Genomic DNA, 72089 nt, shown 5'->3' with positions numbered 1-72089 from the left:
GTTAGGTTAACATGCTGCCAACGATTTGTTGAAAATAGGTGTAGGCTACTTGAGCCCTGCTACCTAGTGCTTCCACGCAAGGCATACTGCCAAGGTGTTTCAGTCTTTAGATAGATTATCCCCACTGTAGCTAGAATCTGATTTACCACGAGATGATAGAAGCAAGGTTGTGTGTAGCACGTGAGGTACAGCAATATTGGACACAGCACGGAAAATGAGAATTAAAGTACATTCCTAGGACCAGGCTTGGAAACGAACCTGAAGCCACGGACCACTGAACACAAGGAAACAATTTTCTTTTAAATATTCGGGAAGTTGATCCCTCTGGCCAAGGTCTCCCTCACCCTCTGCCGAGGGATGCGTTCCGAGAATTCTGGCCACTTAAAACAATGCTGCTATCAGCTCTTTATTCAGTGATCAAGAGCCGGCAATTCTTAGAAAGCTGAAGAGCGTGCACAGGGCTTTGGCTACAACCAAGCGTCCTACGGTGCGTGGAGGACTCAAAATAAAAATACACGTTCGAGGACTTGACTACTCGGTGATGATTCTTTTAGGCGTCATAGACGAGAGGCATAGTCACAGTCTTCCCACCATGCTGACTCGCTATTCTAATCCCGGTCAACGTCTGTGTCATTTTAAAAGTAAACTATCGCATCCATATACTGAATACTCATCTGATCACGATAAGGACAGCCACTTAAAAATGAGGTCATGTGACTCTGATCACGATGTTGATAGTCACGTTTTCTTACAAGTTGCATTACGTCGCACAGACACAGATAGGTCTTATAGTGACGATGGGACCGGAAAGGGCTAGGAGTGGGAAGGAAAGCGACCGTGGCCTTGATTAAGTTACAGCCTCAGCATTTGTCTGGTGTAAAAATGGGAAAACACGGAAAACCATCTTCAGGCCTCCCGACAGTAGGGTTCGAACGCACTATCTCCCGAATACTGGATACTGGCCGCACTTAAGCGAGTGCATCTATCAAGGTCGGTGAAGTCACGTAAAGCTTTAGGTCATGTACATGGGCGCCCGCAAGGGGGGGTGCAAGGGGAGCGCTTGCCCCCCCCCCCCCTGGAATTCTAAAATGGTTGATGTTTAATTGTTTAGTATCATACCAGATTATTTCATAAAATGAACTTACTGACAGTCATCTAGGAACTGTTATAAGCAGAAATTTCTGTAAACAATTTAATGTTGCTGACGTTATATTGGTTTTTATATTCAAGACATTGTTAATGTGCCCCCCCCCCCACCCCCTTGGAAAAGACCCTGCGGGCGCTCATGGTCATGTAACTATGATAACGATAACGACAGTCACGTAAAGCTTGAGGACATAAGGCTATGTCAACGATATTGACAGTCATGTAACGCTTGATGTCATTAGGCTATGATAACGATAACGACAGTCACGTAAAACTTGAGGTCATAAGCTCTGATCACGATATTGGCAGTCACGTAAAGGTTGAGAGTAAGGAAAATAAGCCGGAGCTGGCGCAGGGGCTAATGCGCAAGACGGCCGCCGCGTGCAATCCACCTCTAGGGCTACTGCGCAAGATGGCCGCCACGCGCAATCCACCTGTAGCCACGTGCTACGTCCTCGGACACCTTCAGACAATAGGATGTCGTCATCCTATAGAATACTGTTGTAAGAGGCTACTAAGAGGAGTACCTGACTTGAGAGAGCATGGGTTAGCGAACTCGGGGTTTTAGCTGAGTCTAGGCATTATGTGTGCTAAGCTGTTGTCTATTTAACCTACTTTGGCCAACTCTTGTAGGACACTTTATTCCGAGGTATTGGGGTGTCGAGCAGAGTAAAGCTCCTCTAGGGGGCACCATTGCCTTAGGCAGGAGTCGAGCAACCTGTGCTGTTGTTGTGTGTGTATTGGCGAAATCGCTGGGTTTTTAGCTGAGTCTAGGCATGTTGTGTGCTAAGCTGTCGTCTATCTAACGTCCTTGGCAAACTCTAGTAGGAGGGCACTTCAGCCCTAGGGGAGTAGAGTATATGTTACTTCAAAGGACTCGAACGTGGACTTGACATAAACTCAAAACTAAAGAGCTTATGTGCAAATCAAATATCCTTATTTTGATTGAAATGATGGAGTACTGACTACAGTAAATATGGAGACATGCACATCTCAGCAGAAAGAAAGAAAAAATGACTTTGCGAGCTAAGCTGTATTTTCCCCTACCGTATCTGGTGTAGTAGTAAGAAATGTTGACAATGTGTTATGATGTGAGACACTTGACTCGAGAGAGAACGCGGAGTCTTCAGCTACAGGTCAAAGCTTGTTAGCGATGACGTCACTACAGCTCTTGCTACTATGATGACGTTACTCCACTCAGATCCTCATGCGCAAGACAGCAAGCCTAACCTCAGAGCCGCTATCTTGGAGGGCCTAACCTCAATTTTACGTCCGGATGCCCTTCCCGACGCTATCTTGATTAGTAAAGCAATGGGTATTCTCGAGACGTTATTTTGATTAGTAGGGCAATTGAGATTAGCATAATAGAGCACACCTAATCGCATGGAGGAGCCTAACCTCAGTTTTTACGGCCGGTTGCCCTTCGTGACGCCAGCTGCACAAGATGGCGGCTATACACAGCTCCTTATGAGGCGGCTTGAGGGCGCTTGCGCAAGATGGCGGCTATCTAATTGCACAAGATGGCGACTATACATAGCTTCTTATGAGTCGGCCTAGGGGTGCTTGCGCAAGATGGCTGCTATAAATAGGCTCTTATGAGACGCCCTAGGGACGCTTGGGCAAGATGGCGGCTATCTAATTGCACAAGATGGCTGCTATACATAGGCTCTTATCAGACGGCAATGGGCGCTTGCGCAAGATGGCGGCTATACATAGGCTCTTATGAGACGGCCAAGGGCGCTTGCGCAAGATGCCGGCTATGGGTGATTTCATAAGATTGTGGTTATACATGGCTCTTATGGAGAAAGATGACGGCTATGAGCGATTGCGCAACGTGGCGGCTATCTAATTGCACAGGATGGCTGCTGTACATAGGCTTATATGGAGAAAGCTAGCTTAGAGGCTACTGCACAAGATGGCGGCTATACATGGGCTCTTATGCAGAAAGATAATGGCCATGGACGCTTGCGCAAGATGGTGACTATACACAGGCTTAAATGGTGAAAGCTAGCCTAAAGGCTACTGTGCAAGATGGCGGCTATACACAGGCTCTTATGAGGATAACTCCTAGTCAGAGGTTACTGTGCAAATGGCGGCTGCTCTTAGGTGACGGCTTAAAGGCGCTTGTGCAAGATGGCGGCTATACTCAGACTCTTATGGATAAAGCTAGCCCAGGCGGACCACTGCACAAGATGGCAGCTATACACAGGCCCTTATGGCCTCTTCCGCCTCCGAAGGGATACAGCCGCTCTCCTCGTCCTCCTCCTCATCCGTATAGCAAAAGAGCAAAAGGGTACCTCTTCCTAGGAAAAGGGCAAATGGGCAAAAAGAACACCTCTTAGCAAAAGGGCAAAACGGCTTCTCTTCCTGGCAAAAGGGCAAAAATGGCTTCTCCTCCTAGCAAAAGGGCAGAAGGGCAAATGGGCAAAAAGAACACTTCCTCCTCATCGGTAGGGCAAAAGGGTAAAAGGGCACCTGCTCCTAGCGAAAGGGCAAAGAGGCACCTCCTCGCAGCAAGAGGGCAAATGGGCAAAAGAGCAGTCCTCATCTGTAGGGCAAAAAGGCACCTCCTCCTAGCAAAAGGGCAAAAGAGCACCTCCTCTTAGCGAAAAGGAAAAATAGGGAAAATGGGCAAAACGGACACTTCCTCATTATCTAAAGGGCAAAAGGGCTACTCTTCCTGGTAAAAGGGCTCCTACTTCTAGCAAAGGGGCAAAAGGGCAAAATGGCTCTTCCTTACCTGTATGACAAAAGGGCAAAAGGGCTCCTCTTCCTCGCAAAAGGGCTCCTCCTCCTGGCAAAACGACGCCTTCTTACAGTTAGTGAGGTTAGCTTCATTCCTCCTCTTACAGACAGATGCTTTCCTGAATTGAACGTTACATTACAAACAAATATACTTACGTTATGTGGCGTTATCCTTATCGCGTAAGTTTTTCGATTGAGGAGAAAGCGGTAGGAGGAGGAGGCGGTAAGAAGAAGGTAATCCTTTTTTCAGCATGAAAAAATATTGTAGGATAAGCAAATGCTGTACCCGTAAAGACAAAACAGGTTCAATCTAGTTACAGAATGCAATTGTAAAAATATAGAATTGACATGCTGTATGTCTTTACCCGTTTACATGTTGAATATTGAACAGAAAACTTTTATCGCTACTGTGCTTCGTCAAGACAAGTTACAATTAGCACACACTAGAAATGATTGTAGAACAAGACGAAACATGTTGGCTATCAGTGTTCGGAACAGAAAAACTTATAACGCAAAACACTATAAGATTACTCTCTCTGTTTATACAGTCGCACTCTAAAGCAATCAGCGCGCACACATAGAATTGCAAATGTTGTATATCCCTACCCGACATACTTCTTCTTATTCACTGCAGATAAAATGATTTTACTACTTTGCAGGAAATACCTTTGTCCTAAGGAGATAAATTTTGCGAGATTCGAACACATGCAACAGAAAATCTGATTTAGTTACAATATGAAAAACATAGATTCATAACCTCTTTTCTTATCACAAACATGGAAAGTGAAATTAAACAGAACGCTACTGCTATAAGGAATACACTGATTTAAACATCTAGCAATCGAACAAGTTATCGCATAAACATGTAGCATGAAATATCGGCTCGGAATCATATTGTTTCAATCCGTTGGTATGGGTTATAAGCATGTAGCTCATGCGAAAAGTAAAATTAAACAGAACGCTAGTGCTATAAGAAATACACTGCTTACATTTAAGTCCCTAGCAGTCGAGCAAGTTATCGCATAAACATGTAACATGAAATATCTGTTCGGAAACATATTGTTTCAATCTGTTGGCATGGGTTACAAGCATGTAGCTCATGCGGAAAGAAAATTAAACAGAACGCCTAGTGCTATAAGAAATGCATTGGTTACATTTAAGCCCCTAGCAGTCGAATAAATTATCACATTAGCATGTAACATGAAATATCGGTTTGGAATCATATTATTTCAATCTGTTGGCATGGATTGTAAGCATGTAGCTTGTGCAGGAAATGGCTACTATGCAAGATGGTTGCAAAAGGCTGAACCGAAATATAATCGTGCTACACACATGATAGGGAATGGAACCCAGGATTCACGTCTTATCAGAAGGGCGAAACGATGAAAGGACTCTTCCTCCTCCTCCTCCTCCTGACAGTATCCTCATCCTCCTCCTCCTGCTAGGGATAAAGGGCTAATGGACTAAAGGGATAAAGGGAAAAAATGCTCCTCCCCCTGCTCCTCCACCTTACAGCGACCTCCTCCTCCTCCCAGAAGGAGTTAGCTTAAGTTGGTACATTTTGGACAGCAGCAACACCCTTATTGATTGTTATCTGCAAGAACACCTCTACTTTGTTAGGTATAGCAAATTAATCTCTATTGGTAAATTGTTTTGTGTTCATAACCGAAGAAATTCATGCCACACATAACAGGAAATGGAACCCAAGGGTCACATCTTATCAGAATTGCCTAATAAAGAATAAAATCCGCGACCTATTAGTGGTGCAATGAGTTGCGTTTTCCTAACAGAAATCAGTATCTGCTTGATAGTTTTTTAGTGTTTGCAACACTGAACTATTCAAGATGGCAGCAGTGAGGTTACAGATGTTCTGTTGTTGGATTTTAAATTCCGCGCTACGACGTGCGTAAGGTGGCAGCAATGAGGTTTAGCGCCGTGAAGATGGCAGCAGTGAGGTTAGCGATGCTCTATTGTCCTTAAAATCGAGGGTCCGTCAAGATGATAGCTGTCAAAAAAGCACGTAGCTTTGTTTACAAACGATAACACGTGGTCGTGACATCACGGACACGTGATATACTGCGTCAGCAACCGAAGTTCAAAATCCACGCCCACGTGGATAGAACTCGTCAAAAGCATGCCGATTTTAAATTTCGCGTTCATCGTGCGCACATTTCAATGAAGGTGTGAGGATATTTGAATTGCACATAAGCTCTTTAGTCTTGAGTTTATGTCAAGTCCACGTTCGAATCCTTAGAAGTAACATTTACTCTGCTCCCCTAGGGCTGAAGTGCCCTCCTACAAGAGTTGGCCAAGGAGGTTAGATAGACGACAGCTTAGCACACAACATGCATAGACTCAGCTAAAGACGCCGCGATTTCGCCAATACCGACACAACAACAGCACAGGTTGCTCGACTCCTACCTAAGGGAATGGTGCCCCCTAGAGGAGCTTTACTCTGCTCGACCCCCATCACCTCGGAATAAAGCGTCCTACAAGAGTTAGCCAACGAGGTTAGATAGACTGTATGCCTAGACTCAGCTAAAGTCTCATCGAGTTCAGCAATGCAGACACAACAACAGCACAGGTTGCTCGGCTCCTACCTAAAGCAAGGGTGTCGCTGGAGGAGCTTTACTCTGATCGAACCCCGCAACCTCGGAAAAAAGTGTCCTACAAGAGTTGGCCAAGGAAGGTTAAATAGACAACAGCTTAGCACACATCATGCCTAGACTCAGTTATAGACCCCGAGTTCACTAACCCATGCTTTCTCAAGTCAGGTACCCCTTTTTGTAGCTTCTTACAACAGTATTCCATAACATGGCGACAACCTATTGCCTGAAGGTGTCCGAGGACGTAGCACGTGGCTAACGGTTGATTGTGCGTGGCGGCCATCTTGCGCAGTAGCCCTAGAGGTGGAATGCGCGCGGAGGCCATCTTGCTCATTAGCTGCTACGCCAACTCCGGCTTATTTTCCCTACTGTTGAGGTCATAATGCTATGATCACGATATTGACAGTCACGTAAAGATTGAGGTCATAAGGCTATGAGCACGATATTGACAGTCTCGTAAAGCTTGAGGTCATAAGGCTATGATCACGATATTGACAGTCTCGTAAAGATTGAGGTCATAAGGCTATGAGCACGATATCGACAGTCACGTAAGGATTGAGGTCATAAGGCTATGATCACGATATTGACAGTCTCGTAAAGAGTGGAGTCATAAGGCTGTGAGCACGATATCGAGAGTCACGTAAGGATTGAGGTCATAAGGCTATGATCACGATATTGACAGTCACGTAAAGCTTTATGTCATGTGGCTGCGAGCACGATATCGACAGTCACGTAAAGATTGAGGTCATAAGGCTATGATCATGATATTGACAGTCTCATAAATATTGAAGTCATAAGGTTATGATCACGATATCGACAGTCACGTAAAGATTGAAGTCTTAAGGCTATGAGCACGATATCGACAGTCACGTAAAGCTTGAGGTCATGTGGCTGTGAGCATGATATTGATACGTAAAACTTGAGATCTGCCGACGATGGGATTCGAATCCACCATCCCTCGAGTGCTAACTCACAGCATCGCGATCCTAACCGTATGGCCAACTCGCTCGGTTTATTTTTCTGCTATTAGCTCGTTGTAAAATCTCAATTTTTAACGTTGTAATTAAATATGGATTTGACTTGAAATAGTTTATTTGCGAGTTCCAATAATTGAACAAAGCGGAGTTGGCAACATGGATGAGCTTCTCTGCACATACATTAATTGTTTCACGTCCCAACAGCAACTTCAGCGAATTCTGCAGATGCAGAAGTGTCTGAATTTTGTTCAGAATGAGTTCCCGTGCGTGACAGGAAATCTACCAGACTGAGCCAGATGCTAGGTCAAACACGTGCACGCTCCTATGTGCGCGCCTCCCGTACAGCTGCTTAGGTTTCGGAGAGTAGGAACGCCGCTAGACGGTCTGGATTTAAAAGAGAGACGCTATATGTGTGCCATATAATGCATTGTCAATATTATATTAAAACATGCAATTAATCCAGTACAAATAGATAAATGTACCTGGTGTGCTTGATTACTGAGTTTGTCTGTCACCATTTATGTACTCCAGACATTGAGAATTCTCTGGAAGTATATATAAATATAAAATGAACTTATCATGATATAATTGTAACCGAGCCAAAATGGTTTTATTTGTTTATCAATTTTTTTTACAGACATATTAGTACCTTGATACAGCAAGCAAATGTGTACATCTACAAAATAAACTATAAAAAACTATGAAATAAAATGTTTCGACCTTTAACTAATTGGTGACGTGAGGTCTCACACAGTAGCGGCGATTGGCAGTTCAAAGTGGGGGGAAGGGGGCACAGAAATGTATAGAGAACAAAATATTACCGGGGGCAAGAAGAATATCGTCACTGGAAAGGTAAAAGGTTGTATTCCAAAAAGCTCTTCCTATCAATTATTCTCCTTAAGACTGGTCACGCCTCCCAGCCACGTATGGATATGCAGTCCATCAGAACAAATTTTGTTGTGTTCATTTTCCTATGCCCATGTGTAAAGGAAAATGAACCTTACAGTACCGTACTGTAGGAATGAACGTTTGCATTACGCATTTACGCACTCCTAGTGTACAATGCATGTAAGGTTCATTTTCGTTTAATCGTCGACATAGGAAAACGAACACAACGGACATTGTTCTGATGGACTGCGTATCCATATGTGGCTGGGAGGCGTGACCAGTCTTAAGGAGAATAATTGATAGGAAGAGCTTTGTGGAATACAACCTTTTACCTTTCCAGCGACGATATAATGGGGGATAGACAGCAAAATTGAAACAAAATAGCTACAAAATGGTAAGTTTTTGATGATCTCTGAGCAAAATTCGACAGAAAAGTAAAGGTTGACAGTTTATCAACTTAACTGCGGTAGTAATGGCTTTTTTTTAGTTGGGGGGGGGGGGGGGCGGGGGGTTATTTTGATTCAACACTATACAAAAAATTTTCACCAAGCAAACAATTACCGGTACACATGTGCTCAACTGCACACTGCTGCGCTAGTCTCCACATCGTTAGCTGGATCGGATGACATTTTGTGCGCATTTCCGCTAAGTATTTCTTTATATTTAAAGAACTTAAAGGGAAGAATTAGATAACAGACGACAGGGTTTTACAAATTGCTTTTCTAAAATAATTCCTAGTGCTAGCTGGCTAAAATGAAATTAAAATTTAAGTATTTTTCTACAAAGTGGGGGGAATACCCCCAACTCGCCCTCCCCCCCACCTTATCGCCGCTACTGGGTCACAGATGACAAAGAGACATACATTATTTGGTCTTTCTTAATTAAATAGTGTAGGGAGCTGTTGTTCATGTTACCTTTACATCTGTCGCAATATGCGGTACTAATAGTGTTGCCAACTTAGTGACTTTGTCGCTAGATCTAGCGTCTTCCAGATACTTCCGACGACAAAATGTACATTTTAGCCCCTAGCGGCAAACCTAACGACTTTAAAAAAAATACATGCATTTGTTGACAAAACTAGCCTCTTCGATTTCACCTGATTACATTGCAATTTAAAATAGATTCTTCTCAATAAAATTGAGAAGTCCTTTGCGACCTTACTGCAATGACGCAGTATTCCCGCCTACGTGTCATCATGTCATCTGTGGAGCCAACCAATTGAAACTGTCAACTGGATTTTAGATGAGTAATAGTGAAGTAATCACGTGTAGAGTATGTGTGAAGTACTGCTGTCGTTATCGCGAGACGAGTACTTCATTTCGGAACGTGTAAGTGACGTTTATACACGTAAAGTAAGATGAATTTGCCGTTCAGGGAAAGTAATATATACAACATTATAAAACTGAGTGGGAATCAATTCTCGAATTCAAAACTTGGTCGAGACCAGTAGACAATTATCCAACCAGAGAGCAATTTGAATTTTTTTTTTTTTTTTTGGCTAGTTGCTTTACATCGCGCCGACACAGATAGGTCTTATGGCGACGGTGGGACAGGAAAGGCCTAGGAATGGGAAGGAAGCGGCCGTGGCCTTAATTAAGGTACAGCCCCAGCATTTGCCTGGTGTGAAAATGGGAAACCACGGGAAACCATCTTCAGGACTGCCGACAGTGGGGTTCGAACCTACTGTCTCCCGAATACTGGATACTGGCCGCACTTAAGCGACTGCAGCTATCGAGCTCGGTTTTTGCTAAATTAACTGATGTGAAAAAAAACATAGTAGGGCCTATTATGAAAAGCATTGACAAGAAAGTGATATTTTACTATCAGAATCAGAAAAAATCTAAAGTTGGTGCCGGTAATGTGGGACGAGTCGAAACAAAACCCAAACCACACCCCATGGCAATACAGCCCTTGAAGGGCCTTGGCCTACCAAGCGACCGCTGCTCAGCCCGAAAGCCTGCAGATTACGAGGTGTCGTGTGGTCAGCACGACGAATCCTCTCGGCCGTTATTCTTGGCTTTTTAGACCGGGGCCGCTATCTCACCGTCAGATAGCTCCTCAATTCTAATCACGTAGGCTGAGTGGACCTCGAACCAGCCCTCAGGTCCAGGTAAAAATCCCTGACCTGGCCGGGAATCGAACCCGGGGCCTCCGGGTAAGAGGCAGGCACGCTACCACTACACCACGGGGCCGGCATCGACGAGTCGAAACAGCGTGCAGCTAAGGCTGAAAGCGTACTCTCTTATTTCATTACTGAATATTGCTTAATATTAACTTGAGATCACTTGGACGAAATGTGTAACATAATTAAGTTTTTGAATCCCGCGCATCAAAAGACCTAGAACTACATCGTACGAAGTGTACGCACACAATAAAAAACGTGTTACCACCTCACCTTGTAAAAGTAGTTCGTGAAGGTTTTGGTGATGGTAATAACAGCTTTCTTATAGACGAGTCCACTTGACAACAGAGTCAACAAACACTTGGGAGTGGTTGTGTGTTATTTTAACAAAAGACAAAATTCAGTTGTGTCATCTTTTCTAGACTAGCCCCTTAGAAAGTGTGAATGCAAGAGGGGTTGTTAATGCGCTAGTTTTCTTACTAGAAAACCGGGAAGCAGAGAGATACTTTGGCCACGTTATGCAATCAGATGCATTGAAAAAAAGGAATCGCGCTAGGAATAATCAGCGGTACAAGAAGATCAGGTCGGCAGAGGACTCGCTGGGTAGACACAATTAAAACAGACACCCACCAACACCATGGAACAATTAAACGAGGCAGTGTGGAACAGGACATAGAATCGCCGATGGTCCGATTCGACTGACATCAATGCTGCAGTAGTGACCGGTGTTAGTAACGATGTTCATAATATTTTAAGAGACGAATTTAGTTCTGATACGATGTGTTTGCTATTATTTACAGCTTACTGTATCCCATGCATTAGAAAGTAATATACCGAGAAATATAGAATTTGTGATTAGAGAAACCTACAATCGGTTTAGTCTTTCACCAGATAGGAGAGAACACTACAAGAAAATTTATGGGGCAATTAATTGTGGAGCGAAGCCTCTGCTCATATTACAAGTGAGTGCAACAAGGTGGCTTTCCGTTGAGCAGGTTGCCACAAGAATCGTAGATCAATGAGAAGAAATAAAATTACATTTTTCTCTTATAAGAACAATACATAACTGTTACACTGCTGAAAAGTTGTATTCCATATACTGTGATATCTTTTATATCTGAAGTCTGTGTTAAATGAAGTTCAGCACGCTGTTAAGGTGTTCGAATGAGGACAAAGTGGCCCCAAATACCCTATAAACAATACTGGACACTTCCGTATTCTCCCGTACTTAACTGGGAGACATGTTGACAGTGGCGCACCTGCCGGCCCGACCTTAAACATCAGGCGGCAAGATTGAAACTACGAAAGTTGAATGTTTAGCTGATAGAAATGATGAAACTCAATTATGATTTCGTTTTCTCCGAATCCTTGGCTGAATGGTCAGCGTTGAGGCCTTCGATTCAGAAGGTCCCGGATTCGAATCTCGGCCAGATCGGTGGTTTTAAACGTGTCAAATTAATTCTTCCCGTTCGGGGACTGGGTGATTGTGTTTGTTCCAACACGCTTCTCTTCATATTCAGACAACACACTACACTTCCAACCACCACAGAAACATGCAATAATGATTACTAGACCTCGGATTTTTAGGTGCTTAAGTGTTTTTTAGCTGCCTAGAATAGACTAAAATATGTTCTCAAATATTTTTAGGCATCTTGAATTTTAGGTATTTCAATAGGCATCAATTAAAATACCATGCTTATTTCGCTAAATTGATAATAACTCGTTAGGGAGAAACATAAAGCAAGTTTCACTCATCTCTTTGCTGCAAACGTCACAGAATATAATTTTACCATCCGATGTGAAATGGGGAAACTGTTGCAACCACTTTTTAATTAAAGACGACTTGGAACCTGACACTTTCGGCATAATAATAATAATAATAATAATAATAATAATAATAATAATAATAATAATAATAATAATAATAATTTCGTGTGGCTATTTCTAGCCGAGTGCAGCCCTTGTAAGGTAGACCCTCCGATGAGGGTGGGCGGCATCTGCCATGTGTAGGTAACTGCGTGTTGTTGTGGTGGAGGATAGTGTTATGTCTAGCGCGAGAGTTGCAGGGATGTTGGGGACAGTACAAACACCCCGTCCCCGTGCCACTGAAATTAACCAATGAAGGTTAAAATCCTCGACCCGGCCGGGAATAGAACCTGGGACCCTCTGAATCGAAGTTCAGTACCCTGACCACTCAGCCAACGAGTCGGAGGACTTTCGGCATAATTCATAGTGTACTACTACACTCAGTTTTTAGGCCACCCCGCAAGGTGCGCTGGCAATCAATATCTTGCGATATCTCGCAAAGTGGTACGTATTCTCTATAGTGTATTTGGTGACCCCAAAAAACGCAGTGTACGAGGTTTGTGAGAGTTTCCAAGAGTTTTTTGGGGTCACCAAATACACTATAGAGAATACGTACCACTATTACCTCCTCCTCACAACAATGTGCTTCAACCTGTGCGGATCTACGCATTTTCAGACGCAGGATATGTTAGTTCAGTTCGGGATTTATTATGTATTTCTAGCAGTAGCGGCGATTGGGAATTAGAATTGTGGAGGCACAAAAATATATAAACAACAAAAAAGTACCCAGGTTTTATGGGATATGGGGGGGGGGGGGGGCGGTGTATGCATCAAAAATGAAAAGATAAATTGCTACAAAATGATGATAAGTACTTTGATGCTCTCTGAGCGAATTTCGACAGAGTACAGGTTGACAGTCTACCAAGTTAAATACGGTATTAATATTTTTTTAAAAATTTTTGAGTTTTTTATTCAATGCTATATATACAATTTTCTCCAAAGGAACAATAATTATACATGCATCATAATTATTATAATTACGTTCTATGTAGGCCTATTATATTTATAAGTTAGATTGATTGAATAATGCTAGCATGCTAAGTCCCTATATAATTTAATTTCGTAGTTATTAAAAATAAAATAAATTTTCAGAAATAGAAAGGCAGAAGCCTCCGTGGCTCAGGCGGCAGCACGCCGGCCTCATACCGCTGGTTTCCGTGGTTCAAATCCCGGTCACTCCATGTGAGATTTGTGCTGGACAAAGCGGAGGTGGGACAGGTTTTTCTCCGGGCACTCCGGTTTTCCCTGCCATCTTTCATTCCAGCAACACTCTCCAGTATCATTTCATTTCATTAATCATTCATTAAACATTGCCCCAGAGGAGTGCGACAGGCCTCGGCAGCCGGCACAATTCCCATCCTCGACGCTAGAAGGCGGCTTCATTCATTCCATTCTTGACCCGGTCAAATGACTGGAAACAGGTTGTAAATTTTCAGAAAGGCAGATTTTGCTCAGTGGATTCGGTAGCCCTACCCCGCTCCCCTGGACCTACCTGTGACAAAAAAAGAAGTCTTGGACTTCGGTTAAATTCATCAAGTGAAGCAAAGCCTCTGAGAAACGTGTAGTGAAGTGAAGGATTCAATCAAACTTGTGACTGGTAGCAGTTTTTACTATTTCATTGAAAGAATTATACATTAATGCATCACATTCTTACCTTCGTTACTCTGTGGAACGATAACAATAGCTACAGATCGATTCTCGGTCTACATCAGGGTATCGCTATCAGTAACATCTCTCATTTCAATGTCAATACTGCAGCCAGCTCAGCCTTTCTGCGAAATGTAATAATCTCTGACAGTTTTTTTTTTTTCAGTTGTGCAACATCCTTCTGAAAGAATAACATTTAAATAGAATATCTACATAAAGAGTAACACAAAATGTTTCTTCAAAAGGTGGATGTTACTTATTCTAAAAGGATGTGGCTTATATTTTATTTTTGGGCTAGAGTAATAAACTAAAATATAATATGTCAAAATGTGTATCGATATCAGTCACTGGGAAAAATACCAGAATTACCTTTCTGTGCAAGGTGGGGTAGAATATGTTACGGGATATTGGAGTGTTTCACTGCTCATGTCAACAGCGTAAGAAGCGAGGCATACGGGGAGCACTAAGCGGTGGAACCCCTCAATTAGGACCAAGGGAGTCATGACACTTCACAGTTTATATGCAAGTGGAGTATGGACAATATACACTACCTTATCTGAATATGATGAGGAGAGTGTTGGGAGAGACAAATACACCGAGTCTCCGAGCGAGAAGAATTAATCAGAAGCGATTAAAATCTGACCCGGCCGGGAATCGAACCAGGGACCCTCTGAACCGAAGGCCAGTACACTGACCATTCAGCCAACGAGTCGGATACCTGATCTAAAGTATTACACTGAAATTACACTTTATCCGTGTCACGTTCCCTCTTATTGGACATTAGTATGGGGTAGGTCCAACCTTCGCCTTTATGACGGCTTTAACTCTGCGCAGACACATTCAATGAGGAGTCTGAGTGTCTGTGGAGGAATGGCAGCCCATTCTTCCCCAAGAGCCGAAACCAGACAAGGTAGTGATGTTGGGCGCTGAGGACTTGACGTTCTCGCTCATTTCAAGGGTGTTCCATTTAGTTAAGGTCGGGTGCATTGTCGTCTCCGAACTGGTCCTTTACTGTACGCAGTGCACAGTGGTCTATACTGAGTTCGTATCCTTCCGAATTTAGTGTTTTCTTAAGAGCAATAAGGGAACCACACCACCTCCTTCGTACTTCACTGTTGGCACTACACATGATTGCAGGTAAGGTTCTCCAGGTAATCGCCAAACCCAAACCACTGGCGTATCCTGGAATCAGGACGTGGGCTACCACTAGACTTAGGTTACTCCTTTTCAATGGTTGGTTTAGTGAACATCGAGCCTTAAGCGTTTTGAGCTGCAGTCAACGGAGTAGCCTGCTATGTTGTCAAGGCTGTTTCACACGCTACTGCCTTGGCGTCTGCTACTGTCAATAATCAACACCTCATCAGTGGAGATGGTAGCCTAAGGTTTAGCAAATTAAAGTCCGGCTTTGTGGCTAGATGGATAGAATGCTTGCCTTCGGTCCGATGGCCCCGGTTTAATTCTCAGAATCAAAACCCTCGTACTGTTAACTCCCCTCGCTTGCGGACTGGTTGTTTATGACGTCTTCGCCATTTATTTCATCCTCATTAGGTCACCACCAAGCCTATAGAGATTCCATGCATTATTATTATTATTATTATTATTATTATTATTATTATTATTATTTTAATTTTACAGTATTACTAGTGATCGTTCCCCTCGTTAACTGGTTTATCAGATTCCTCGGGATATCACCGGTGGTGACCTACCCATGATCAGGGTTTCGATTCCAAACAAAAAATAAAACACTAAACCTGAAAATTCGCATTTCATTTTAGCAGATCTACTTATACCTCTAAAAAAGAAAACTATATTACTCCTACAAGAGCAGCCCTACAAGGATGAACAAGTAAACGGGAGTGAAACTTAACTCTTATCTATACAATTAATTCAGAAGTATAAGGTGGGGAAGCAGTGGCGAGTGAAGCCTAGAACATCTATCCACCCAGTCCCCGCACCTATCGCAAGCCGCGAGAGGTGAGTCGAGCCTGGGCTGCAAGATCAGTCTCTTAGAAATACGTGCGACGTTTCTTCTCATTGCTTTCAAATTTTGTAAATGAAACAATGTGTCAGAAGCTTACATTATAATATGCTTTAGATTTCCTTCGCCGATAGCCTTGGTAGCCCTCAGTGTACGCCACAGGGTATAGCATGACCCATCATTCCCTACCACTCGTTCCAGTGGCGTCGCTCTTTACACCATCTCAAGCGTCGCTTAGCATTGATTACAAAAATGTTTTGCTTATGAGCGGTTTGACCATTGTACCCCATTCATAATCACTCCCGACGCAGTCATTGTGCAGGATGGACTGCTGGCAACACTTTGGAACACACGAGTGAATCCTTCCGCTGATTTCTTATGATGTTTTACAGCCACTCTCCGCAATGCTCGACGGACCCTGTCCATCATTAAATGAGGTCTGCCTGGTCTTGGTTTAGCTGCGATTGTTCCTTCACGTTTCCACTTTACAATCACATCACCAACAGAAGGATGGAAATGTCCATGATGGATTTGTTACTGTACCGAGCTCGATAGCTGCAGTCGCTTAAGTGCGGCCAGTATCCAGTATCCAGTATTGCGGACATAGTTGGTTCGAGCCCCACTCTCAGCAGCCCTGGAAATGGTTTTCCGTGGTTTTCCATTTTCACACCACGCAAATGCTGGGGTTGTACCTTAATTAAGGCCACGGCCGCTTCCTTCCCACTCCTAGCCCTTTCCTGTCCCATCGTCGCCGTAAGAACTATCTGTGTCGGTGCGACGTAAAACAACTAGCAAAAAAAAAGATTTGTTACTCATTTAGTAATAATAATTTCGTGTGGCTATTTCTACCCGGGTGCAACTCTTCTAAGGCAGACCCTCCTATTAGGGTGGGCGGCATCTGCCATATGTAGGTAACTGCGTGTTATTGTGGTGGAGGTTAGTGTTATGTGTGGCGTGCGAGTTGCAGGGATGTCGCGTACAGCACAAACAGCCAGTCCCTGAGCCATTGGATTTAACCAATGAAGGTTAAAATCTCCGACTCGTCTGGGAATCGAACTCGAGACCCTCTGAACCGAAGGCCAGTACGCTGACCATTCATCCAACAAGTCGTAAATGGCATCAAATGACTAGTCCACTTTCCAAGTCAGTGAGCTCTACTGACTGACTACTTGTCTACTGACAGCACTGTACTCCCCGCCTCGTTTTATACTGGCGGGTCCACCTCTCGTGATTTACAGGATTCAATTCCGTGTTACATAAGAGTGACCCGATACATTTGATACTGAAAACATTCAAGAACATTTTGTCAGATTCCTACATTAGAAAGTAAATGGCATTTATCCCCACATGATCTTTATATGAATATAGTTAGTTTGAAAAATTGTAGAAAAATAAAGGTGCTAAATATCTCTACAAAATCGTAAACACTACTCTAGAAAATCCGTACTTTTTGTCATTACTGAACTTCTGCGTACCTCGCCGGAGTTGAAGAACACTGAAGAAGACTATCTTCAAAACTGCAAGTGTATCAAACATCTCTCATTACAAATCACCACTCTCCTGAATGTGTAAGAGTTTCAATAAAGCTGTTATTATTATTATTATTATTATTATTATTATTATTATTATTATTATTATTATTATTATTATGCCGAAAGTGTCAGGTTCCAAGTCGTCTTTAATTAAAAAGTGGTTGCAACAGTTTCCCCATTTCACATCGGATGGTAAAATTATATTCTGTGACGTTTGCAGCAAAGAGACGAGTGAAACTTGCTTTATGTTTCTCCCTAACGAGTTATTATCAATTTAGCGAAATAAGCATGGTATTTTAATTGATGCCTATTGAAATACCTAAAATTCAAGATGCCTAAAAATATTTGAGAACATATTTTAGTCTATTCTAGGCAGCCAAAAAACACTTAAGCACCTAAAACTCCGAGGTCTAGTAATCATTATTGCATGTTTCTGTGGTGGTTGGAAGTGTAGTGTGTTGTCTGAATATGAAGAGAAGCGTGTTGGAACAAACACAATCACCCAGTCCCCGAGAGACAAGAATTAATTTGACAAGTTTAAAAACCCGATCTGGCCGAGATTCGAATCCGGGGCCTTTTTAACTGAAGGCCTCAACGCTGACCATTCAGCCGAGGATTCGGACAAAACGAAATCATAATTGAGTTTCATCATTTCTATCAGCTAAACATTCAACTTTCGTAGTTTCAATCTTGCCGCCTGATGTTTAAGGTCGGGCCAGCAGGTGCGCCACTGTCAACATGTCTCTCAGTTAAGTACGGGAGAATACGGAAGTGTCCAGTATTGTTTATTGTGTATTTGGGGCCACTTTGTCCTCATTCGAACACCTTAACAGCGTTATTTAATTCACTGCTACTCAACTAATTTAATTGATTGATAATTTGGTTTTCAAGGATTGTGATCCAAAGGATTATCTCTTATATTTTCAAGGGTCGACCCAAGTTATATTATCTTTTCTTTTAGTGTTGAGAACATTCCTCAACTGTCTGACTAACTTTTGAAACATATTAATCTGAATTTGCATTTAAAATGGAAATTATGAAAATTAACATTCATTAAATAAATTACACACTTGTCGAACCTTGTACTCACACTTACTTGTTACCTGCTTACTTACACATACGTTATTTGAAGGGCGCCAGCTGTCACTCAGTACAGCAATAATAGAATGCGACTCTTGACTATCTCTAAGGTGTGGGGTAATAAGCTTACTTTTGACAACATACCATATAAGTTCTGGGAAAAGGAGATTGGCGTTCGGTTTCCCCATAAATTTTGAGGTTAAGATATTTTACTGTCAATGAAATGAAACTCTGAATTCGTTTGATAGAACAATATATATTCTTTAAATAATATATCAAAAAATAGTGAGTCTTGTTGCGATAAAACAGATGAGAATATGAAATTATGACATTGCAACTGACTGAAACTAGGCATGAATTTGAATTCTTCTTGACCGGACATTTAACAATTTATACGAAATATTTCCCTCACTGATTCACTTGACTGTACCTTCAACACTTTTAGTGTAATTACGACGTAATCCATTGCTCTGGGGTTTACTGTAGATGTGTCACGCCTAACGTGGTGATACATCCTTGAGACTGCTTCTTCTCCATATCATCTGACTTCTTTGTAAGTCAATATGGTATGACCTCTTGGTAGGTCCAGGGTTGCCCTCTCTGACTCCTTGGTAAGCCTTGCGTCCGCGTCTTCCACTAAGTGACGGACCAACCATTTGGTCTCACTCTCTCAATGACCAATAATGGCTCACTGAGTCTTCTCCATCTCTCGTTCACACTGGTTGACTGGCCAACCAAGGCCTCTTGATCTAGTAGACTACTTCACTGTACTGCATCCGTATAAGTAATGACTGACGCTACAATATGGAGCTACCTTATATAGGCGTTGGTTGACACAACTACGTAATCTCCAGAAATAACAATGACATACTCCCACCTACGCGACAGATATTACATACAGTGGTGAAATAGCCCCGCGGCGATTGAGTCGATGCGCGCATATCTAAATAAATGCGATGACATAGCCATGGAGTGGCGATGACTTGGCAGAATCGCCAACAATATTGCACAATGCACCAACGTCACATCCGATCTCTGATATATACAACAATTCTCACTGTACAGGTGTTTAATGATAATCTACACATACGTATATATGCATACATCTAAGTGCAATCTTGCAAGCAACAGGCAATTGCAAAATTGAATAAAACGGATAATTACAATAATAGTAACAATACCACAGATAACATAATAATAATACTGACATAATAATAATAATAATAATAATAATAATAATAATAATAATAATAATAATAATAATAATAATAATAATAATAAAATACAGATAAAATCATACAATAATAAAAATACAGATATCATCTTGTAACGGGATTTGAACCGTTACAATTCGCCTCCCTCATAAATAAATCGAAGAACAAAGAATCGATTGATTTATGAACAAAATTATATATATAACACTGACACAGATAAACACTTTAAATGAGTATACAACAATAATTTTCTTTTTCATCATCCATACATTTTATAAAATATCACAAATATGAGAATTCTTCTCGCACATTGCCATCGTAGATAACTGTTCAGTGTCCCATTCTTTTTTTCTCTCATACAAATCACAAGAGCATATCCCTTAATTTAACACACAAAAATAATTTTCAATCAATATACAACATTCTTCTCCTTTTTTTTTTAACATATCAAAATATTTTGTGAAATATCACTTATATGAGAACTTTTCTCGCATATGGTTACCGCAGATAACTGTCCAATGTCCTGTTCTCAGTTTTGTCACACAGAACATGACAATGTAGCACTTATTCTTCCAATGCACCAATACGACACTTGGTTCACACGCTAATTCATGTATGTTAATTTTATTTTGCCAGTTTCTTACAAAAATTTAATCATCTTACTCTTATTTCAACAAATCTCACGTGAAATACTCCTTTACATATATAATACTACAAATACCGACAATATCCCCTTCCTGATCTTTTAAGGAATATGCACACTTCCCGATACGGTTCACAATAGTGAAATACCCCTGATACAAAATAATAACTTCAACATATTTCCCGCCTCTGCAGATGATGAAATGGAACTCTGAGTAGCACTCTGTCACTCAAACAGAATCAATTTTGCCCTTATTAACTTATATATCTCCAGAAATCACATCCTTCTTGGCAACAATAATTAAAGAATCAATACTATGGCTACAAGATGGTTCAATTATTCCGTAATCCAGCATAATGTTTATTCGTTCTAAGACTTCACTAGCATTTTTGAGTGGAATGGGGTACTTAGGTCCCACAAATGATGAATGGTCATGTACAACAAATTTGTGTTCATATACATGTGTTCTTCCTGGCTTATCACTAAATACATCTCGATGCTCACCTAACATCGAACACAACTGCTCCTCCTGTAATTCACTCAAATTACTTCTCGCCACTGTCTCATACAGACTATCCCTTGGATCCTGTCTTATACACAAGTGACACACGTCAAAACATCTCCTCTCACTAGGAACACCTTCACTCACCTCCCTAATACCTTTACCAGAACACACGTTATCAACACTTACCTCAGACCCTTCATAATTCACACATACTTGTTTGCTAGTTTTCCCCCAGGACAAACACACACTACCCGAATTAAAGTCTACTCTACTTCCATAATTTGCAACCAAGTCAGCTCCTAAAACAACTGAATACACAAGTTTTGGTACAAGGCATGGCTGAAACTTACAATTATCTTTACTCATGATCGGTACCGCTATCATCTTATTTACTCACTTTGACTTACCCAACGGCTTTTATAATATCTAATAGAACCTTCACTTACCTTCTTCATCTCACAATTTCCATCATCGGAGTTACTACCTCACTACTTACATCACATTCTCGGCATTACAAGTACTTACATCACTATAACAGAACACTTCTTACGTCTAACTTACTACTACTATTAATTACTGCATGATCTACGATCACGTCACTACTTAAATATCTCACTTAACATTACTTAGGTCACAATCACACTACTCTTAACTCTACTTTCACTACATAACTACTTATACTAAATACCTGTTCATCTACTACCTTCAGCCTGTCCACTTAACTTACCCGATTCCCTGTAAATCTGAAATACTCTGGCTCGATAACGACACCTTGATAACCTTCATATTGTGACTATTATAATCCCTCTGATAACTCAAATCCGTACGCCTCCCATCTTCCGATTCTCTCTGATTACTCTTCTGACCTTCTCTCTCATAACTCAAATTCATACGCCACCCATCTTCCGATTCTCTCTGATTACTCTTCTGATACTCTCTCTCACAACTCAAATTCATACGCCTCCCATCTTCCGATTCTCGATGATTACTCTTCCGACCACTATCACCATCAACACAACTATTAATCCTCTGCTCATCATGATCACCCCCTCTCCTCTGATACACGGCTAACATTTTCCCCCTTCTCTCTACAATATTACTTTCCCTAGACATCATGCGCGCTCTCTCTCTCGCGCGCCCTTGCACACATTCTTTCCAAAGCCTATCAATGAACACTTTAAACTCTCCTAAATTAGACATATCATCCCAGTACACTCGAAACCATATTCTACTTTCACCGACAAACACATTAGACAAAATCTCCAACACGTATTCCCATTCAATAATATTATTCCTCAACTTACTTGCAAATCTTTTCTCAACTACTTTTACAAATTCTACAGAACTGAACTGTTCTCCAGAAAACTTGGTTAAATCACGATCCCTACTGAACAAACCACTCACCACTATCATTTCTCCCGTCATCTCACCTGCAAATTCAAATTCCTGCCGAATCAATCCCTGGCAGTTCACAACTTCTTCTTCTTCTTCTTCTTCTTCTTCTTCTTCTTCTTCTTCTTCTTCTTCCGCTGCTCTCTCAGAATTCTCTTCCACTATTCTCACGTCTTCCTGCAATTCTTCCTCTCTCTCTCTCACCTGCTGTGATAGCATTTCCTGTTCGTTCCGTAGTTCACTGACTTCCACAAGTTTGCTTTCAATTTGTTCAATTCTACTAATCTGTTCCCTCGTATCTTCCCTAACTGCATTGTAAATTTTGTCCAATCTTTTCTCGACTACCTCATGAATTTCTTCCCGTTTACTCGAAATTTTATTTCTTAATTCTTTGATATTCTCTGTACAAGTTCCTTTGACACGCTCAATTTGAGTATGAAGATCGCTCCGATTCAACTCCATTTCTTCTCTAAGGTCAACACACTCTTTGTTTAACTTATTTTCTAACTTAGATATTTGACTAGTTACCTCTACTATCTTAGTATCTATTTTAGAATTTAGTGACTCCCTTAACCCATCTATTTTATCATTAATCCCATTAAAATTCTCTTTATTACTACCAATTAATTCTTCCATTTTACTACTTAGAGAGTTAATCTGTTTATTACAATTTTCATTATTATTACTAATTAATTCTTTCATCTCTTCCTTACTATTTTCGTTACTACTAATTATTTGTTCCATTTTATTACTTATATCTTTCTTACTATTTTCATTACTACTATCAATCTTTTCCTCCATACGTTTCTGACTATTTTCACTACTACTAAAAAATTCTTTCATCTCTTTTTTATTATCATTACTGATCTCGGTAAATTTGGCCATCAGCAAATTGAGAAAATCTTGGTTCATTCCCCCCGCGATTTCCTTTTGAGTTTCAGTGTGCTTCTCAATTTCTGTACTTTCCTGAATTATCTCAGAAGCTTCCATCGTATTCACCTGCTCCCTACTCTGAATTTCACCTTGGATGTCCGCAGAAGCAATGACCTCGTCGTCACATGACTTGTTATTGTCTTCCTTGTCCATCTTTGGTTCACTAGTGATAGTACGCGATCTCAAATTAATTTCCCTCTTCAAATCCCTTGACATATCCCCAAAATACAAATATATATCACAAAATTACACTCTTGACATTTACCGGTAATAAATTCCGTTGGCTTAAATGCGTATACTCTTCCCAAATGAACCTATGATATGCTGTCATTCAGACCAAATTCTGAATTTCTTCGTGCACCACGTTGCGGGGCCAAAATGAGAACATTCCTTAACTGTCTGACTAACTTTTGAAACATATTAATCTGAATTTGCATTTAAAATGGAAATTATGAAAATTAACATTCATTAAATAAATTACACACTTGTCGAACCTTGTACTCACACTTACTTGTTACCTGCTTACTTACACATACGTTATTTGAAGGGCGCCAGCTGTCACTCAGTACAGCAATAATAGAATGAGACTCTTGACTATCTCTAAGGTGTGGGGTAATAAGCTTACTTTTGACAACATACCATATAAGTTCTGGGAAAAGGAGATTGGCGTTCGGTTTCCCCATAAATTTTGAGGTTAAGATATTTTACTGTCAATGAAATGAAACTCTGAATTCGTTTGATAGAACAATATATATTCTTTAAATAATATATCAAAAAATAGTGAGTCTTGTTGCGATAAAACAGATGAGAATATGAAATTATGACATTGCAACTGACTGAAACTAGGCATGAATTTGAATTCTTCTTGACCGGACATTTAACAATTTATACGAAATATTTCCCTCACTGATTCACTTGACTGTACCTTCAACACTTTTAGTGTAATTACGACGTAATCCATTGCTCTGGGGTTTACTGTAGATGTGTCACGCCTAACGTGGTGATACATCCTTGAGACTGCTTCTTCTCCATATCATCTGACTTCTTTGTAAGTCAATATGGTATGACCTCTTGGTAGGTCCAGGGTTGCCCTCTCTGACTCCTTGGTAAGCCTTGCGTCCGCGTCTTCCACTAAGTGACGGACCAACCATTTGGTCTCACTCTCTCAATGACCAATAATGGCTCACTGAGTCTTCTCCATCTCTCGTTCACACTGGTTGACTGGCCAACCAAGGCCTCTTGATCTAGTAGACTACTTCACTGTACTGCATCCGTATAAGTAATGACTGACGCTACAATATGGAGCTACCTTATATAGGCGTTGGTTGACACAACTACGTAATCTCCAGAAATAACAATGACATACTCCCACCTACGCGACAGATATTACATACAGTGGTGAAATAGCCCCGCGGCGATTGAGTCGATGCGCGCATATCTAAATAAATGCGATGACATAGCCATGGAGTGGCGATGACTTGGCAGAATCGCCAACAATATTGCACAATGCACCAACGTCACATCCGATCTCTGATATATACAACAATTCTCACTGTACAGGTGTTTAATGATAATCTACACATACGTATATATGCATACATCTAAGTGCAATCTTGCAAGCAACAGGCAATTGCAAAATTGAATAAAACGGATAATTACAATAATAGTAACAATACCACAGATAACATAATAATAATACTGACATCATAATAATAATAATAATAATAATAATAATAATAATAATAAAATACAGATAAAATCATACAATAATAAAAATACAGATATCATCTTGTAACGGGATTTGAACCGTTACAGTGTGATGATCATTGTAAGTCCGAATGTTATTACTGTTCTCTGAGAATTGAAATCCTGATTCATTAAAGTTAGTTTAAATTTTTAATCTGTCTTTTCCTTTATAGTCGGTACAGTATCTTGGTTTTGATTCACATAACCTCTAGGAGCGAGTGTTTGTTTTTCACGCTTCTTCTTCTTAGGACCTAGTGGTAAGTAATTCATTTCCGTAGTTTCTTGAAAGGTCCAGTGTTATCCAACTGCTACCGACTGGGAAGGTTTTGGAGATACCAAGGTACAGTTGTCTCTTATACTGTATTATTGTTACAGTATTTGGTAGCTTCGCGCGGGTTTGAAGTATTATTACTGCTGTGTTGGCTAATTTTTGGAGTGATTTATTTATACTCAATAAGTGGTATTGCTTTCACAAGAGAATATACTGACTGGAAAAGGAGATAGGTCTATAATTGAAAGTGTAAAAGAAAGTGTAAGAAGAAAGGCAAGGTTACCTTTAATTTTATTGGTATTTTCTGTTTCATGTCCAAAATGTCTTCCCGGTCTGTCTTACTGCCACGAATGTTAAGGAAAAGTGAGCTGATATATGAATTGGAGGTGCGCGGGGTGACCCCGTCTGGGTCGGTTCCGGGTGATGTTGCATTGCTTATGGATTCCCTGGATTGTCCGGTACAGCCTAGAAATTTAAAGTACGAATTGGGTGAGTCAGTGCAGCTTATTAGTAATGCATTATCTGAAATTAATACCGTTGTGAAGGAATTAAGTGACATGGAACCTTCGGCGTATCAAGTTAAAAGGTTAAAATCCAGAACTAGTCACTACACTAACAGGGTTCAGGATGTAATATCATTGTCACCCGAACGTAAATTGCTTTCTCGGTGTACCTCCTTGCTAACGTTGTGATTAACCTTTTTGTTGAATTATACATAATCATTAATATTAGAAATGTCAATGAACTCACCTTAAGTGATGGGTCTAGGAAAGATGAGAGTGACAGTCAGGAATTGAATATCGCTTCTGCTTCCCCTGAATCGTCGCGTAACGAAACTGCTCATTGCTGCGCTCTTGCTCCTGTTTTAGAAGGCTTGTTAGCTAAACCTAATGGTACCCCTAATTCTATCAAAGAGTTATTCAAAATAGTAAAAATATTTTCGGTAAACTCCATTGATGAAAGTATTAGATTTATGCGTTTTTAGTGGAGTTAACGGAATCTGCTAATGTATTCTCTATGGACTCCCTAGGTATTTTTAGGGTTCTATTTCCTTACTGCGAGGGAATATTAAAGAAGGAAATTTCAAAGGCTATTAGTAGCAACCTAAGTATTACTGGGTTCCACGAGCTGATTTTGTCTAAATTTATCCCATCTCTTGCATTACAGAGTTTGATTCCCAAATATTGTTTCAGGACTCAATTCCTTCATGAGAGCTTGTTAGCGCATGTTCTAGACCTAAAGTGTTTTTGCGAAGTTTTAAAAATTGTTTTCTCAGAAGATGAAATGGTAGCTAGGATTCTTAACGGAATTGCTCCCCAGTACAGATCCTTCTTGTCGTTATCTAGGACTCCCACTACCTTTGCTGAGTTAGAGGAGGCGTGTTCCTTCGCCGAAGACGTTAAGTATGGCGATGAATCACGTCATGTTAACTATCCCCCCCACCTCCTAGTATCTCCACATATTTTTCCTCTCATACTCCTAGTGAGGTTCAGGGTAAGAAATATTATGCGTGCGGGTCGAAAGACCATCTCAGGAACAAGTGCCCTTCCCTTAGAAATAGAAGTGGTGTAGTGCAGAATCAGAACATCTGTTGTTTTGTTTGTGGTTCTAGACAACATATGAAAAACAGTGCCATAATTTCAACAAGAATAATTCACGGTGACTAGTAAATGAGATTAATGAATTTAATGAAAGCATGCATAAGCATAAGGAGTTAAGAGATGAGTTTTGTGTCCCTCAAGATTTGAGAATTTAGGTAGAGTCATTCCGAAAACTTCTGTGATTCAGGTCGAGGTTAATAACGAACCTGTGTTGGGTCTAGTTGATTCTGGGAGCATTGTCTCTCTTGTGAGTGACGTCTGGTATCGGAAAACGAAAAGTTGTTGTAAATTGCCCGAAATTGTAACCTCCAAACTTAGTTGTGTAACCGCCAATGGGAGTAAGTTGGAAACTGTTGGTTCCACTGTGGTCAAAATTCGAATAGCTGAATTTACGTGGAAAATTACTTGCCTGGTAGCTTCTAATTTATCGCATCAAGTCATATTGGGTGCCGATTTTACAGTTAAAGTCGAAATGCTCCTGAATTTGCAAGATAGAATGTTTTCCTTTAAATTCTGTCGTGATCGAAAATTTTATTTCAATGATGCGAAGATGTTTCAGGATAGGGTGGCTTGTGTATTGGATGAAAATAGTGAGGAGGACGAGAATGACAAATTGGATCTGGATCACCTGTCCGAGGAACAGGCTTCAAAAATTCGTGAGTTTTGTGCTCAATGCCCTGAAGTTTTTACTGATCGACTTGGGTTAACTAATGTGGTCAAATATCACATCGATATAACTGATAAAATTCCGGTGAGATCTCCTCCTTACAGACTATCTCCCCCTAAGATGATTGAATTGAAAAAAATATTTGATAATTGAAAAGTTGCTCAAAGATGGAGTAATACGACCTTCTATTTCTGCGTACTCTGCCCCTATGTTCCTGGTTCCTAAGTCCTCTGGCGGTTACGTTGATTATCGAGGACTGAACCGTAAGATCGTCCTACAGTCTGTTCCCTTACCTGATTTACATACCTGTCTTTCTTGGTTATATTGTGCTAATTTTTTCAACTTTTGACTTGAATCAAGCGTATAACCAAATACCCCTTGATGAAGATTCCATTCCTCTTACTGCATTTGCTACTGATTGGAACCTGTATGAGTACACGAGGATTCCTTTCGTGCTCTCGACGGGGGCTGCCGTGCTCACTCGCTTGCTCGATGCTGTGTTTGGTGATGTAAAATTTAAGTTCGTGATCAACTACTTAGATGACCTGTTGTATATTCAACTAACTTTGAGGACCATCTCAAGCATATGAAAGAGGTTGTTGAAAGATTAAAGAAAGCTTAGCTAACTGTGAAACTCTCGAAAACTAATTTCGCTAAACCTCAAATTTCCTTCCTTGGGCATATTGTATCGGCACAGGGCATTTCTGTAGATCATGCTCGTACTCAGGCAATCCACAATTTCGAACCATACAAAAATGTGAAGGGCGTTGCTAGGTTCATTGGCATGACCAATTTTTTCGGAAATTTGTGCCTAATTGTGCTGAAATCGCTGCCCCGTTGAATTCCTTGCTGCGGAAAGATGTCAAGTTTGTGTGGGATCAACCTCAACAAGTTGCTTTCGATTCCCTGAAATGGCTCTTAGCAACGCCCCGGTGCTTGCTATTCCTGACTTTAACAAGAAATTTATCATCCAAACTGATGCCTCTGGCAAGGCTATCGCTGGTGTCCTATTGCAAGATTCGGAAATGGGAAGAAGACCCATTGTCTATGCCTCCAGGGCACTTTCTCCCCTGGAAAGGAAGTATTCTATTTACGAACTTGAGTGTTTGGCAGTTCTATTCTCATGAGAAAAATTCCGTATGTATGTAGAACATGTAAATTTCGACTTAGAGACCGACAACGAGGCTCTTTCTTGGGTGCTTAGAAGGCCTAAGCGAACTGGCAGATTGACTAGGTGGGCGTTAAGGATTTCTGCTTTCAATTTCAATGCTCACCACATTCGTGGTACTTATAATGTGATTGCGGAAGGGCTTAGTCGTATGTTTGATGGTGAAAAAGACCTCCCTGAAAATTCTGGAGAAATTGATCCTCACTGTTGTCCCGTGAAGGTAAATCCGATCTTATCTAATCTTCCTATGCTGTACCGAGACATTGCTCAATATGAAAGGGATGACCCTGCATTGAAAGTAATTTTAGAGAAAACCATGTCCGGCGAAAGTCTGAAACCATATTCTTGTGAGAAAGGTGTTCTATTGTGTCAGTCCCGTCATGATAGGAGGTTAAAAATTGTTGCTCCGAAAATTATTGTTCCTACCATCTTCCAGTATTATCATGATGGTGGACATTTGGGCGTGTTTAAAACAAGGTAAAATATACGGCAGTTTTTCATATGGAAGAAGATGGATAGTGACATAAGGTCAATGGTTAAATCGTGTAGAATTTGTGCAGTTAGTAAGCCTAATTTAAATAACCGAATGGGATTTTTGTCTTCCTCCCAAGCATCTAGAGCCATGGAGCGATTGTTTATCGACCGTATCGGACCCTTACCACGCTCTTCTCATGGGAATACTCATGCATTAGTGTGCATTGATGCTTTTACCCGTTTTTTTGGATCTTCCCAACCAGATCTACAAATTCAAAAACAACTATTAACTGTTTAAATACCATTTTTGCTTCATTTAGTAAACCTAAGTTCTTAGTTTCAGATAATGCTAGTGGATTTACCAGCCACACATTTAAGAAGTATTTATTTGACTTGTGCATTCCGCATATCACTACTACTCCCTATTACCCGAACCCATCGTATTCGGAGAGGATGAACAGGAATTTGAAAGCTGCACTAATTGCTTACCATCATTCTAACCAGACCAAGTGGGATACTTGTCTACATTGGCTGTCCTATGCCTTCAATTCAGCAACCCACGAATCCCACGGTAAGACTGCTATGGAATTGATGTTTTGTTTTATTCCGTTTTCACTTCTGTCAAACCTCCTTCACATTGAAGAACTGTTACCGGATCTATCTATTCCTTGCAATGTCCGTAAGGTGTGGGATGAAGCCAAGGCACGGTTAGCCGTGTCATATGAGAAGGTTCAGAAAACTATGATAAGGGACGAAAACCAACCAAGCTGAGGGTTGGAGATCAGGTCTTTGTTAAATGTTATCCTATAAGCAAGGCTATCAATACATTTTCTTCTAAGTTAGCTCCGAGATTCCAAGGTCCTTGTACCATCTTGCAGTTTTTGAGTCCAGTATCTATGCTGGTAAGTGATCCTATTGCCAAAAATATAAGGAGAGTTCATCACTCTCAAGTAAAGCCTGCGTGAGTTTTCTGTATAATTGTGTTTGGTATTGATTAATTCTAAATTTGAAATTGTGAGGGTATTTCACCAGTTGTCATTTCGATTAAACATCACCTTTTAAAAAAATCTGAAATATCGTAAAGATATTGCTCGGGGAGTTAATGAACTTGTAGTGTGGAGTATAGAATTTTGAATGATGCATGTGTGTCGATGTTGGGAAAGTTCTGTGTTTGGGTTGGACTGTGCTAATCGTCTAAACCGTAATAATCTAGAATTGAGTAAACACCAAAGGTTAACTTGATGAATTATGATGGTGAGGTTATGTATTTTCCGTGTAACTATGAAGTTGCTTATCTACCTTCAGTCTACGTTTCAGTAAGCGAGTTAAGTCATTCTGGTTGTACTATAATTACCTTCCTCGGTGGGTAAATTTCTATTGGTAATGAGTAAATGTTGCCATTGACCAATTTGTGTACGTAAATTATCTGACGAGTGTGTGCTGATTATGTAGCGACTAAGGATTCTTAAGCCTCAGGAGTGAAGGAATAATCTCCTCTTAATTTTGTTGATATGGTTTTATGATCCTTTGTTGGGAATTATGTGCGTGACGATATGGTGGAAATGTCTCTGCAATTGATTGTGATTACATAGTGACTTGATAGCGTGTGTTGTGGGTTGTAGAATTTTTTTCTTTACCTTCGGGGAATGACACCTGTACTCTGGTATCATTTAATTAGCGTTATGTAATGGTGTGGTTTTGATGTTGCTGTCTATTTATTGCTTAAGACACTTGGTGAGGCAAGTCGTTGTTTCATTTCATGGTACCTCTGTGTCAATGGAGTATGGGTTGTGATTCATGTATAGGAGTCTGCAACTCATCTTTTGCTCCTTAATTGTAAATGCAACTTTCTGATCCCCAGTGTGATGTCTTGTTCCCATCCTTATGTTTGCTTGCATAGCCTATTTTCTGACATAATCATGAAACTGTCTTTTTCTGTTGAGTATTGGTTATTAATCTGACTCCTTTCGTGCCATTAGAGGTTTGTTGGTGGTGTATGATGTAGGTTGCTGCTCCTTGATTTCCTGTGGTTACCTGGTTTGAAGTAAATTTTTAACCTTTTCATCTATTCGGGTGATCATTATGGAGATGTATTTTGGAGTATTCCTATGAATTTGGTTAAACGGGTTGTATCAAAACCTTTTACGCTCATGTATTCGATTCCTAAAGACTTCTATCCTTCCCCTCCCATGGTGTTTATGGTTATCTTGTATTGAGTTATTACCACTTCTATCTTGGTGCTATGCTTTGCTTGGTGTTATTCGATGAATCTGTTGTCGATGACAAACATAACGCGTACCTTCCATCTAATTGAGCTCGAAGTCTCCAACCGTGTTCATCCTGTTTCTCCTTGCTCGGCATGTTGTTATTTTAAAAATCATGAATTTTGTGGTTTCTCTTATCCTTGTTACAAACACTGTTACTATTCTGCTGGTATGGTGGTTCCCTATACGTCATTTTCCATTCTTCTTATTGTTATTCTCTTCCTTCTTCTTCTGGGTTATGTATTGTGTGCATCTGGATGTGAACCTGTGCAGTTGTAAACAAATTGCATGACGTGTCACCTATTTTGGGGAATTTTTAATTACTCCCTCTGTGGTAGTGCTGTGGGTGAATAGTTCTGATTTGATTTTGAATTTCTTATGTCTGGGAACTGTAATGTTATTTAATGATATCATTTCTCTAGTCGTACCTAGATTAGTTTACTAATTATTCTGGATGATTATGAATGATGATGTTGCCTGATATCTGTTGGTGAAGAGATTGGAATGTAGTTGGTTATGAACAGTAGTGCACTGACTCATTCAATTGTTTTTCGCTTGCCGTCTTTCTTTTCCCCTTATTATTTTCCTGGGATTTATTTATTTGTTTTACCTTGTGTGTTGCGAAACAAAGTAAACCTGCCTTCTCTAGCTTGGAGTCCCGATGCTGTGTTAACAGAGTACCGCAATGGAGGGTCTAGATTATTTCTATTGAGTTCCGATCATCTGTAACCCGTTCTCTTGAAGCTTGGTGCAACGTAAATTTTGAAAATATTTTCATTGACGTGCTACCGGTTTAAAAATTAGCTGTTACAGAACTGTGGTAAGGTAACTAGTTGGAAATGCGTTGTCACGAAAGGACTGTGAAACATCATAGACTGAAAGGAGGACAGATTATTAGTAACCAACTGGATCTCTCCCATATTTGGTCAAACGTCTCTGTTACTGCTACAATGCGTCAAGTAAGAGTAACAGATTTAGTTAAATGTTCTGAAGAACTTTTTCAATGTGATATCCATCTGTTTAAAAAAATATTTCCCTGGTGGGCAGTTGGCATCACACGTGTTGAGCCTTTGCAGGGGGAGGCTATGGCGTATGTATATATATAACGTATTTCGAGTATGTATAGACTTGAAAATTATCTAAAAGTCGGTCAAGGCCCGATAGTATTGTACACGATTCATAAGAAACTGGTTTCATACTAGTAGTACCGTTGACGAGCGCTCGGCGGTGATTATCAGATTGAATGTTCCATCTGAACTGCGTTCTCTTGCCATCTGTGTGTGCTCCGTGATGTACAGAGTCGCACGGAGACTTATCGATCGAGTACGACAATATATGTGTGGTTGTTATTTGTTTTCTAGTTGTTGTTTGAGATCGGTCAAGGTAAACTCTTGGAACCTGGTAGCAGATACTTGATTTTTAAAAGAAACTCAATCAATAAGGAGAAAAGACGGGCGAGATGAGGCTGATTTTCGACCCCGGTTAAGTTTATGGCCAACCGGCCACAAATTCTGGTTGGACTTGTGGTTTGTTTAACACCTTATATTTACTTCAGAGAAATTGTAAGTACCCTGCATGATGAAATATGCATGAATATCCTTTCCTACCGAGGTATCTCCAGAATGCTCAAGATATTTTGTTTGGACTGAATAAGTTAAAAGATTCGAATTGCGAGTATGTTTGAAACTACGGTTATCAAGAGGAATTTCTTGATCACGCGCTAGCCCTTAATCTGGCGTTAATAAGATGTAATATTTCTTAAAATCGGGACTCAGATTTCTTATGTACATTGTAAATTTTCATTTTAAAACCCTTCTTGTAACACCAAATTAAGCGTTATTTGGTGGATCACAGATGAAAATCGGTGAGTTGGAGTTGTTTGGTCGATGTCTATCTAATAAAAATTTGGAAGCCATCTTTTAATCCTGACACGTGACCCGTTTCTATGGGAACTGTGGTAAACAAACATGTATTCACTGTGTTGACAATAACAGCTGATGGCTGACGATTGTATTTTTGATCCGATATGACGACTCGTATTGTACTCCAATTTACTAACCCTTAAATTGAAATACGTCTTCCTTTCCCCATGGTTTAATTTATTGGTGATTTTCTTCTATTTGGCCTAAAACGTGGTAACATTAATTTACCCTTCGGTTATTTCACTGAATTCATACTAGAAGTGTCGAGAAACAAGTCTCCATTTACCGTTTTTTAATTCACTGTATAACTGGGCCCATGGGAGTATTACACATGTATTATGTATAATAGTGCCACTGGAAAATCTAAGAATAGTTTCCCTCGAGTAGTAAAATTTATGCAGTGGAGTAACAATCAAATTAAGAATGGAGGCCGTGGACTTAGAAATCTCCAACAAGCATTGCAGAGTTACAAGACATTGGGTAAAGGGAGTATGCTACCTAAGCTGGAAGGTTAAAGAGAAATATACGAAGGAATAAGGGACATAAGTGAAAATAGATCAGAAACCAGTAGAAGATTTAAAAATAGATATATATATATTGAAACAATAAATCGAACATCTGACAATTTACATGAAATGAGAAGTATATAAATATAAAATTTTCCCAACCACTTACACGGATTACAAATTCATATATCAACAACAACAACAACAACAACAAAAAGAGATAAGATATGCAAGAGAAAGAAAGGAAAAAGAGAAGATGCCGCAGGAAAGGAAAAGGGCAAACAAGGAAAGAATGAATACTGCGATAAAAAGAGAAATCGAGAACGACAAGAAAGGGAAGATGTTCAGTTAGCAAATTCGAGTACACCAGCAGAAAAAATTATCTGAACAAAATGCAAATACAATATCCAGGTCACCATTACTTCAGTTATCCCACAGATTAACACTAGGTAACGTAGTTCTACAGCCGAGTAATCACCAAGTAGTTTCATAGAACCAGTTTCACAATATTCTGAAGCACTGAACGAATAGAAGTACGTGTACAATAGAAGTCGCACAGTTGCCAATACACCACACGCACATTTCAAAAGAAAGTTGTTACGAAAGGTCGTGAATGAAAAGTTTTAAATCCAAAAAGGGCAAGTGAAATTTCGGCCTGGAAATGCCATGCTCCCAGCTTAATCTTGCAAGCAAAGTCTATCCCAATGCGATTAAAAGTATTTACAGTAAAGAAATCAGTTTGTCATACCTCATCTGGAACAAATTGAACTGCCCGCACATGAAGTCTTCTGGGCACATATAATTAAGGACGAAGTTGACGTAGAATGGTGCTCCCTCCACACAGGCCTAAGTCCATCTCAATGTTTCCAGAGGAAAGCCAGGTATTTATAGTGTGGAGTAGAATGAGAAATATATCTGGAAGATTCCAGAGATTAGTGAAGCATGCGCGAATAAACCAGGCGGTCACATGACTTCAGCCGGCAAAAAGGAAGTTAGTTTATCGAAGATGGTGAAGATGAATAGAGTCGAGTTCATGCAAAGTATGAAGTATGCAAATTCCAGTTGGAGAAAAATGCAGTTATATCATGATGAGGGTAAGTCCATACTAATCGTAGAAAAAAGGTTATGTGCGTGGCGAGTTTCATAACAGTAGTTGCTGATGAAGTGAAGAGTCCGTTACATTATCCGCCGGGCACCAGAAAAAAATCCAAAGGATTTTTTTTTCTTGTTGGTTGTTATTTGGTAGTTACTGTAGTTGAAGTTGAAGTAGTTGATATGATGGAAGAGTGAAGATTGCTGGGAGGAGACGAAAAGCCGAAGATACAGTTGGATGGCGACGGCGAGACGGCCCCAGGAACAGCGATGGAGGGCCCTTCCAAAAGCTGGAGCGGGGGTCGACGGCAGCCGGAACAATATATCAAAGGAAAAGTACTGCAAAACAAAATAAAAGGCGGCAGAAAAAGTATCCAAACACAAAGAACATGCGTAGTCAGAAAAATAGGAAAACACACAGAGGTAGGGGAAGAAGAAGAAAAAGGAAAGGGCTAACGCGTTAGCAAGGGGAGAAGGGAAGGAGAGGAGAGTAGTTATAAATAGAAATATATACATAGATATATAAATGTAAATATCACAAACAACAATAAAAATGAAGAACAATTTTAAAAGAGAGAAAGAAAATGGTTGGGAAGCATATTTACACTCCCATTACAACCTGTGCCGACTGGGCTGGGAGGGAGACTGGAGAGACCTGTGTGGAGGGGGAGAAAGAGAAAAAAAATCCATAAAGGGAGCAAAAGGAAGTGATGAGGTAGACAAACAACAAAGAATAAGAAAAAAACAAAGAAAAATAACACTGGGAGCAGGAGACATTTCCAGACTAGAAGCAGAAAAGAGAGAGAGAGAAAGAAGAGGTAATAACAAGAGAAGGAAAACACAGTGCAAAGAAAAGCAAGATGTGAAAGTTCAAGAAGGATGAAATCGCTTGAGCTGACTCAGATGAAGTTTCTTAGTGTCGAACAAATCAGTCGTAGATTGCAAAAATACAGTGACAGGGGTAGGGAAAGACAAAATACGGTATGGACCAAGCCATCGAAGAGCAAGTTTAGCAGAGGTGGCATTGATTGCCGAGCTGTGCGGATGATTGGCAACGAGGACTAAATCACCAATTTTAAAGTTTGATGGCTTATGACGAGGATTATAAACGTTTTTGTGCACTTGTTGAGCTTTTAGCAATTGATTAAAGGCGTCTTTCCAGAGTGATGAAGAGGATGGCTGATCAGAAGATTCAAAAAGTTTGTGTAAATCCCAATTTAAGGAAAGAGGAGTTTGAAGATCACGACCAAGAAAGAGCTTAGCCGGAGTTTGAGCAGTAGAACTATTGATGCTGGAATTAAAGGCCAACGCCAAAGAGGAAAGATGAGAATCCCAGTCTTTCTGAAAAGAACTATGAAATATAGATAAAGCAACTTTAAGATTACGGTGGTACCTTTCCACGGTGTTGGACTGAGGATGGTAGGGAGAAGTCAAAATACGTTTGATACCCAGTTGAAAACACATATTAAAAAAGACACCGGAAGTGAAAATAGAAGCATTATCAGAAACAATATTAGCAGGCAAACCGGTAATAGGAAAAATTTGTTCAGTGAGTAAATTGATGACAATCTTGGTAGAAATTTTGCGTAAGGGTCGGAGGACTAGAAATTTGGAAAATGCATCCAACAGGGTGAAACTATACAAGTTGCCACGAGAAGACCGAACAATAGGTCCAACAAAATCAATGAAAAAGGTTTGGGCAGGGTGAGTAGGAGGAAGGGCAGAATGAAGACCAGCAGACTTTATGTTTAAAGGTTTAGATTTTTGACACAATTCACAAGTTTGAACAAAGTTGCGAATAGACTTACGCATTTGAGGCCAAAAGAAAAGAGAGGCTATACGGTTGTACGTTTTGGTGATGCCGAGATGCCCACCTACAGGGGAGGAGTGATAATATTGCAAAATCATGGGTTGAAGAGCCTGTGGGAGCACCACTTTAGGAGAAGCTTTCTTGGTGGGTTTGTAGACCAAGAGGTCTTTAAAAATAGTAAACGGACCCTGGTAAGAGGGGTCAGATAAAGATTGTTTGAGTTGGATGCAGAACTGATCGGTGAGCTGATGCGACTGACAAGATTGAAATGAAAGGGGAAAATCTGTTAAGGAAAAAACAGCATTAACAGAGGAAGGTGAAGGCAACATAGAGACATTCAGGGGTAAATCATCAGTGGTACTAGGCTGAGGAGCAGAAGTGTCAAATAAACGGCTAAGAGCGTCCGCTACAGAATTTTCAGAGCTAGAAATGAATTTAAGGGAGAACTTAAATCTGGACAATCGCATGAGCCATCGGCCAGTTCTACCAATCTTAGGTGCATTGTGCAATAACCATGAAAGGGCCTGATTATCAGTCTTTACAAGGAAGTCTTTATGCTCCATATATTCAGCAAAGTGTTCGATAGTATTTAATAGGGCCAGGGCTTCACGTTCAAAGATAGAATATTTCCTTTCAGTAGGAGAAAGAAGTCGACTGAAATAGGCGATAGGTAGAGGGACATCATTCACAACCTGAGTTAAAACACCAGCAACAGCAAGATTAGATGCATCAGTATGAATTTCAAAAGGTAGGGAGAAATCAGGAAATTGAAGAATGGGAGCATGCATCAAAAGAGATTTAAGCTGAAGAAAGGCATCCTGTTGAGATTGAGTCCAAGTAAACGGAACATTTTTACGTTTCAGATAATTGAGAGGCTCAGCAATGTGGGAAAAGTTAGGGATGAACCGGTGATAGAAAGAAACCAGACCTAAAAAGGTGCGCAATTGTTTGAGATTTTTGGGAGGTAGAATATTAGAGATAGCAGAAGTACGTTCGGGATCGACGGCTACTCCCTGAGGTGACACAATGTGACCTAAGAAGTTTATAGAAGTTTGAGCTAGGGAAATTTTAGAGGGGTTAACTGTCAGACCAATAGAACGTAATCTGGAAAGAACTTGGTGGAGATGAGACATGTGGGACTCAAAATCTGGGCTAAAGATTAAAAGGTCATCAATATAAGGATAGAGAAATTTGTACTTGAAATCTGAGAATAAAGAATCTACTAATCTCTGCATGATTTGTGACCCCAAGTTCAATCCAAAAGGAACTTTTGTGAACTGAAAAAGGCCATTTGGGGTGATGAAAGCAGTAAGCCGACTGCTCCGTGAGTCCAAGGGGATTTGGTAGTAAGCAGAATTGAGATCTAAAAGAGAAAAATATTTAGCTTTAGAAAAAAAGTGGAAAGCGTTTTGCATTTTAGGAATAGGATAGGAATCATAGAGGATTTTGGAGTTTAATTTACGGTAATCAATTACCAGGCGCGAAGAACCATCAGGCTTGTCGACAAGAAATGCCGGGGATGCGTAATTGGAAGAGGACGGAACAATAGTACCATCCTGAAGCATTTTGTGAATAATGTCATCCATTTTTGCCATCCGAGGAGGGCTGAGATGGTAAGGAGGTGAACGAACAGGAGTTTGATCAATTAAATCAATGTGAGCCTGATAAGTAACCACAGAGCCTAGTTTATTAGTGATAACATCAGCGAATTCAGATTTTAAGGCATTAATTGCATCTAGTTGGGGAGCAGTGGCATAAATATGCTGATGACTGAAGACGTGGTTCATAGGGAAATCAAGGGGGTCCACCAAAGGAATTTGAACGTGTGGATTGAAAAAAAATGAGATAGAAGCCATAGTAGTATTATAAATAAGGCCAGTATGAGCAAAAAAATCATAACCGAGTATGACAGGGAGTGAGCAATTGCTAACCACTTGAAATTCAAATGGCCAAGAAAATTTAGAAATTTTAACACAGAGTTTTAGTTGACCCACAATGTCAAGAGAGTGCTGAGATATGGAGAGACATTTGAGGGTAGAAGGGCATAATTGAAGATGCGGATGTATTTGTAAAAGTTGCTGGAAAAAAGAAAAACTGATTAGGGAAATGACAGAACCAGAATCTAATAAGGCTAAGGAGGGAGTGTTATGTAACTGTACAAGAGTATAGGACTGTGATCGAGTACCAGAAGAGAAAGCTGAAGAAACATGAGGCAGATTTTGCCCATGAGGTCGTGAGCTGCCTACTGACGACGGGAAGTGAAGTTTCCCAAGGAAAAATTGGTACAATCGCGCGCTAAGTGCCCTATAGCCTGACACCGATAACAACGGAAACGAGAGATATTACCCTGAGAAGGTAGACGAGTGGTAGAAGGTGTGCGAATTGTTGAAATGTTGAACTGGGGAGGTGGAGTGGAAGAATAATAAGAAAAGTTGCTATGGGTATTTAGAACATCTAGTTGAGCGATACTGTAAAGCTGAGGAACAGTAGTGGGTGGCGAAAAGGGATTAATGATTTGACGGAAGGCTGGAGAGGCATAAAATCGAATAAGAGAAATGATTTCCTGGGGATGTTGAGCAATAGCTAACACGTCAGAATAGCCGATGATGGAGTCAAGATAATCATAAGCCGATTCATCGGGACGTTGATGACGTCTGATATACTTGTTACCGAGTTGTTGTCGGATCTCATAAGGCAAAAAATAAGTGTGTAAAACTGAACGAAAATGAGCCCAATCGTGAGAGGACTTCATATATTGAAGCCAAAAGTTACTAAGATGACCAGATGTTTTTGGGTAGAGCAATGAAAGCAATTGGGAAAACGGAGCTAAGTCAGTTTGTAGAAATTTGCGAACTGAAAAAAGCCATTGTGTCAAAGTATCAGGATCAGTAGACTGAATGACGGGTACCTGGTCAAGACATTTAGTGAGAATATGGAAATTAAGTGGTTGATGTGAAGAGGGGTTGTGATGATATGGGGATTCATAAAAATATTGCTGAGAAGGAGATGGTGGTGGAGTTCGCAAATCAGGAGTGTAGTGCTGTGCTGATTGAGTTTTGTCGACAGAAGGCGGAGGTGCCTGGTTAAGTGGAGGTTTCGACTCGGCAGTAAAAAGAGAAAGATCAGGATAGAGAGGGGTGTTAGGTGGAAGTGGGGGTGGTAGAGATTCAGAGCCTGCACTGGAAGAAGCTGTAGTAGTAAAGGTACAAGATGTAGAAGTAACAAAAGGGTTATAAGACAGATTAGTAAACGGATTGGGATCAGAAAAATTGAAATGAGGATCAAATGATATATCAGAAGTATCGGAAGCATAGGGAGAAAAATTGTCGGAGAAATAAGCCATGTTGAAAAAGAGGAGAAAAAGAAAGGCAAAGTCTAGCGAGGTGAAATACTAAACCACCCAAGAAAAAATATTAAGCAACTAAGGCCGTAACAAAGTGCAGATTTAAAGTAGTAATGGACTACACAATTCGGGTTTATGCTGCGATATATACTCTGCTACCATGTGTAACTGGGCCCATGGGAGTATTACACATATATTATGTATAATAGTGCCACTGGAAAATCTAAGAATAGTTTCCCTCGAGTAGTAAAATTTATGCAGTGGAGTAACAATCCAATTAAGAATGGAGGCCGTGGACTTAGAAATCTCCAACAAGCATTGCAGAGTTACAAGACATTGGGTAAAGGGAGTATGCTACCTAAGCTGGAAGGTTAAAGAGAAATATACGAAGGAATAAGGGACATAAGTGAAAATAGATCAGAAACCAGTAGAAGATTTAAAAATAGATATATATATATTGAAACAATAAATCGAACATCTGACAATTTACATGAAATGAGAAGTATATAAATATAAAATTTTCCCAACCACTTACACGGATTACAAATTCATATATCAACAACAACAACAACAACAACAACAAAAAGAGATAAGATATGCAAGAGAAAGAAAGGAAAAAGAGAAGATGCCGCAGGAAAGGAAAAGGGCAAACAAGGAAAGAATGAATACTGCGATAAAAAGAGAAATCGAGAACGACAAGAAAGGGAAGATGTTCAGTTAGCAAATTCGAGTACACCAGCAGAAAAAATTATCTGAACAAAATGCAAATACAATATCCAGGTCACCATTACTTCAGTTATCCCACAGATTAACACTAGGTAACGTAGTTCTACAGCCGAGTAATCACCAAGTAGTTTCATAGAACCAGTTTCACAATATTCTGAAGCACTGAACGAATAGAAGTACGTGTACAATAGAAGTCGCACAGTTGCCAATACACCACACGCACATTTCAAAAGAAAGTTGTTACGAAAGGTCGTGAATGAAAAGTTTTAAATCCAAAAAGGGCAAGTGAAATTTCGGCCTGGAAATGCCATGCTCCCAGCTTAATCTTGCAAGCAAAGTCTATCCCAATGCGATTAAAAGTATTTACAGTAAAGAAATCAGTTTGTCATACCTCATCTGGAACAAATTGAACTGCCCGCACATGAAGTCTTCTGGGCACATATAATTAAGGACGAAGTTGACGTAGAATGGTGCTCCCTCCACACAGGCCTAAGTCCATCTCAATGTTTCCAGAGGAAGGCCAGGTATTTATAGTGTGGAGTAGAATGAGAAATATATCTGGAAGATTCCAGAGATTAGTGAAGCATGCGCGAATAAACCAGGCGGTCACATGACTTCAGCCGGCAAAAAGGAAGTTAGTTTATCGAAGATGGTGAAGATGAATAGAGTCGAGTTCATGCAAAGTATGAAGTATGCAAATTCCAGCTGGAGAAAAATGCAGTTATATCATGATGAGGGTAAGTCCATACTAATCGTAGAAAAAAGGTTATGTGCGTGGCGAGTTTCATAACAGTAGTTGCTGATGAAGTGAAGAGTCCGTTACAACTGCTACTCAACTAATTTAATTGATTGATAATTTTGGTTTTCAAGGATTGTGATCCAAAGGATTATTTCTTATATTTTCAAGGGTCGACCCAAGTTATATTATCTTTTCTTTTAGTGTGATGATCATTTTCTTCATTTCCTTTAATCATCGTATTGTAAGTCGGAATGTTATTACTGTTCTTTGAGAATTAAAATCCTGACTCATTAAAGTTAGTTTAAATTTTTAATCTGTCTTTTCCTTTAAAGTCGGTGCATTATCTTGGTTTTGATTCACATAGCCTCTAGGACCGAGTGTTTGTTTTTCACGCTTCTTCTTCTTAGGACCTAGTGGTAAGTAATTCATTTCCGTAGTTTCTTGAAAGGTCCAGTGTTATCCAACTGCTACCGACTGGGAAGGTTTTGGAGACACTAAGGTAGAGTTGGCTCTTGAACTGTAGTGTTGTTACAACAGTTCATCTTACCTGAAGAGGACGAATTGTCGGGAAACATACGGATTTAACCTTCATCTAACACGGAAAGAAGTAATTTCTTCGTAGAGATCTTTTGGTCTGAAAGCTCCATGATGCGAGGACGCTGCATATTTACCGTCCTCGCCTATCTTGGACTACATGTAGCAACACAATGAGTAATAAAATAGCTGTAAACAGTTGTGCTATTGTACAGCAGTCTGCATAAATCTTGCCCCAGCTACGGTCAGTGCTGACCAACAAAAGGAATGAAGTCCTCATGCATCTGAAATTACTACATCAACTTCGGAACATTGTATCCTCACGAACAGAATATAATTTGAGTGTCTTGGTGGCAGTCTATCACGTGTCAAGTCAACAGCCATCCAGAGTTCAAAAATTCAATGACACTTTTCGCTTGTTTTTGAGTATCCTGAAACATACACTCATTTGCAATAAATAAATAAATAAATAAATAAATAAATAAATAAATAAATAAATAAATAAATAAATAAATAAATAAATGCCCAACATGAATGAATCCTGCGAGTACCTCGAAGGTTGCAACAGTGTATCATCATACGCTGATATGTGCTCCATTCGCGCCCATTCGCCTTTAATGCAGACCGCTAGCGTAAAGTGAAACAGCGGGGCGTACAGACTCAATAACGCCTTCGTAACAGTGTGAGCAGTGAGAGCCACAGAGCTAATTTGAGTGAACAACGCAGCTGTTTCGACAAGCGTTTGACCAGCTAGATGAGTTTGAGGGAACCGTTCTGACTGCACTCTGAGACACAATAGGTCTATCAGCTGGGACGATCTGGCCAGCAGAGCACCATTCAACTTCCTCCATGGTAGGTTGCTGAGGGATGTTCAGCGACAAATCGTGTATACAGTCTGGAAATGTGGCCAGCCCAATGATTCAGGCTGCATTATAGAACGGCATACCTCCTCAGCGAGATGTGCCGTGGTGCGGGGTGCTGCTACTCCCACTTTATTGGCACTTAAAAGAACTCCTGCGGTAATAATAATAATAATAATAATAATAATAATAATAATAATAATAATAATAATAATAATAATAATAATGGCGTATGGCCTGGTGCGGGTCTTTTTCTCGTAGACGGCCAGTAGGCGACCTGCATGTCTGTGAAGATGAGGGCCCTACTTAGGATGATTTCTAATGCTGAATACGCCACACAAACCCAGCCCCGATTCATTGGAATTATATAATTAAGGTTAAAATCCCCGACCCGGCCGGGAATCGAACCCGGGACCCTGTGAACCGAAGGCCAGTACGCTGACCATTCAGCCAACGAGTCGGACACTCCAGCGGTACAATATTCCCACACCTCGGCGTCTCCGAAAACATTTATTATAGTTAGTGGGACATTATGTAACATTTTTAAAGAGAGGAGACCGGGCGAGTCGGCCGTGCGCGTAGAGGTGCGCGGCTGTGAGCTTGCATCCGGGAGATAGTAGGTTCGAATCCCACTGTCGGCAGCCCTGAAAATGGTTTTCCGTGGTTTCCCATTTTCACACCAGGCAAATGCTGGGGCTGTACCTTAATTTAGGCCACGGCCACTTCCTTCCTACTCCTAGGCCTTTCCTATCCCATCGTCGCCATAAGACCTATCTGTGTCGGTGCGACGTAAAGCCCCTAGCATATACATATATATAAATATAATAAAGAGAGGAGAGGGACGAACTCACTCCGTTCGCACCGTGCCAGTGTCGAGCTGGAAACCGGGACGCCTGCTTAAGTAGCTATGGAAGTCTGTTTTGTTTAGCTGCAGTACAAGCTCGTGTTTGAAACAGCTATTTATTGAGACTGACTCCTATCCAGCCAAAACATGAGCTGTGTGGTGCCAGGCGGAGTCCTTGACTGCCGCAGTCAGGAAATGTACGTTCCGTGTGGTGTCGTCATGGCTTGTTGACAATGACGTCTTACTAGTTCTCTTCTTTCTATTAGAATATTGAAAGAAGCCTGTTACCAGGCAGATCATAAAGTAGGGATCTCCGTATCAGCTTCGTCGTTTGAAATGATCTGTCCTGCATTTAGAAAGCTGATGCACTGCTGTCTTATAAGTCACATGAACTAAATTCACAAAAGACAAGTTGGCTGTGCGGTTAGGGGCGCGCAGCTGTGAACTTGCATCTCGGAGATAGTGGGTTCGAACCCCACGGTCGGCAGCCTTGAAGCTGGTTTTCGGTGGTTTCCCATTTACACACCAGCCAATGCTGGGGCTGTACCTTAATTAAGGCCACGGCCGATTCCTTCCTACTTTCCTAATCCGTCGTCGCCATAAGACCTATCTGTGTCGGTGCGACATAAAGCAAATTGTAAAAAAAAAAAAAAACTAATTTCCGATCAGAATATCTGACTGTTTATCAGAATCGAAACTGTTATTCTCCTATCAGTGTAAACGCTTACGAGGTTCTTCCTTTGTCTCGGAGTGATGGATTGGTTCTCCGCTACTTGTTCATTAAAACCACTGGCTCACAACACTAAAAGGATGATAGACATCCTGTTATACCATCGCAACATATAAAACAGGCAAACAGTGTCGCTAATTACATCTTATAATGTACAATATGTCCTTGTGGTCATTTACAATATCAATACTGAAGTGTGAACATCACCTCGTATTTCTACTGGACCTGTCAGAACGGCCGTTAAATAACTGCAAATAGGCCTAATTGTTGTCGAACAATTCATTGGCAATCATCACTGACGATGTCGGAGCCAATCACTACCTGTCTCGTAAGTACCACTATACCTCTTGCCTGGTGGCCATGTCAAGTCCATGGTTATCCGGTTCGAATCCCGTTGGTCGAAACAAATTTCACCGTCAGAATATTGGCCTGCAGGGTAGGCGAGGTAGCGCTAACTTATACAGCTTCTCCGCAGTTTTCACATCGAGTGAGGGCATACGACGCTGTTGATGGCGTTTCATCCATCGGATGGAGACGTAAAGCCTTGAACAGACCCGTTCGTGCTATTCGACAGGAGTAGGCTATGTGCCGACACCTGGTTTCACCCTCTCTCTTCCTACTATCATATACTGTATAACGTTATTCATTTCGTCTCGTTAACTCATCTCATGAGTTTGACATCAGGAAGGGCATCCGGTCGTAAAAACTCGCCACGAACATTCATCTCACTTCATATCCTACTCCGTAATTACCACGGGCAATATTAGTATCTGTACTCGTCTCTGCATACTGTTGAGTGGAAAGGAATTGGCTACCTTACCCCAATTAGACTTTGTCTGATCAGTGACTGAGGGTTTGGATAAGACCCTACATTACACAGGCGGTGACTCCTTCATGTGTCACAGTCAACGCTAGATGAAGTACTCAAACAGCAAGGTAAATTAATTTGTGTGTTGGTTAGGCCTAAGTGAAGTATTTTTTAGCCAAATGCATTTGTTCTTTGAATTTAAAGAGGTATGCTTTACCTCGTGGTAATTTTATCTTCATTAATTTCAATTTAAGGTGTGCATTGGATTCTACATTCTCCTTTTCATATGCTGTTAAGTAAACTGGCAATATTGCTTAATACGCTTCTTTATTACAAGTTTGTATGAAAATTGATATACATGGAAAGTGACACTGGCTGGGCTGAGTGGCTCAGACGGTTGACGCGCTGGCCATCTGACCCCAACTTGGCAGGTTCCATCCTGGCTCAGTACGGTGGTATTTGAAGGTCCTCCAATACGTCAGCCTCGTGTCGGTAGATTTATTGGCACGTAAAAGAACTCGTGCGGGACAAACTTCCGGCACTTTGGCGTCTCCGGAAACCGTAAAAGTAGTTACTAGGACGTAAAACAATTATTATTATTATTATTATGAAAGAGACACTACTAATAATTTCTTTTTTGCTATTTGCTATACGTCGCACCGACACAGATAGGTCTTATGGCGACGATGGGACAGGAAAGGCCTAAGAATGGGAAGGAAGCGGCCGTGGCCTTAATTAAGGTACAGCCGCAGCATTTGCCTGGCGTGAAAATGGGAAACAATGGACAACCATCTTCAGGGCTGCCGACAGCGGGGTTCGAACCCACTATCTTCCGGATGCAAGCTCACAGCTGCGCTCTCCTAACCGCACGGCCAACTCGCCCGGTACTACTAATAATGTTGTGTAAATCACACAATGGTGTTACTATATTAGTATCTGTTCAGAATTAATTCGAAATAACACAGAGTACGAGGAGCCCGTTATTAAGAGATTTCCATTATGGAAATTTAGTGCTACTTACCACATCAGATAACCTATTACGTTTGTTTAATTCCTTCATTAGTAAAACTCATCTGAAACGTTCCCCGGTCGCAATGAACTCCACCAAAAGTAGAAACACCACTCCCACAACTGCTGCTGACGCAAAAATCCAAGCCAAACTCCATGGCGCAACGGCCTAGCCTTGGCCTACAAAGCGACCGCTGCTCAGATGTGTGGTCGTTACGACGAATCCTTCCGGCCGTTATTCTTGGCTTTCTAGACCGCGGCCGCCATCTCACCGTCAGACAGCTCCTCAATTGTAATCACGTAGGCTGAGCGGACCGCGAACCAGCCCTTAGATGCAGGTAATAATCCCTGACCTGGCCGGAAAACGAACCCGGGGTCTCCGGGTAAGCGGCAGGCGCGCTATCCCTAAACCGCGGGCCGGCCGTGCTGCTGATGAGAAATTCCATCTTTTTCAGATTGTCGAACATCATTCATGCATTGTTGGACCAGTATTTAGAAAATTGAACTGAAATTTAAATAACAATCATTTAATTGACATAATAACAAACCTTGAATAAATTTGCTTACTTTTTGTGGCGGCTTGTCTCTGGTCTCAGAAGGTTGACTTTGATAGCCTATTAGACTGTACGGTGACGTAGCACAACAGCAGGTCGCGACCCACTCAGCGCAGACTGCGGGGCAATGGATTACATTATTATTTTTTTTTTTTTTGCTAGGGGTTTTACGTCGCGCCGACACAGATAGGTCTTATGGCGACGATGGAATAGGAAAGGCTTAGGAGTTGGAAGGAAGCGGCCGTGGCCTTAATTAAGGTACAGCCCCAGCATTTGCCTGGTGTGAAAATGGGAAACCACGGAAAACCATTTTCAGGGCTGCCGATAGTGGGATTCGAACCTACTATCTCCCGGATGCAAGGATTACATTATTATTATTCTCAATGTTCGGCTCAAGTTCAAACTTCCATGCCTTATCTCATTCCAGATAAGCAGATGTTAAATGAGCAATAATGAAAAGATTTACACTTTTACGACCTTGTCTGTGTATTACACAACATATCATTTGAAGTGCGTCTTACATACTCCTCGAGTCTGTTTCTCTTCTTGATTCAGAAGGAAGGGCGGGAAGTATCGCTGTCCCCGAAACACGTGCCAGAATACCCTGCTAACCACTAGGATTGATTGATTGATTGATTGATTGATTCCGTAATTTTTTAGACAAGATTAAGGTCTGGAGACCGTATCGTACATCTAACCAGACTACCGGTATAAAGTTCTTTCTAATTATATATATATATATATAGCTTATGTACATAACATAATATCTGATAATGAAGGTGGTATATCGAAATGAAGTCCGCCTCTGTGGTGTAGTGGTTAGTGTGATTAGCTGCACACTTCCCCCTCCCCCCCTCGGAGGTTCGGGTACGATTCGCGAATCTACCACGAAATTTGAAAAGTGGTACGAGGGCTGGATCGGAGTCCACTCAGCCTCGGGAAGTCAACTTAGTAGAGGGGGTTAGATTCCTTCCTTAGCTATCCCCGAAGTGGTTTTCCGTGGTTTCCCGCTTCCCAGACAAATGCCGGGATGGTACCTAACTTAAGGCTACGGCCGCTTCCTTCCCTCTTCCTTGTCTATCCCTTCCAATCTTCCCAACCCCCCACAAGGCCCCTGTTCAGCATAGACGGTGAGGCTGCCTGGGCGAGGTACTGGTCCTCCTCTCCAGTTGTATCTCCGTCCCAAGGTCTCACGCTCCAGGACACAGCCCTTGAGGCGGTAGAGGTGGGACCCCTCGCTGAGTCCGAAGGAAAAACCAACCCTGGAGGGTAAAGAGATTAAGAAAGAAGAAAGAGAAATATGCCAAAATGAATGAGAGTGAATAATAGCTAAAAGCAAGCGTAGAATCCTAACGTGAGTACTCAATAAAATCGTCCTAGCATTGGCTGTTATTCGAACATGGCCATCACGCACCGTTCAACATAAGATTTATGTTATTGGATTTACAACACACAAAGTACTTAGCCGGTTAGAAGGCGCCGTATGTCCCGTATGACTTCCTTAATGACCAATAAAACTACATAGTCGTGGCTGGCGTTTATCAGCACCTTCGATACCATCAAACTCTCCAAATTGCGCTGAAAAGACCTGCGTATATAACATATAGGGCGTTCGGAAGCAACGTACGCCGACTTGAGAGCACCAATCAAAGAAAATACTTCGCTTGGGGAGGTATCCGAACACACACTCCTGGGCTAACAGGATCGCGTCATAACAAGTATTTGCTGCTGAACCCTCACCAAGACTCTCAAGCCGGAGTTACGCCACGTACAGCTTTAGCTACGGTGCCTCGTAAAGACCATTTTAATTCGCCCGCGCAACAATCTGATTCGTAAAAAAAATGACAACGGTGCGAGATTTATTTTCTACTGGCTTTAAGTCGCACCGACACAGATAGGCCTTATGGCGACGATGGGATAGGAAAGGCCAAGGAGTAGGAAGGAAGCGGCCGTGGCCTTAGTTAAGGTACAGCCCCAGCATTTGCCTGGTGTGAAAATGGGAAACCACGGAAAACCATGTTCAGGACTGCCGACAGTGGGATTCGAACCCACTATCTCCCGGATGCAAGCTCACAGCCGCGCGCCTCTAACCGCACGGACAACTCGCCCCGTTCGGTTGCATTTACAATTAAGAAGCAAAAGATGGGTTGCACACACCTATAAATAAATTTACACACCATACTTCGATGACACAGAGACAACATGAAAAGAAGCAAGGACTAGCCTCACCAAGTGTCTTAGGCAAAAAAGAACAGCAACATCAAAACCACACCATAGTATAACGCTACTAAAATGATACCAGAGTACGTGTGTTATTCCTCGAAGGTTAAAGAAAAAAACTCTACAACCCACAACACATGCCAACAAATCACTATGTAATCACAATCAACTGCTAAAACATTTCCACTATATCATCACACAAATAATTCCCAACAAGGACCATAAAACCATATCAACAAATTAAGAGGAGATTGTTCCTTCACTCCTCAGGCTTAAGGATCCTTAGTCGCTACATAATCAGCACACAACTCACCTTACCAAAATTGGTCAATAGTAACATTTACTCATTACCAATAGAAATTTACCCACCGAAGAAGGTAATTATAGTACAACCAGAATGACTTAACTCGCTTACTGAAACGTGGACTGAAGGTAGATAAGCAAACTCATAGTTACATGGATAATACATAACCTCACCATCATAATTCATCAAGTTAACCTTTGGTGTTTACTCAATTCTAGATTATTACGGTTTAGACGATTAGCCCAGTCCAACCCAAATACTTTCCCAACGTCAACACACATGCATGGTTCAAAATTCTATACTCCACACTACAAGTTCATTAACAATATCTTTACCATATTTCAGATTTAAAAAAAGGATGATGTTAAATCGAAATGATAACTGCTAAATTGTCCTCACAATCTCAAATTTAGAATTAAGCAATACCAAACACACAATTATACAGAAACTCACGCAGGCTTTACTTGAGAGAGATGAACTCTCCTTATCCTTTTGGCAATAGGATCACTTACCAGCATAGATACTGGACTCAAAAACTGCAACATGGTACAAGGACCTTGGAATCTCGGAGCCAACTTGGAAGAAAATTTATTGATAGCTTTGTTTATGGGATAACATTTAACAAAAACTTGATCTCCAACAGTCAGCTTGGTGGGCTTGCGTCCCTTGTCATAGTTTTTCCGAACCTTCTCATATGACACGGCTAACCGTGCCTTGGCTTCATCCCACACCTTACGGACATTACAAGGGGTACACAGATCCGGTAACAGCTCCTCAATGTGAAGGAGGTTTGACAGAGGTGAAAATGGAATAAAACAAAACATTAACTCCATAGGAGTCTTACCATGGGATTCATGGGTTGCTGAATTGAAGGCATATGACAGCCAATGTAGACAAGTATCCCACTTGGTCTGGATGAAATGATGGTACGCAATTAGTGCAGCTTTCAAATTCCTGTTCATCCTCTCCGAATATGAGGGGTTCGGGTAATAGGGAGTAGTAGTGATATGCGAAATGCATAAGTCAAATAAATACTTCTTAAATGTGTGGCTGGTAAAACCACTAGCATTATCTGAAACTAAGAACTTAGGTGTACCAAATGAAGCAAAAATGGAATTTAAACAGTTAATAGTTGTTTGTGAATTTGTAGATCTGGTTGGGAAGATCCAACAAAACCGGGTAAAGGCATCAATGCACACTAATGCATGAGTATTCCCACGAGAAGACCGTGGTAAGGGTCCGATATGGTCGATAAACTATCGCTCCATAGCTCTAGATGCTTGGGAGGAAGACAGCAATCTCATTCGATTATTTAGATTAGGTTTACCAACTGCACAAATTCTACATGATTTAACCATAGATCTTATGTCACTATCCATCTTCTTCCATATGAAAAATTGTCGAATTTTTGCCTTGTTTTAAATACACCTAAATGTCCACCAAGAGGGCTATTATGATAATACTGGAAGATGGTAGGAATAATAATTTTCGGAGCAACAATCTTTAACCTTTTATCATGACGGGACTGACACAATAGAACACCTTTCTCACAAGAGTATGGCTTCAGATTTTCGCCGGACACGATTTTCTCCAAAATTTCAGGGTCATCCTTTTGATATTGAGCAATGTCTTGGTACAGCATAGGAAGGTTAGATAGGATAGGGTTTACTTCTACCAAACTGCACTGAGGAGTAACTTCTCCAGAATTTTCAGGGGGGTCTTTTTCACCATCAAACATACGACTGAGCCCATCCGCAATTACATTATCAGTGCCACGAATGTGGCGAGCATTGAAATTGAAGGCGGAAATCCTTAATGCCCATCTAGTCAATCTGCCAGTACGCTTAGGCCTTCTAAGCACCTAAGAAAGAGCCTCATTTTCAGTCTCCAAAAGAAAATTTACATGTTCCACATACATATGGAATTTTTCCAATGAGAACAGAACTGCTAAACACTCAAGTTCATAAATCGAATACTTCCTTTCCAGGGGAGAAAGTGCCCTGGACGCGTACGCAATGGGTCTTCTTCCTGTTTCCGAATCTTGCAATAGGACTCCAGCGATAGCTTTGCCAGAGGCGTCAGTTTGGATAATAAATTTATTGTTAAAGTCAGGAATTGCAAGCACCGGGGCATTGCTAAGGGCCATTTTTAGGGAATCGAAAGCAACTTGTTGAGGTTGATCCCACACAAACTTGACATCTTTCCGCCGTAATAAGTTCAAGGGGGCAGCGATTTCAGCATAATTAGGCACAAATTTCCGAAAGAAATTGGTCATCCCGATGAACATAGCAACGCCCTTCACATTTTTGGGTGGTTCAAAATCGTGGATGGCCTGGGTACGGGCATGATCTACAGAGATGCCCTGTGCCGATACAATATGCCCAAGGAAGGAAATTTGAGATTAACAAAATTAGTCTTTGAGAGTTTCACGGTTAGCCCAGCTTTCCTTAATCTTTCAAAACCTCTTTGATATGCTTGAGATGATCCTCAAAATTAGTAGAGATCACGACCAAGTCATCTAAATAATTAATCACGAACTTAAATTTTACATCGCCAAACACAGCATCGAGGAAGCGAGTTAACACAGCGGCTCCCGTCGATAGCGCGAAAGGAATCCTGGTGTACTCATAGAGGTTCCAGTCGGTAGCAAAAGCAGTGACAGGAATGGAATCTTCATCAAGTGGTATTTGGTTATATGCTTGATTCAAGTCAAAAGTTGAAAAAAATTAGCACCATGGAACCAAGAAAAACAGGTATGTAAATCAGGTAAGGGAACAGACTGTAGAACGATCTTACGGTTTAGTCCCCGATAATCAACAACAGGCCTGTAACCACCAGAGGACTTAGGAACCAGGAACATTGGGGCAGAGTACGCAGAAATAGAAGGTCGTATTACTCCATCCTTGAGTAACTGTTCAATTATATTTTCAACTCGATCACCTTAGGGGGAGATAGTCTATAAGGAGGAGACCTCACCGGAATTCTATCAGTTACATCGATATGATATTTGAGCACATTAGTTAACCCAAGCCGATCAGTAAAACCTTGAGGGTATTGAGCGCAAAGCTCACGAATTTTTGAAGCCTCTTCGTCCGACAGATTATCAAGATCCAATTTGTCATTCTCGCCCTCCTCACTTTTCTCATCTAATACACAAGCTACCCTATCCTGAAACATCTTGACATCATTGAAATAAAATGTTCGATTAGAGCAGAATTTAAAGGAAAACATTCTATCTTGCAAATCCAGGAGCATTCCAACTTTATCTATAAAATCGGCACCTAATATGACTTGATGCGACAAATTAGAGGCTACAAGGCAAGTAATTTTCCACATAAATTCAGCTACACGAATTTTGACCACAGTAGAACCAACAACTTCCAACTTACTCCCATTGGCAGTTACACAATTAAGTTTCGAAGTTACAATTTCGGGCAATTTACAACATCTTTTCATTTTCCGATACCAGACATCATTCACAAGAGAGACACTGCTCCCCGAATCAATTAGTCCCAGTACAGGTTCGTCATTAACCTCAATCTGAATTATAGAAGTTTTCGGGATGACCCTCTCTGAAATTCTCAAATCTTGAGGGACACGAAACTCATCCCTTAACTGCTTATGCTTAGGCATACTTTCATGGTATTCATTAATTTCACTTACTAGTCACCGTGAATTATTTTGTTGAAATTAGGGCACTGTCTTTTCACATGTTGTCTAGAACCACAAATAAAACAACAGATGCTCTGGTTCTGGACTAAACCACTTCTACCTCTAACTGAAGGGCACTTGATCCTGAGATGGTCTTTCGACCCGCACGCATAAAATTTCTTACCCTGAACTTCACTAGGAGTATGAGAGGAAAAATATGCGGAGTTACTAGGAGGTGGAGGAGGTGGATAGTTAACATGACGTGATTCATCGCCGTATTTAACATCTTCGGTGAAGGAACACGCCTCCTCTAACTCAGCAAAAGTAGTGGGAGTCCTAGTTAACGACAAGAAGGATCTGTATTGTGGAGCAATTCCCTTAAGAATCCTCGCTACCATCTCATCTTCAGTTACAACAATTTTGAAGACTTCGCAAAAAAATTTCAGGTCTAGAACATATGCTAACAAGCTTTCATGAAGAAACTGAGTCCTGAAACAATGTTTAGGGATTAAACTCTGTAATGCAAGGGATGCGATAAATTTAGATAGAATTAGCTCATGAAATTCAGTTATACTGTACTTAGATTATTACTAATAGCCTTAGAAATTTCCTTCTTTAATATTCCCTCACAGTAATTGAATAGAACCCTAAAGATACCTAAGGAGTCCATAGAGAAAACATTGGCAGATTCCGTCAACTCCACTAAAAAGCGCATAAATCTAATAGTTTCATCAATAGAGTTAACTGAAAATATTTTTTACATTTTTGAATAACTCTTTGATAGAATTAGGGATACCATTAGGTTTAGCTAACAAGCCTTCTAAAACAGGAGTAAGAGCGCAGCAATGAGCTGATTCATTACGCGACGATTCAGGGCAAGCAGAAGCGTTAATCAATTCCTGACTGTCACGCTCATCTTTCCTAGACCCATCACTCTAGGTAAGTTCATTGACATTTCTCATATTCATGATTATATCTAATTCAACAGAAAGGTTAATTCCCAACGTTAGCAAGGAGGTACACCGAGCAAGCAATTCAGGTTCGGGTGACAATGATATTAAATTCTGAACCTTGTTAATATAATGACTAGTTCTGGATTTTAACCTTTTAACTTGATATGCCGAAGGTTCCATGTCACTTAATTCCTCCACAACAGTATTGATTTCAGCTAATGCATTACTAATAAGCTGCACTGACTCACTCAATTCGTAGTTTAAATTTCTAGGCTTTACCGGACAATCCAAGGAATCCATAAGCAATGCAACATCACCCGGAACCGACCCAGACGAGGTCACCCCGCGCACCTCCAGTTCATATATCAGCTCACCTTTCCTTAACATGCGTGGCAGTAAGACAGACCGGGCAGACATTTTGGACATGAAACAGAAAATTCCAATAAAATTAAAGGTAACCTTGCCTTTCTCCTTAACACTCTCTCTTACACTTTCAATTATAAACCTATCTCCTTTTCCAGTCGGTATATTCTCTTGTGAGAGCAATACAACTTATTGATTATAAATGAATCAGTCCCAAAAGGTAGCCAACACGGCAGTAATAATACTTCAAACCACGCTCTGCTACCAAATACTGTTACAACACAACAGTATAACAACCAACTCTACCTTGGTGTCTCCAAAACTTCCCAATCGGTAGTAGTTTGGCAACACTGGACCTTACAAGAAAACTACGGAAATGAAATACTTACCACCATATCCAAAGAAGAAAAAGCATGAAAACCGGACACTCGGTGCCAGAGGCTATGTGAATCAAAACCCAAGAGAATGTACTAACTATAAAGGAAAGACAGATTACAAATTTAAACCAACTTTAATGGATCTGGACTTCAATTCTCAAAGGAGAGTAATAACTTTCGAACTTACAATTCGATGATTAAAAGAAAAGAAGAAAATTATCATCACACTAAAAGAAAAGATAATATAACTTGGGTCGATCCTTGAAAATATAAGATATAAACCTTGGGAACACAATCCTTGAAAACCAAATTAATCAATCAATTTAATTTGTAGAGCAGTAGTGGAATAATTAACGGTAAGTTGAGGCTTGTTTCTCGACACGTCTAGTATAATTCAATGAAATAACCGAAGTGGCAAATAAATGTTACCAAGATTTAGGCGAAATAGAACCCAATAGTAATTAAATTAAATCATAGGAAAGGAAGACGTATTTCAATTTTAGAATTAGCAAACTGGAGTACAATACGAGTCCACACACCGGATCAAAGATACAATCGTCAGCCATCAGCTGTTTTATCAACACAGGGAATCCATATTTGTTTACAACAGTTCCAATAGAAACGAATCACGTGCCGCGATTAAAACATGGCTTCCAAACATTATGAGATAGACATCGACCAAACAACTCCAACTTACCGATTTTCATCTGTGATCCACCGAAATAACGCTTAACTATCTGTTACAAGAAGTTTTGAAATGTAAATTTACCAACACATAAGAAATCTGAGTCCCAATTTTAACAAAATTACATCTTATTAACGCCAAGTAAAGGCTACCGCGTGATAAAGAAATTCCTCTTGATAACCGTAGTTTAAAACATACTCGCAATTCGAATCTTTTAACTTGTTCAGTCCAAACCAAAAGTCTTGAACATTGTGGAGATACCTCGGTGGGAAAGGGGATTCATGCAGATTGCATCATGCAGGGTACTTACAATTTCTCGGAAGCAAATATAAGTTGATAAACAAACCAGAAATCCAACTAGAATTTGTGGCCGGTTGGCCACAAATTTAACCAGGGTCGAAAATCAACCACATCTCGCCCGTCTTCATCTTATTGATCGGGTTTCTTTTAAAAAACCAAGTATCTGCGACCAAGTTCCAACAGTTTGGCTTCACGATCGCCAACAACAACTAGGAAAAAACAAAACAACTGCATACATATTGTCGAACTCGATCGATAATTGGCAGAGCAGCGTTGAACTTCTGCGCTCACAGATGGCAGTAGGATGCAGTTTAGATGGAACACTCAGTCTGATAGCCAACTTTTCTACTAGTAAGAACCCGCTTCTTATGAATCGTGTACAATTCCATCGGGCTTCGAACGACCTTTATATAATTTTCAAGTCCATGCATACTCGAAATGCGTGATATATATGCATACGCCATAGTGTTACAAGCCAAGAGACCAAACACCCAACAAGAATTATTTGCAGACATCAGTATCAGTGTACACAACGCCCTCGCATCACCCCAGAAGAAGCTATATATTGGGGAGTATATTAATGAACTTGTAGCAGTCATCTAACAACGCACTTGTGTTAATAGTTCCTACTATAAAATTTCTCATCTCTGTCACAAGAAGTGTCATTTAATAAGCGACCTTAAACAGTTGTAAAAGAGTCACTATGTTATTTAGGTTGTGTTAGTCATTAATCCTTTTAGCTCCTATTGCTGTGACGCCTGGTTGTTTGGTATCTTGGGATTAGTATACAGGACGTGTGTATTTGATGGAAATGTTTGCGCATTTATCCCAATTATTGTACAGTATATTGTGTCCGATATCATTTTACCCCACCTAGTCTTTGAATCACAGACTGCATGTGTTTGTTGTTTCCGAATCTCAGTTTTGAAGTATAATGGTATTTGCATTATATGTATTGTAATATAGTATGTTGACAATAAAAAAACTAAAAAACTTTGGCCGGCAGTCATAAGTTAAAGCAAAAATCGGTCTGATACCTCCGACTGTACTGTACACTACATGTGCTAAGATTACAATAGGGGAGACAATCCCGACGAGAAGAAGAGGCTAGGATAATAACTGAACGAATCCAATGCAGATGGCGTAATGTGTACTGGCGTAATCGGTGTGCGATATCTGTACTGTAGGCTTCAGTCGGTGTTTACGAGTTGTAGTGGTGCGTTGATCAGCCCTGTCCATGTGAAATTTTACCCGGTTACGGAACTTGGAGATATGGTGTTCATGTATGGGCAAGCAAATGGAAGCAGCAGAGATGCCGAACGGTTGTACAGGACCAAATATCCACGTAGGAGACAACCGGATCACACCTTGTGTCTACGACTGTTTCAACGATTAAGTGAAACGGAGCAATAGGTACCACAGTGCAATAGCCGAGGATGTTGACGAATTACAAGGACTTCCGACTTAGAATATGCAGTGCTTGCTCGCGTTGATGAGGCGCCTGCAATCTGCACTCGAGCAGTTGTACGTGAAATGAATGTTTAGCCTATGAATGTATGGCTAGTTTTAAAAGAAACGCAGCTACACGCCTACCATCCACAGTAAGTGCAGGATTTGAGTCCTGCTGACTTCGCACCTCGAGTCATGTTCAGCGAATGGGTCTTGCAGCACCTTGCAGTCGATCCTCACATTCCTGAGTATGTGCTTTTCGCAGATGAAGCCTGTTTCACGAGAGACGGAATTCTAAATAGTCACAATAGTCATGCTTAGGCCGCTGAGAATCCCCACGCTACAGTTGTGAAGACCCATCGGCACAAACCTTCAGTCAACGTGTGGGCAGGTATAGTCAATGATTTCGTAGTCGACCCGTTTCTTCTCCTTCCCCGCCTAAATGCATCAGTGTACATAATGGTGCTCAGAGATGTACTACCTACGTTCTTCGAAAACACCTCAACGGATGTGGTTCCAACATGATGGAGTACCACCTCACTTTGAACTGATTGTTCGTGAACACCTGGATCAGACAATCCCCGCAAAGTGGATAGGAAGAGGAGGTCCAGTTTCGTGGCCCGCTCGTTCACTTGATCTCACCCACCCGATTTCTTCTAGTGGGGCCATTTGAAAAGCCTTGTGTATGAGACACCTGTCGAGACTGAAGAGCATCCCTTTACAAGAATTTTCGCTGCCTGCGACGCTGTTCAGATGACACCGAGGATATTCGAAAGGGTACGACAGAACTTTGTGCGACGATGCCATGCCTGCATTGACGCAGGGGGACGCCATTTCGGAAATTTGTTGTAAAAGGAGCAGCTTGTGAAACTTGCGCAAGTAAACGGACTTAAATGAATCAAATTTTGCTTAAATTTTGACACGATCATTTCTGGAATGCGGTTCCCTATTTCAGATTGATCCATTTGCCGTTCTCCCTAATACCTGAAAGTTTGTATCATCATCACGGGTACATCCTGTACATCGAGAGAGAAAGAGAGAGAGAGAGAGAGAGAGAGGCCTCTACAGATCTGTGCACAAATATTATACCCAAGTTCGAACCTAGCGAGGAGCGAGAAGAAGCAGCTCAGTTCGAGCTGATTGAAAATCTTAACGAACTAGAGGAAATGCGTAATCGGATGATAGAAATTTATTTACACGCTCGCACTGTTAATGGGCTAACTTTTCAGATAGAAGATCTGTCTGCTTTCCAGTGTTGGCAAATCGAGGAAGCTTTTCGGCGCAGAGTGTACACGCTAGCAGTGGTAAATGTTAAAAATGATTTCTTACTTCCCGAAGAGCTCCTAGAAAAATCTTGCGTGTGGTTTAATAAATATGTGAAGATAGCACTTATCACACAAGCATTAAAAGTAAATACCGTTATCTGCACACAACATGTTCTTCACGATAAAATCGATAACAATTATTTTCATTCAAGGAATGCAGAAATTACCCTAGGTACTAATTTAAGAGAATGGTACAACGACCATGTAACTAAGCCGATTCTGAAAAAATTGACAGAGTTCGAGGCTCGTGATTCGGGTTGGTCTCTGCTACGAATTCGTGAATTGCGGATAAACATTAACAAAAATATTGGTTTTCACGTGGGCAAGTCGCCGAGTAGTCTAACGTTGCCTTCAGCAGTTAGAAACATGAAAGCAGTTATTAATCTGCAGAACACACGGGATGCTTGCTTTGCATGGAGTCTAGTTGCAGGCTTAGTTCCACGTAAACATCATGTGGATCGCATTTCTTTTTATCCACATTATAATTTAGTTCTAAATTTAAAAGGCATACCAATCCCGATGGAAATGTGAAACATGATAAAATTTGAAGAACAAAACGAAATCTCCGTGAATGTATCCGTAGCGCAGTATGACGAGAACAACTGGGTGTGCATAGGACTGAAAGGTGTCAATAAAGAGTTTACTCTTGTACCTGTGTACGTTTCACATAAAACGTGTGAAAATATAGTAGATCTTCCAATGCTTCCGATTGGCGACAGTGAGAAGTATCACTTCTGTTTAATTAAGAATGTTTCAAGTCATGTGATCTCATCCCTTACGAAGGGCCGGAATAGAATTTATATTTGCAGACGATGTTTGTCTTACTTCCAAAATGAGGAAAAATTAGCTTTGCACAGTAATGACTGTATACAATTTCCGGTGGCTAAAGTATGATGTTTTCGGATAGGGAACGGCTAGTGTACTTTGCAGAGTATAAGGTTAAAGAGACAGTGCCTTTTATTGTGTATGCTGACACAGAATGCGTACTGAAACCTGTGCGTACTTGTTTTCCAAATGATAACACGTCGCATTCAACTTCAATTCACGAACATGTGCCATACAGCGTAGCATATTATTTACACTGTAGTTTTGACAGAGATTTGTGCTCTTTCAAACTCTATCGAGGTAGTGATTGTGTTAAATGGTTCGTAGATGAGATGTATAACTTAGTGGACACGCTTGCGCCGTATTATTTTGAAACGAAACCGATGTTACCATTGACTGTTGAGCAAGAAAATAAATTCCTCTCGTCTACATTATGTCACATATGTGAGAAGGAAATCGCAGATAATGAAATTAAATTTCGCGATCATTGTCATTTAACGGGTGTCTACAGTGGATCAGCACATCAATCGTGTAACTTACAGTATCGTAAAATTTCTACCTTGCCGGTAGCATTCCATAATTTGACAGCCTATAATGGACATTTTATAATTAGAGAACCGCATAGGAAGGGAGGGGATGTTGCGACAAATCTCAGATCGAACATTAAACTATTAGCAGTGAACATGGAGCGATACAAGGAATTTTCAAACTTTATACGTTATAACCAAAGACAATGTGTTGAACTAAGATTTATAGACACATACAACTTCATTCCTTTTTCGTTGCACAAAATGGCACTATTACTTAGTGAGGAGTCAAAGCTTGTAACGAGATGGTATTTCACTGATGATTTACAGTTTAAACTCGCTTCTCGGAAAGGGATATTTCCATACGAATATATCACTAGTATGGAGGTGTTAGACGACACTACTTTACCGCCAAGGAGTTCATTCTTTATCTCTTTAAAGGGTAAAACTGTGTTGGACGAAAACTACGCGTTTGTTCGCCTTATTTGGAATAAGTTTAACTGTAAATCGTTGGGTGAATATTCCGATCTTTACTTGACAATCGATACTGTACTCTTTGCTGATGTATTTGAAAACTTTAGATTGAGTGGAAATGAGGCATATGGTATTGATGCCGCTCATTTCTACACGGCACCGTCTATGGCCTGGAGTGCTATGAAAAAAATAACAGGTGTCCAGCTAGAATTACTTCAAGATGTTGACATGCTGCAGTTTTTCGAACGCTCCATACGCGGTGGTAATGTGCAATGCGTTACGCGGCATGCAGTAACAAATAACAAGTACATGTTAACATACGATGAGTCCAAACCGGAATCATACATAATGTACTTTGACGTGAACAATTTGTATGGATTCGCTATGCAACAGTTTCTTCCTACGGGCGGCTTTCAATGGAAAAAGACCGTCGAGAATTTAGACATTATGAATGTAGGAGATGAAGCAGATGTTGGGTTTATGGTAGAGACTGATTTAATCTACCCCCCAGAACTTCATGATAAACATGCTGATTATCCTGTGTGCCCTGAAAAATCTACGAAACTAATGAGCACTCTTTACAACAAGGAACGGTATATTCTTCATTATAGGCTATTAAAACAGTGTGTAGAATTAGGTATGAAAGTAGCTCGCATTTACAGAGCGATTCAGCTTAATCAGAGCGCATGGTTTAAATGCTACATTGATTTGAACACAGAGAAACAAAAGTTAGCAAAAAATGTGTTCGAGAAAAGTTTCTGTAAATTAATGAATAACGCAATTTTTGGTCGTTCATTAATGAACGTAAGGAAACTGCGCGACATCAAATGGGTCACACAGTGGGAGGGTCGTAATGGTGGACGTACGTTGATCTCAAGAGCAAACTTCAAACGTCGTATTATAGTGGACGAACAGTGTATGATTATCGAAATGAAGAAACTTCAAATTCTTCACAATCAACCGGTTTACCTCGATGCTATAATTTTAGATTTGTCAAAAATGAAAATGAACGATTTTCACTACAACGTTATTTTGAGAAACACTGATTCAAACTCACAACTACTATACGCTGACACCGACAGTTTGATATACAATTTTTCATTTGATATATATGAGTTTGTGAAGGAAAATTCAGTTTTGTTTGACACGGGAAATTATGACGAAATTAATCCTTTCCAAATTGAAAGAAAAAATTCAGGTGAAATAGGTTTAATGAAGGATGAAAACGGTGGAAGTATCGTTGAAGAATTTGTAGGTTTGCGACCAAAGATGTATGCTATTACCTACTTGTAAAGCTAAAGGTGTCAAAAATGTTGTCGATCACCTTACAATTGAACAGTATAGACGTTGTCTGTATGAAGGTGAGCGAGTGACCAAACTACAAGTGTGCATCACTTCCACTTCTCATTCTGTGTTCACGGTTCGTCAATATAAACTAGCACTCACAGCTAATGATGACAAAAGGTTCACCACAGACAACAAAATTAATACATTACCATTTGGACATTACAGTCTTGCAGAGAAAATTATAACCAATGTATAGCTATCTTGCATAGTAGGCTCCCTTTCTTGATGAGCACCTCCTCCACTTCCTCATCGGTTTACCCTTCCGTATGTAAAAATAATGTAATTTACTCTGTAGGTGATTATTAAGTAATAGCAGGAGAAGCACTTGTTTCTTCTGTGTTTACTTTAATATTTTTATTTTAGAAACTTTTGTTTCTTCTGTATTTGATTTATCAATCTTTTTTTAATTTTAGAAAAAAGTGTTCTTACTGAATTTCAAACTAGATAAACATTACACTTGCTGTTTCTTTTATTCAATGTATTGTACTGTATTCATACTTTCTCTTTTAAAGTGCACTGTATACTATTGTACTGTATGTCTACTTTCATTATATATTAAAGTACATTGTAAAACTTTATTTAATCTTTTTCTTTTTTCGAAAAAGTAAAGGCCAAGTTAGATGATCAAAAGTTGTTAAAAAGTTTTCTTTCAACTATCCTGCGCCACCTCTCCTTTTTTCCTTGTACTCTAACTAAAGTAGGAGTAGGAGAATGAAAAACAAATATTTCTTTTTACATTACATTCAAATTTATTGAATGAGAAACTACAGAGTTTCTATATGAAATTTTGATTGAATCTTTGACTGCCACCACGAGGAGAGACCTGCAGAGGAAGAAATAGTTGATAGCAGAATAAAACAGAAAAAGCAAGTAAGAAAATTGAAACTATTATTTTTTTTCTTCACCTTAACACTTGTTGAATTAGTAACTGATATCAAGCTTGGACGTAGTTGCCGATGTTGCCACCACGAGGAGAGACCTGCAGAGGAGAAAAAAATAAATTAGTTGATAACAGAATAAAACCGAAAAAGCAAGCAAGAAAAAGGATAACGTTATAGTAGTATAATTGGACAGTTCTGCGGCCACCGCCACCTCCGGCTCCCAGTGGCCACCTCCACCTCCACCTCAGCCAGAGGCCTCCCAGTGGCCACCTCCACCTCCACCTCAGCCAGAGGCCTCCCAGTGGCCACCTCCACCTCCACCTCAGCCAGAGGCCTCCCAGATACCTCCTCCACCTCCCGCGGGAAATTTGAATTTGTAAACAAAGCCACGTGCTTTTTGACAGACAACAACGCACCGCTAACCTCAGTACTGCCATCTTGACGGGCCTAAACCTCAGTAGTACCAACTTAACCTAACTAGCGCGAGGTAAACAAAGCCACGTGCTTTTTGACAGCCACGTGCTTTTTTGACAGCTGTCATCCGCCATCTTTGAGCACCGTGCTGCCCTCTTTCGTCACCTGTCATCGGCAGTGCTGCCATCTTGACGAGCCTAAACCTTAGTGCTACCAACTTAACCTCACTAGCGCTTGGTAAACAAAGCCACGTGCTTTTTGACAGCCACATGCTTTTTTGACAGCTGTCATCCGCCATCTTTAAACTACAGAGCACTGTGCTGCCCTCTTGCGTCACCTGTCATCGGCAGTGCTGTCATCTTGGCGGGCCTAAACCTTAGTGCTACCAACTTAACCTAACTAGCGCGTGTTAAACAAAGCCACGTGCTGTTTTGACAGCTGTCATCCGCCATCTTTAAACCACAAAGCACTGTGCTGCCCTCTTTCGTCACCTGTCATCGGCAGTGCTGCCATCTTGACGGGTCTAAACCTTAGTGCTACCAACTTAACCTAACTAGCGTGAGGTAAACAAAGCCACGTGTTTTTTTTGACAGCTGTCATCCACCATCTTTAATCTATAGAGCACAGTGCTGCCCTCTTTAGCTACTTACCTTTGAAATGTGGTGGCGGATAATTTGAAAAATGCTTTTCGACAAGCAGCCATCTTTAATCCAGAGAGAACAGTGCTGCCCTCTATGTGGTGGCGGCAAATTGAAAAATTCCACGTGCTCTTGTTTGAAAACAAACTCACGTGCTTTTTTGACAGCTGTCATCTGCCATCTTTAATCTATAGAGCACAGTGCTGCCCTCTTTAGTTTGAAACGTGGTGGCGGTAAATTCTACGTGCTTTTGTTTGGAAACAAAGCCATGTGCTTTTTGACAGCTGTCATCCGCCATCTTTAATCAACAGAGCACCGTGCTGCTATCATGCGGGCAATTTCATCACCTATCACCCGCCATCTTTAATCTACAGAACACCGTGCTGCCCTCTTTATGGCTACTACCTTAAGCATGTAGTAGCGGGCAATTTGAAAAGTTCTGTTAGCTATCATCCACCATCTTTAATCAAGAGAGCACCGTGCTGCCATCTTTAGTTGAAATGTGGTGGCGGCAAATTCCACGTGCTCTTGTTTGGAAACAAAGCCATGTGCTTTTTTGACAGCTGTCATCCGCCATCTTTAATCAACAGAGCACCGTGCTGCTATCATGCGGGCAATTTCATCACCTATCACCCGCCATCTTTAATCTACAGAACACCGTGCTGCCCTCTTTATGGCTACTACCTTAAGCATGTAGTAGCGGGCAATTTGAAAAGTTCTGTTAGCTATCATCTACCATCTTTAATCAAGAGAGCACCGTGCTGCCATCTTTAGCTAGATACCTTTGAAATGTGGTGGCGGCAAATTGAAAAATTCCACGTGCTCTTGTTTGGAAACAAACTCACGTGCTTTTTTGTCAGCTACCATCCGCCATCTTTAATCAACAGAGCATAGTGCTGCCCTCTTTAGTTTGAAATGTGGTGGCGGCAAATTCCACATGCTCTTGTTTGGTAAACATAGCTACGTGCTTTTTTGACAGCTATCATCCGCCATCTTTGAGCACCGTGCTGCCCTCTTTATCGCAGTAGATGTAAATTCGTCACCTGTCATACGCAGTGCTGCTATCTTTAGCTAGATACCTTTGAAATGTGGTGGTGGATAATTTAAAAAGAAAAATTCTACAGCAGTCCTCTCTCAACGCTAATTGCATAAGATGGCGGCTATACATGACTCTTTAAGGGTGCTTACGCAAGATGGCTGCTATACACAGGTTCTTATGAGACGCCCTTGGGATGCTTGCGCAAGATGGCAGTTATACATGGCTCCTTATGAGATACCCTAGGGATGCTTGCGCAAGATAGCGGCTGATCTTATGAGGCGGCTTAAGGGTCCTTGCACAAGATGGCTAGAGACGCCCTAAGGATACTTGCGCAAGATGGCGGACACAAGATGGCGGCTATACACGTCTCCTTATGAGACGCCTTAAGGGTGCTTGCGCAAGATGGCTGCTGCTCTTAGCTTAGAGACTAACGTGTCGTGCTAGTTCGATTCATTAAATTTAGGGCTTAAATGCAAAATGTTAAATATCTCGAAAGCAGTGCATCGTAGAGCAAAACGGACAAAAAATGTTCTGCCCAATACCTCGGTTCGCAGTACGAGGATCAAGTAAAACATAGTCTAATGATGAGATCAACGGTTCGGTTCCTACTTAGGCCCTTTGGCATTCACTCTGTTTTAGCTTGTATTGAAGTAAGTCTTCGTAACATGATCAGGTCTAGCTATGGTAGAGAGTATAACGTGCCGTGCAGGTTCGATTCATTAAATTTGGGGCTTAAATGCAAAATGTTAAATATCTCGAAAACGGATAAAATTTTTCTACCTGATACCTAGGTTTGCAGTATCAGGAACATGAAAAAAACATAGTCTAATGATGAGATCGACGGTTCGATCCTTACTTAGGCCCTTTGGCATTGGCAGCTATCTATTTCTACAAGATGGTGACTATACATAGCTTCTTATGAGACAGCTTAAGAGCGCTTGCACAAGATGGCTGCTGCTCTTATGAGACGCCCTAGGGGTGCTTGCGGGAGGTAGCAGCGACAAGACGGTGACTATACACAGCTGCTTATGATACGGCCTAGAGGTGCTCACACAAGATGGTGGCTGCTCTGATGAAGAAAGTTAGCTTTGCATCGTGCAGGTATCTTTACAGCACTAAACCTCATACCTTTGAAATGTGGTGGCAGGTAATTTGAAAAATTCGACGTGCTTTTTCTTCACAGCAGCTATCTTTAAACAATAGCGGCTATACATAAGCTGTTAAGGCCTCCTCTTATGTCAAGGTATAGCTCTATCGAACAAGTTTAAACCTGCATCGGGATAGCTAGAGTAAGCATGTGCTGCAGTGATGACGTCATTATGCATGTTTAGACTTGCAAATCACTAAAGAAACATAACAAGACTAGAATCGAACACCGCACTCTATGCCGTTAACTTTATCATGTGATCGGAACATTGATTGAAGTGTTTAGAACACTAAATAAGTGATCAAGACTATAATAGAACACTGTACTCGATACAACATGTGTTTAGAACATGTCAGGGGATACCTTTGTTCTAAGAAGATTAGATTACCGCACATTCCTTGGCTAAAGGGCTAATGGGCTAAAGGGCTAATGGGCTAAAGGGCTAAAGGGCTAAAGGGCTAAAGGGCTAATGGGCTAATGGGCTAAAGGGCTAGGGCGCCTCTCCTCTCTTTATCCGGGCTTGAGACCGGCTCTACAACTAGAGGCGGAGTTAACACCCTAAGGAAGGGAGAATGTTGGGAAATAATCTATACGAATATAGCTACTCGATCGACTATATACTACAGATGGATGACTTAGGTGAGGGTAAGCGCTTACTTAATAATACCAACACGACGTAATTCATGCTCTATTTCAAAAATATCTTCTTTGTACTGTGTGTAACCAGCATCATGATAGGCTCTTAGCAGTTGTAAACGTTTTACCAGTACGTTGGGGTCTTTACAGTAGCTTATATCTACATAGGGTAACAGAGGCTTGTTGTGAACTTTGAGTCTATATGCAGACAGTTGATGTGCAGGGACTTGTTTTGATATAATACGTGCTTCAGCAGTAGCGTTTCTAGGTACAAACATAACTTGTTTCGATAGCGATGAAGCGTTGAAATTTCCTTCTTCTTTACCTTGCATCTCTTCTTGAGATGTTTGCACTTCGACAGAACGTGTAGTAGGCTTAGGAAATGAAGTAAAATCATCAAGCTGTAATGGCAATGAATTTTCTTCTTCTTCTACTTTCCCTTTACTACTGTTTTGATCAACATCATTATCCTTATTATCATAATCATGATCTTGCCTCTCTTTATCTTGAAGTTTGTGCTCAGTAACAGAACTTGCAGCAGGCCTAGACAGCAAGGGAGAATTAAAAATCTCTCGCAGAGGTGTACTTTTTAAACATAAATCAGTGTTCGCTGGAATATGGTTGAGCTCTTTGTATTTTGTTCCCGATGAAGCTACATTACACGCGGCTTCATGACGTTGAGCGTTGTATGCGTTCTTGAACTCTCTTCTACAATGTTTGCATTGAAAAATCGTCCTACATGATATCTCATGACGTCTCCTGTGATAGCTTCGGGAAAATGCTTTTCCACACTCTTCGCAAATATACCTAGAAATAGGTTTTTCCATGACGGACTTTTATCTTCTGCTAACAGATTCTTCTTTAAATCTACTCGACATTTGTTACTCTCTACTTCGATGATGCGAACAGCTTAGCGATTAATAGTAAACTAACACAAAAGCGTATAACCAAGGTAGCAACAGTAAGGTTTAAGCCCATCAAGATGGCAAGAGTGAGGTTAGCGACGTTCTGCTGTTGGATTTTAAATTCCGCGCTGTAACATGCATAAGGTGGCAGCCTTGAGGTTTACTGCCGTAAAGATGGCAGCAGTGAGGTTAGCGGCGCTCTATTGTCCTTCAAAGTGAGGTTAGGGTTCGTCAAGAAGACAGCTGTCAAAAAGCACGTGTATATGTTTACCAAACAAGAGCACGTGGTCGTGACGTCACGGTCACTTCATCAATCCTTAGCTCTACGTCGTTAAGAGCAGCATTAGGATTAGCTATGTTTAAAAATCTTAGGAACAGAGCAGCAGTATGAATAGCCATGTTTTAAAGCGTGTAGACATCACCTATCGATATTACATGCATCGACTCTCGTACTAAACTTCTTCCGCTAGATCGTGCTGCTATCTTAGCATAACCTATACGCATGACCTTAAAGTACAATGAATAGTCATGTTTCAAAGCGTGTACGCATCAACTATCGATTTTGCATGTATCGACTCTCGTACTGAACTTCTTCAGGTAGATTGTGCTGGTATCTTAGCATGAACTTAAAGTACAAAGAATAGCTATGTTTCAAAGCGTGTACATAACACCTATCGATTTCGCATTCATCGAGTCTCGTACTAAACTTCTTGCGCTAGATTGCGCTGCTATCTTAGCATAACCTATACCCATGAACTTAAAGTACAAAGAATAGCCATGTTTCAAAGCGTGTACATATTACTTATCGATTTTGCAAGCATCGACTCTCGTACTAAACTTCTTCCTCTAGATTGTGCTGCTATCTTAGCATAACCTATGTGCATGAACTTAAAGTACAAAGAATAATCATGTTTCAAAGCGTGTACAGATCACCCTGAACTTCTTCCGCTAGATTGTACTCCTATCTTAGCATAGCCTATACGCACGAACTTAAAGGACAAAATAACGATGTTTAACAGCGTGTACACATCACCTATTGATTTTGCATGCATCGACTATTTTTTACCGCCAGAGTGTACAACGATCGCATATGTGTATTGCTAACGTATGTGTATAAAGTTAAAGCACAAAGAATAGCTATGCTTTAAAGCGTGTACACATCACCTATCAATTTTGCATGCATCGACTATCGTACTAAACTTCTACCGCTAGAGTGTACAACGTTCGCAATTGTGTGCTGCTACCTATGTGCGTGGACTTAAAGCACAAAGAATAGCGTGTACACAACACCAGTCAATTTTGCACGCATTAACTCTTGTACTAAACTTCTGCCACAACAGCGTGCGATCATCGCTTGTGTGTGCTGCAATCTTAACATAACCTATGTGCATGAAGTTAAAGCACAAAAAATACCCAAGTTCAAAGCGTGTACACATCACCTATCGATTTTGCATGCATCGTCTTTCTTACTAAACTTTTCCACTAGAGCGTGCAACAACCTTATAAGTATGCTGCTAACTTAGTATAACTTATACGCATGAACTTAAAGCATAAAGAATAGCGATGTATAAAAATCTTGTGAACATAGCAGCAGCAGTAAGAATAGCAATGTTTTAAAAGCGTGTACGCATTGCCTATCGATTATACATGCATCAACTAGAGTACTAAACTTCTCCCGCTAGAGTGTGCTGCTATCTTAGCATAACCTATGTGCACGGATTTAAAGCACGAAGAATAGTTAAGTTTCAAAGCGTGTACACAACACCTATCGATTTTGCATGCATCAACTATCGTACTAAACACATTCCGCTAGAATGTACAACGTTCGCATGTGTTTGCTCTGCTACTTTAGCATGACCTATGCGAACGAACTTAAAGCACAAAGAATAGCGATCTTTGAAAATCTTACGAACATAGTAGCAGTAGGAATAGCAAGGTTCAAAAGCGTGTACGTATCACCTTTTGATAATGCATGCATCTTCTACTAGAGCACGTGACCATCGCTTGTACGTGTGCTGCTATCTTAACATAACCTATGTGCACGAACTTAAAGCATAAAAAATAGTTGTGAGTAAACATTTTGTGAACATAGCAGAGTGTTTACTACGTAGGTGTAGACATTGAACATTGCATGCTGAAGCAGCATACTACGTGACCGTGACGTCACGACCACGTGCTCTTGTTTGGTAAACATAGCCACGTGCTTTTTTGACAGCTGTCTTCTTGACGAACCCTAACCTCACTTTGAAGGACAATAGAGCGCCGCTAACCTCACTGCTGCCATCTTTACGGCAGTAAACCTCAAGGCTGCCACCTTATGCATGTTACAGCGCGGAATTTAAAATCCAACAGCAGAACGTCGCTAACCTCACTCTTGCCATCTTGATGGGCTTAAACCTTACTGTTGCTACCTTGGTTATACGCTTTTGTGTTAGTTTACTATTAATCGCTAAGCTGTTCGCATCATCGAAGTAGAGAGTAACAAATGTCGAGTAGATTTAAAGAAGAATCTGTTAGCAGAAGATAAAAGTCCGTCATGGAAAAACCTATTTCTAGGTATATTTGCGAAGAGTGTGGAAAAGCATTTTCCCGAAGCTATCACAGGAGACGTCATGAGATATCATGTAGGACGATTTTTCAATGCAAACATTGTAGAAGAGAGTTCAAGAACGCATACAACGCTCAACGTCATGAAGCCGCGTGTAATGTAGCTTCATCGGGAACAAAATACAAAGAGCTCAACCATATTCCAGCGAACACTGATTTATGTTTAAAAAGTACACCTCTGCGAGAGATTTTTAATTCTCCCTTGCTGTCTAGGCCTGCTGCAAGTTCTGTTACTGAGCACAAACTTCAAGATAAAGAGAGGCAAGATCATGATTATGATAATAAGGATAATGATGTTGATCAAAACAGTAGTAAAGGGAAAGTAGAAGAAGAAGAAAATTCATTGCCATTACAGCTTGATGATTTTACTTCATTTCCTAAGCCTACTACACGTTCTGTCGAAGTGCAAACATCTCAAGAAGAGATGCAAGGTAAAGAAGAAGGAAATTTCAACGCTTCATCGCTATCGAAACAAGTTATGTTTGTACCTAGAAACGCTACTGCTGAAGCACGTATTATATCAAAACAAGTCCCTGCACATCAACTGTCTGCATATAGACTCAAAGTTCACAACAAGCCTCTGTTACCCTATGTAGATATAAGCTACTGTAAAGACCCCAACGTACTGGTAAAACGTTTACAACTGCTAAGAGCCTATCATGATGCTGGTTACACACAGTACAAAGAAGATATTTTTGAAATAGAGCATGAATTACGTCGTGTTGGTATTATTAAGTAAGCGCTTACTCTCACCTAAGTCATCCATCTGTAGTATATAGTCGATCGAGTAGCTATATTCGTATAGATTATTTCCCAACATTCTCCCTTCCTTAGGGTGTTAACTCCGCCTCTAGTTGTAGAGCCGGTCTCAAGCCCGGATAAAGAGAGGAGAGGCGCCCTAGCCCTTTAGCCCATTAGCCCATTAGCCCTTTAGCCCTTTAGCCCTTTAGCCCTTTAGCCCATTAGCCCTTTAGCCAAGGAATGTGCGGTAATCTAATCTTCTTAGAACAAAGGTATCCCCTGACATGTTCTAAACACATGTTGTATCGAGTACAGTGTTCTATTATAGTCTTGATCACTTATTTAGTGTTCTAAACACTTCAATCAATGTTCCGATCACATGATAAAGTTAACGGCATAGAGTGCGGTGTTCGATTCTAGTCTTGTTATGTTTCTTTAGTGATTTGCAAGTCTAAACATGCATAATGACGTCATCACTGCAGCACATGCTTACTCTAGCTATCCCGATGCAGGTTTAAACTTGTTCGATAGAGCTATACCTTGACATAAGAGGAGGCCTTAACAGCTTATGTATAGCCGCTATTGTTTAAAGATAGCTGCTGTGAAGAAAAAGCACGTCGAATTTTTCAAATTACCTGCCACCACATTTCAAAGGTATGAGGTTTAGTGCTGTAAAGATACCTGCACGATGCAAAGCTAACTTTCTTCATCAGAGCAGCCACCATCTTGTGTGAGCACCTCTAGGCCGTATCATAAGCAGCTGTGTGTAGTCACCGTCTTGTCGCTGCTACCTCCCGCAAGCACCCCTAGGGCGTCTCATAAGAGCAGCAGCCATCTTGTGCAAGCGCTCTTAAGCTGTCTCATAAGAAGCTATGTATAGTCACCATCTTGTAGAAATAGATAGCTGCCAATGCCAAAGGGCCTAAGTAAGGATCGAACCGTCGATCTCATCATTAGACTATGTTTTCTTCATGTTCCTGATACTGCAAACCTAGGTATCAGGTAGAAAAATTTTATCCGTTTTCGAGATATTTAACATTTTGCATTTAAGCCCCAAATTTAATGAATCGAACCTGCACGGCACGTTATACTCTCTACCATAGCTAGACCTGATCATGTTACGAAGACTTACTTCAATACAAGCTAAAACAGAGTGAATGCCAAAGGGCCTAAGTAGGAACCGAACCGTTGATCTCATCATTAGACTATGTTTTACTTGATCCTCGTACTGCGAACCGAGGTATTGGGCAGAACATTTTTTGTCCGTTTTGCTCTACGATGCACTGCTTTCGAGATATTTAACATTTTGCATTTAAGCCCTAAATTTAATGAATCGAACT

General features: G+C 40.7%; 1 long non-coding RNA gene across 1 annotated transcript; it reads right to left on the bottom strand.

Moving 5' to 3' along the window:
* Positions 1–13275: 13275 nt before the first annotated feature.
* Positions 13276–47070, bottom strand: LOC136863321 (uncharacterized). The gene is made up of 3 exons (XR_010859200.2): positions 46955–47070; positions 14005–14178; positions 13276–13842 (listed from the first exon to the last, which is right to left on the bottom strand). It is a non-coding gene; the product is annotated as an uncharacterized lncRNA (long non-coding RNA).
* Between the last annotated feature and the right edge of the window lie 25019 nt (positions 47071–72089).

This window comes from Anabrus simplex, chromosome 2 (genome assembly GCF_040414725.1).
Source record: "Anabrus simplex isolate iqAnaSimp1 chromosome 2, ASM4041472v1, whole genome shotgun sequence".
NCBI classification, from domain to species: domain Eukaryota; kingdom Metazoa; phylum Arthropoda; class Insecta; order Orthoptera; family Tettigoniidae; genus Anabrus; species Anabrus simplex.
The sequence above is the reverse complement of the archived record's forward strand: the minus strand, read 5'-3'. Positions and strand labels throughout refer to the sequence as shown.